Source organism: Wolffia australiana, chromosome 10 (genome assembly GCF_029677425.1).
Source record: "Wolffia australiana isolate 7733 chromosome 10, ASM2967742v1".
In the NCBI taxonomy this organism is placed as follows: Eukaryota; Viridiplantae; Streptophyta; class Magnoliopsida; order Alismatales; family Araceae; genus Wolffia; species Wolffia australiana.
In genome coordinates this window covers 13045069-13117157 of record NC_135844.1, presented here as the reverse complement: position 1 = coordinate 13117157, position 72089 = coordinate 13045069, and the positions used below count along the sequence as shown (strand labels likewise).

At 42.4% G+C, this 72089-nt stretch overlaps 3 protein-coding genes, 2 non-coding genes and 1 pseudogene across 6 annotated transcripts in view; 2 read left to right on the top strand and 4 right to left on the bottom strand.

Moving 5' to 3' along the window:
• The first annotated feature begins 15529 nt into the window (after nt 1–15529).
• LOC144708980 (small nucleolar RNA R71) lies at nt 15530–15636 on the top strand. The gene has a single exon (XR_013582927.1). It is a non-coding gene; the product is annotated as a small nucleolar RNA R71 (small nucleolar RNA).
• Nucleotides 15637–31789: 16153 nt separating this feature from the next.
• On the bottom strand, nt 31790–32423 carry LOC144708739 (uncharacterized). The gene is made up of 2 exons (XM_078582175.1): nt 32278–32423; nt 31790–32192 (listed from the first exon to the last, which is right to left on the bottom strand). Exons 1-2 carry the CDS (start codon nt 32319–32321, stop codon nt 31949–31951), a joined length of 288 nt encoding a protein of 95 aa, XP_078438301.1. The 5' UTR covers nt 32322–32423; the 3' UTR covers nt 31790–31948.
• A 648-nt stretch (nt 32424–33071) lies between these two features.
• On the top strand, nt 33072–35367 carry LOC144708293 (pyruvate decarboxylase 2-like; annotated as a pseudogene). The gene is made up of 4 exons (XR_013582763.1): nt 33072–33153; nt 33242–33252; nt 33330–34019; nt 34750–35367. The product of XR_013582763.1 is annotated as a pyruvate decarboxylase 2-like (transcript).
• A 14395-nt stretch (nt 35368–49762) lies between these two features.
• LOC144708709 (uncharacterized) lies at nt 49763–50756 on the bottom strand. The gene is made up of 2 exons (XM_078582133.1): nt 50600–50756; nt 49763–50514 (listed from the first exon to the last, which is right to left on the bottom strand). Exons 1-2 carry the CDS (start codon nt 50641–50643, stop codon nt 50274–50276), a joined length of 285 nt encoding a protein of 94 aa, XP_078438259.1. The 5' UTR covers nt 50644–50756; the 3' UTR covers nt 49763–50273.
• A 12831-nt stretch (nt 50757–63587) lies between these two features.
• Nucleotides 63588–63696, bottom strand: LOC144708995 (small nucleolar RNA R71). The gene has a single exon (XR_013582939.1). It is a non-coding gene; the product is annotated as a small nucleolar RNA R71 (small nucleolar RNA).
• An 8157-nt stretch (nt 63697–71853) lies between these two features.
• The window catches only part of LOC144708292 (bZIP transcription factor 53-like), a 562-nt gene continuing 326 nt past the window's right edge, over nt 71854–72089 (bottom strand). The window contains exon 2 of the mRNA XM_078581539.1: nt 71854–72089. This exon is cut by the window's right edge and continues 25 nt beyond it. Coding sequence (XP_078437665.1) covers nt 71854–72089 — 236 coding nt within the window.

Here is a 72089-nt window from a genome sequence, read left to right as displayed (position 1 = left end):
TAATTAGAATATTTTTCCATGTGATTATAAATTTACAGTTTTTTTAAGATAAAAAACTCTAACTCTAAGAGAAGCAATAGTTTTCTTGTTCTTTAAGCAAATGCAATGAAGGAAAACCTAAACAATAATGAGAATAACTTCAAAGATGAAATCTATTTAAATATTTTAATATTAAGAAATCAAAGAACAACTACTTAAAATAGCTTACAGTATTTGTTTTGGCAGAGGGCGCCAGGGTTTCCCATAGGAGCACCCTAGATGTGATGTGTTGGAGCTTGATAAGATGAAAATAGGGGTGAAAATTACGCGAGTTTTTTAGCCCTTGTCGTGATGAATTTTTGGCTTATGCAATAAAATTTATAAAACTCTACTTAATATGTATAGTGATAAGTATGAGTGTCGTCCAAGGGAGGCAAGTAGGAATTTCAATTGATTTTATTTTTGGTGTTTTAGATCCTAATTAGAGTGAATTTGATCTTCAACGAGGATCAAGTCACCCTAATTAGGTGAGAATTTAGAGAGGGGGATAGAAGAGATGAGAAGACTAGAAGAATTAAGGGCTCTAAATTTCCTTCTTTGATCCTAATTAAAGGATCCAAGAAGTCATTTAGAGAGGTTGAAAGAGGGTTTTGATGTCAGATTGGTTGGTTTTTTAGTTTGCTGATTCAGAAATGAAATGGGGAAACTTTAATCTCCTAAGAATTAAAACTAATTTTTTAGAGTTTTTTATTAATGTGCACTCAGAATAGCTAGGTGAATCTCTCAATCTCTCCTCTCAATCTCAGTAAGGGCTTGTACGTTTCGCTCAAGCCTAGCGGTTTAGAAGTTCATACCAAGATCAAGAAAAATGAAGAAGAAATGTCACTAAAACAACATCCAAATACACTAAAAGTTCAAATACAACAAGCAAAATGGTACCAGATAGGTTGATCCAAGCTAGAGCTCCTCCCTGTCTTGCAGCTGTGATAGAGCACCATCAAGAATGAGCCCATCCTCTCGAAATTCAGCTTTTATACCTAGGTCACATGGTGAAAATCACCATTTTACCCCCGTTTAGTAATTAATTTTTATCTATCAATTTAGGCTAGATCTGAATGATCCAACCATACAGATAGAAAGAGGGGGTCAAGACGAGCAAATCCATAAAAAAATCATCTCAATCGGATATCAGGATCAAAAGTTATTAATAAATCAATTTTAAACCAATTGAGTCCATTGGATTTAAAATTGATTTATTTATTAATACACGCAATGACGTGTCGACTTCCCATTGGCTGCGGCGTTTCAACTCCTTTGGCGGGCACTCTCTCATCGCGCCACGTACCCCTGACGAGAGAGTAAAAAAAAATTAAATTTTCATTAGTGCGCATTTTGCGTACGTTTTGATATGCACGCACACGTGCGTTTTTTCGTTCCTTTGCCTACTTGTGTGTCGCCACGTCACCGCCCGTGCACGCGCATTGTATGCGCCGCACGGGCGGTGAACTTACCTCCTGCCACATACACATGTGCGATCGCCGTTGGATTTTTATCCAACGGCTAAAGTTGCGCCACGTCGACAAGGCGGGAGGCTCTTTGCATTTTTTTTCAAGAAAGCCCTTAATAAAACAAGCAATTGTAAACGAACGCCGCCCAAAATATTCTTGTATATGCCCTTTCGGCACTCTCTCTCCTCCGATTTTTTCTAAAATTAATAATGCAATTGCAAATAAACCCTGAATGATTTTAAATTGGATCTTTACGCTTGCCGTGGCGACCGAGAGCTGTTTTCAAGGTCTTTTTGCAACGAAACGTTGCAAAAAGGCCCCGAAAAGTCTAGAAATTGCATAAATACATTTTTTTCTCTTATAAATATGCCCTTTTTAAATAGAATAAATGCATTTCTTCTTGAAATAAATCCCAGAAAATTCCAAAAAATTCGTAAAAAATTCTAGAAAATTCTAGAAAATTCCCTGATTAATTCCCATGTTGATAAATGTCGAAATAAACTTTTTAATGTGCCATTTTCTTCCAAAAATAATTATTTCGAGCTTCAATAAATCCTTACAAATTCATATAATTAACAGAAAATTAGGGAAAAATCAGAAATTACTTGGAAGCATTATTTTCGTGTAAATATATGATAACAACCCAATTTTAAGCCTTTTAAATGCATAAATCATGCTAATAACATGAAATAAAGACCGAAATTAGGGTGTTATCAGAGCCGAAAAACATGTGATGGATCTCTGGTTTTTCAGTTCAGTAAAATGCAATAACTTGAGTTGTAGAATGAATATTTGAGCACCGTTGAGGGCATTAGCAAGCCCTGGATCTTGGCTGTTACATTCTTAATTTCAAGACAGAAAAATTGAATGTGGATGGAAAAAACATCTGAGAATGCACAAACCTTTGGTGTTACTCCCTTTGGGGCCAAGGATGCACTTTTCTTTAGTTTCCTCCAAACTTGATTATCTGATTCCCTTGTTCACTCAACCTGATACTCAAACAGAGTGGATCTAAGAAATTCTGCTGCACTCAAGGCTGCCACAGCTAGAGAATGACGGTATCGGTCTCAGTATCAGTTTTGGCCAATACCTACACCTATTCCTAAACTTTGGTATAGTCTCGGTTTGGTCAGTGTTCGGTTTTGGTTCGGTAAAATCTATATGTTCGTTTACATGCCTCTGAAAAATTCATATTGAAAGTTAAAAAAATTAAAGTCAAAATTCAGGTAAAAATACTAATTAAAAGAGTTAAACAAACAACTGGACTACGTAAAGATTCCATTTTTCCATGGATTCTCTAAAGAATCAAAGGCAAAACTGTATTTGTGCACATTTATATATTTATATTTAAATTTATGTATTTAGATTGTAATATATTTACATATTCATATATTTAAATATATAGGTATTTACACAATTACATGTCAAATTGTTTTCATTTTTGTGTAGTTATGTATTTGACTATTAACATATTCCTGTCCTTTGTGTATTTTTGTTTTTATATTATTTGTGTATTTTTATATTTATGTTATTTTAATATTTACATTATTTTGTATTTATGTTTTTTTGTATTTATTTTATTTTCATATTTCTACATTACATATATATGTTATTCGTGTCTTTATGTGATTTAGGTAGTGGTGTATTTTTTCTTATATGTTGTTTGTGTAATTATATTATTTTCATATTTCATTAATTTTTATTATTTGGATATTTTATACTTTTTGGATTCTTAATAGTTTTATTAGAAATATCTCTGCAAACCGAAGTAGCGCAGTTTGTCTTAAAACATTGAAGTGGTGACGGACCCAGCTACAATTCCCATTATCAACATATTTTTTCAATACAATAATAAAAATACTTTTTCCCATACAATATTTGGGCCAGTTTTTGGTTCTGTTTTCGTGTGAAACCAAACCCGGTATTGAACCTTTGGTAAACCCAATATTCCAAACCTACGGTATCGGTTTGGTTTGATTTTACCGAATTTTGGTAAAAAATGGCCATCCCAAACCACAATAGAGTTTGGAACAGAAATTCGGGATAGCTACAAATGGGAGAAAAGGGGTTTAAATAAGGACCTTAGATTCTCAATGTGATAAACCTAGAATTTGTGGCCAGGATTTGGAAATATGGCCAATCAATTTCGTATCCCCCTTTATAGGAAAGAAACAACAACCACCCACTTGAACTTCTCTTTAAAAATAGGCCTCTCCTTTGACAGGCTTAAGCTCCTTTGGGATCTAGACTAGGCCTGCTCCACAGTGGCTTCATTGTACTTTAGATCCCTCTCTTCTACACCATTTATATTCCAATTACCTAAGTCCTGTTATAAATGAAGCTCCAAGGAAATCACAAGAAAAATGAACTACTTGATTCAAGCAAATTAAGTGGGGTCAGTGCATAAATCATTAAACCCTATTAGTAAGGACCAATTATAAAACTGAGTGCTAATTTGATTTTTAAATGAATAAGTGATACTTTTGCATATTCTTGATATAAATTGTAATATAAATCATGAAAATACATATTTATCACTATATATTTGATGTCCTAAATGTATAAATTGTAAACATTTTGATCATCTATGTTTGGGTCTACCTTAGGGCTCATTGGGCAGCCATTGGTCCAGCACTCCATTGTGAAACATTTTGAAAAATTCGTTTGTGTATTTCTTCTAGCATATAAAAATATGTTCCTTTTTTCAACGAATTTAAATCATGTGAAACTTTTAAAACACTCTCATAAGACTCGTCTCCAAATATTTAGGCATGAATTACAACAATTATTTCCAGAACTTTGGAGTTTTAATTTTAAAGATGATGTCCTCAACATAGATATAGACTAGCATGAGCTAAAGTTATGTGCTATTAGTAAAGAAAGTGGTGTTTATCTTACCTCCTGCCATGCAAAGTTAAGTAAATCCAGAAATTCTTATTCTATGATCCACTCACGCACTTCAGGCCCGATCCAATATTGAGCTGACTTTTTATTATTTCGATGATAGCTAGGTTTATAATCAATTTTTTAGGTTAAGATTAAACGATGTTCCTTAAATAATCTATTGTGTAACTATTAATTTAGTATGATTTTTAAAAAATAGAATCATTATTAGTCAAGCGTATTTTGGAAATTTACAATATTCTTACTTCATGGACATGCCATGTGGCACCATCTGATTAGAATGATAGCCCTACATCCACACCACCACCATTATAGCAGTTCAAATATATCATCTTTGTGACCTCATCCTCCTACCGCCATGACATCCACGTGCGCAACATATGCCCATCAATTGCCATTACATCAGAAATCCAATTTTGGACTGCCGATTTTCATACAATGTACCAATAGACATCCCCTTTATTCTATTTCCAAGGGCATGCTATTATCACCTCAGCTGTCTAGTGCATTCTCTTCTCATATTTATTTTTGTCTCGTTGGAAATCTAAATCAATAGATTTCATCTAAAATTAATTTCACTCAGTTCTTTGTTTATTTTCTTTGTCAAACCTACATCCAAACTTTTCCTATATTTTAGGCAACGCCCCACTCATGTTTTGTTTATTTACTTTTTTTAGCCATTTTATGAGCAAGTGATAACATCAAATAGATGTGTATGATAATGTGAATTTTTCCATATCTCTTGATGAAAATTATACAAAGACTGCCCTCTATGCATTGTTTCTTGTTAAAATTTGGAATTTTAGTAAAGATTTAAGTATTAATAGTAACCCCATTGATTCCATTGAAGCCAAATGGTTATGTTCTCACAATTTATCGAGTTTTTATGAAAGCAAGGACTTTGGTGAATTTTAAAGAGATCTAATGGAAAATAAATGGGAGAAAAGAAGAATCCTAAAGTCATCATCTGGCCTAGATGACAAAGACCAAGACAACACCTGGATCACAAAGTGTGGCCCAATATACAAAAGGAGGACTTAAGACCCAACTCAAGAATTTTTCGAAACCAGCATAAATGGAAGCATGCTTTGTGGATCTCATAAAATTTAGACCTGGAAGTTTTTATCCAGATCTGGAAAATAAAGACACAAGCATTTAGGGCTACCATGAAAGTCATCCAATGTCTCTAGTTCCAATCGACCCATTCCGAGGGCTATGTGCTTTGGAACACTTCTATTTTATCCTATTTATGTCATTTGTAATTTTAAGCTTTAGATTTTTCTCCCAAAATCTTTTAGCAAAGAGTGGTCTGGTGAAGATTCTGTAGGTAGCTTTGCTCATCACTGAGGGTATCGTGGGGTAAACTGCGGCTGGTAGTGGTGTGCGGCAGCAATGTTTAGTGACATTGAATAAGCACAAATGAGATTTGGAATGGAGTGTTTAGATGGATTTAGTCTTTATGGAAATTTTTAGGATATCCATCATAACAATTACTCGTCAGAAAGGTGAGAAAACTCTGATGAAAAAGATGTAAGGTCTCACTAACTTTGTTGTGACATGCCCAACATGCCGAATGGTGATTTTTCTTTTAAAAAAAATGATCAACTCTATGAATTCAAATTACTCATACTCCTTGGACAAGGATGGAACCAAGTAAATTGTTGAATTAAGTTGGCCAAAAACGGTTGGGGGAAAAACAAAAGAGAGGAGATCAAACAAAGGGGATCTCATGATAAATGCATCAGATCTTGAATATTGAAGGCCCTAGATTTCTAGATATTGAAGCCTTAGATTTATATACTTAGATTTTGAGTCCTCCATTTCAACCGTTTTCAAAATGTGCTTGATTTTTCCTTAGATTTTCCTTTCATACTCTGAGCCTCTTTCTTTGTTGTGATTCATGAGCTGGGTATTCCCTCAGGTCCAAGTTATGTCTTGTATTTTGAACCGGGAGATTAGAGGGGTAGAAAATTTATATTTTTCCATACGATACACATCTTTGCTGGTCCAAGTATTTGGTTGCATTTTGCCCAGTTTCTAAATATGCTTGATTCAGTCTGAAAATTATATTTTTAATGGTACAAGCTTCCTGAGCTTGTCCAGATCATGATCTGCGCTTTTCCCACTAGTACAGGTATGGGCTGGGATTCTCTGTTTCTTAAGGTTTGACTCCAACAAATTCTCCTTGAATCTAACTAAAGGCAGGTATCTAAAATAAACTACAAAGTATGGGAATTTATCCACTTGAGTCAAATGATTCAAATGGAGTAAGTCTAATATATTAGTCAAATCATAAAATTAGGACTTTATGAAACTTGATTTTATCTATTCTAACCAAAAAGGATGAAAAAAATGTGTGCATAACCAAATATAAATAAAAAATGTAACACAATACCCCAAAAATATAAAATTTAATTAAATAATATACTTTGGAATGTTTAAGTTTAAGTGTCTACTTGAAACTTGACTGATTCGGTGATAACATACATTTTAGATGATTATGTTAACATTTTTATTTGCATGAAGTTGATTATATATGCGTGATATCAACCCAAAAGGATTAAATCTATTTTTGGAGTGATATTTTGAAATTTATCATTTTAACGTCTTTTTAATGGTTCATATGACATCAAATTCTGAGAGAACATAATCTTTTGAGTTGGAATATATTTTTCCCTGAACTTTTTATCATTATATTCAAAGATAGACCATTTTTAAATTCCAAATAATTTTTTGTACATTTCTATGAGTTAATATCTAATTTTAATATTATTTAATGGCTTTCTGTCATTTTTGAGACTTCCTATATTGGAGAGAAAATCACTTGGCTAAGAATGATCCAAATTCAAATTCCGATAAATTACAGTCCAAGAGTTCCAAGCTGAAATTTTATGTTGAGCTTCCTTTTCTCGATACTTTCTGTTGATATGGTGGGATATATAAATACAAACTCAGATTTTTGTAATAGCTATCTTTAAGCTCACTTCCTCCTAGATGCGCAGATTTAAGGGGAGTGAGATTGTAAAGATCCATCAAGGGTGTTCTTGCTGTGTTGAGTGCTTGGGGAGAAGTGGAAAGGCTGATATGCAATAGAAAAGTGCTTTGATCTTGATGTAAATAAGGGGATCTAGGTTAGCTTCTAGCCTTACACTGGTTTTTTCCTTCACAGCCCTTTAATTAGATCTACATCCTTATTTTCGTCATCAGATTGTAATCACCATCCACCATCGTATCAACCTACAACAGTCATTCTGATGTAGACCTCGATCTCGTCACCTTCATCTTGTATAAAAACTCTAAATCATCTAGTCCATCGCCCTCTTCTTCATCTCATAACCACCTATCCGTTCTTCCATCATAACCATTAATTTGGTAATTATCCTTTCTTCTTACATCATTCTATTTCACCCCCGTCTATCAAATCCACTCACATCTATTCAGCCACCTCATCATCCTATCTTCTTATTCATCTTCTACATCCATCATCACTTCAGATCTTTCTCTCCCATTTCCATTTAATCTATCCATGCCTTCCTACCTATTCCTCATATCATTAATCATGTCATCCTTATTAAAGAAATATTATTATCCTCTCACCACCATGTTTTCATCACATCACAATCTCCTTATTTATACATATGTCCTCTCATCGCTCTTGAATCATCATTAAACGAATATTTAAACCCAAATATATGTTCCCTGTGAAGAGGATCCATGCTCATGACTAACTAGTCAAAATATTCTATGATTAAAGTTTTCTAAATTATTAATGATAATATCAAATACCAACAGCAAATTAACACCTCAAAATTTGACTTCATCTTTAGGTCATGAGGAGAGCATAAATATGATCACCAAATTGGTGACCTGATATCGGTTGAGGTATAAACACAAATACCTTGTTGGAGAAAACCTAATCTATTTATTAAAAATTTATCTATAACTTTATCACTGAAAACTTTAATTATTATATTTAAAATGAATTTCATAAAATGGGACAATACGCATGTAACAATGAGGTTCACTAAGTGGATGATAATACAGTGATCACATGCTGATCCACCATTTTTGGTTAGTTCCTCCCTTGTCTCATCCTTAAACCTTAATGATATATTTTAGTGTCGTGGCTTTTAGAACTCTAAATAGATATCTTTGGATTTCACATTTTTCATCATAAAATATTTCTGACATATGAATTTGTTTTTGGTAACATGCATTCAAAACCTATATTTTATTTTATTGAGATGTTCATACTAGGACCATATGTGGCACTTTCTTACATTATGGGTATGTTTGTTATATTTTTATACAGAAAATATGAAATAACCGTTGACTCCATAATGCTTTTACTTTTTTTAATATGACATCCTTCTCTCCCTTCCCAATCGTAGAAGATATATTTAATTGTTCTGATGGAATGAAATATCGTGGGTGCTTGTTATTGTCATATATTAGCAGCCAAAAGTTTCATCAAATGGTCCATGGTTTCATGAAATTAGTTTTTGATTGAGAAGATACATATATATTTATATGTATCTTCAGCGGCCTTGATGAGGATGAACAAATCAAAATGATCTGCGGTGGAAGACTTGAACTAATCAAAATGACATCATTAAAATCATGAAATTATGCATGTGTGCAGCGATCACGTCCGTGATTTCTTGGGTCATGATGGGAGATAAGTTGAGCTGCTCAAGTGTGCAGCTTCTAGATGTATCCACACAGTCCTCGGCATGCCAATTCTACTTCTTCTCATTGCCGAGCCTCGTTCAACCTCGATCGTCATCATTACACTGTCCCAATCGCATCAGGAATGGAGAGGAGTAATAATGGTGGGAAAGGAGAAGAAGGAGAAGGCCCTTGATGAATTCTGGCGCAGGTGAATTTTTTTCACTGCCTTCCCCTATTTATACTAAGTGGGTATATTTTGTAAAAAAACCATAAACTTAAGTATATTTTTCGACGTCCAAAAAACCATTTGTGTGTGACCCTCTATGCTCGTGTATTAGTCTAGTTAATGACACGAGCAGCCCAATAACCTTTATTGGCCATAAAAATTAATTAACTATATCATCATATAGAATAATTAACACCAGATTGATTTAACCCAATAGATAGGTTGAGTCTCCAATATGTGGGTTGCCGAGCTACAACTCATGCTCAAGACCTGTTGGACAAAGGATTGTGTATTGACTCACTCATGGAACCTGTTTGCCATTGGTTACTCTGTGTGTATAGTCCATCATCCACTTGACACCTGTAGGATGAATTAGGGTAAGGTCAATTATCAAACCCTTATCGGCCATTCAAATTAGTACTGATGCGTTCGGAAATCATCAGAGAACTATTCTCTGATATTTCACTGCCTCACCCAAGGACTTCATTGCATCATCTTCCGTGAGCTGCCACCTCTTATATTGAAGACAATCCCATATTGATCACTCAATTGTCTTTGTGAACTTCTTAATGCACCCAAAATCAGACTATTTAGAATCCCGTGATTATGGACACGTAGGTCATAGTCAAAGTACAACTATTCATCCACAAGATGTATTTGGGTGTCTCAGATCTAAGAACCACTTACACAACCATGACGTGAATCAACCTGATTAACAGTTTGCAATAATGCCATTCAAGGATTTGCACGGATCAATTCAGTGAACTCTTTCCACTAAAGAGGACCCATTATCTATCCTTACTGTCTCTACACTAATGGCTATGGAAATGGCCATACTCTTCTTATGAGTGAGGCTAGATTGTGTTATTGTATCCGGATACTTTGATGTCCTTCTTAAGTATCCTTCGAATATAAATATTTAGAACACATACTTAATGACTAGTGATATCCGTAGTATGATCTCATCATAATTCAGTAATTCTGATCATGTATTCATGAACTTCATTATATACATCACAACATGCACTATAATAAATATTTCTATTAATGAACATCAAACGACAAATGGAATGTGTGACTGGCTTGCAGGACACATATATTTCCATCATGAGATAGAGACGGAGGGGGAGAGAGATATAGGGATAAAGAGATAAAGTGATAAAGATAGAGAGAGACATAGAGAGAGGGAGAGAGAGAGGAAGGATGAGAGAGGGAGGGAGAGAGGGATAGAGAGAGAGGGACTAAGGGCGAGAGATAGGTAGGGAGAAAGGGATAGAGAGAGAGGAAGAGAGAGAGCAAGAGAGAGGGAGAGATAGGGAGAAAGAAAGAGAGAGAGAGGTAGAGGAGAAAGAGACATGGAGAGAGAGGCAAAGACTGTAAATGCTCTTGTAGAAGAAGAAGTGAACAGAGAAGAAGATGAAGAATGGTGGTAGATGAAAAGGAGAGAAGAAAGACACCAGATGTGATGGACTATTTGATCGTTGTTTTTAATTAAGTCAGTGTAGTATAAGTTGGTTTGTATTTATAGATCATAGAGTAAATAATATTAACGGCTAGTTTTAGGAAGTTATAACTTGACGGTTGTAACTTCCTTTATAGATTTAATTTTTATCCTTAGATTCATTTGAATATTATTTAATCCTATCTAGATTTAATCGTAACTACTAGATTTATCCAATCTAGATTTAATCATAAGAATATATGTTTTCTTTATTAAATATTGGGTGTTTCTTTCTCATAATGAGTACAGGTTTATGTTCAATTCTTACTAGTGTACTGTTATCTAGAATCCTATTGGTAGATGACGATGCTGACGTGCCGTGTGTGTTTCTGATTCCTCTTTACCACCCCCCTTTGAAACAAAGATGACGTTTAGCCTGGATCGTAGCTATCAGAATCTTGGTTGGGGAAGTGGCTTAGTCATACCATGTACGATTCATCCATGACTTATGATGAATCTGATTTTGAGACGCTTGGCAAAAACCTTTACCCCAACAAAATGAAAATCAATCACGATATGCTTCATTCATGCATGAAATACTGGATTATTGGTCAGATAGGTGGTGCCAATATTGTCACGCCAGAGCGTAGATGTAGATGATGGTATGATTTCAAGCTCTGTGAGAAGATAATTAATCCATATGACTTAAGATGCCACATTTTCCAAAGCTTTATGTTCTTCTTCAGTACTAGATCTACCTATAGTAGATTGCTTTTTTGAGCTCCACGAGATCAAATTTTTACCCAGAAATACTAAATAACCACTAGTAAATCTTCTATCACTTTGATTTCTTGCCCAATCACCATCACTAAATGCATTTATGGATAAAGTGGAGTCAGAATGAAAAATAAGACCATGTATAATACTTCCTGTAAGATAACAAAGTAAGTGCTCTCCAGTCACCACCAGTTGGTTTATGCATCTTCTGACATGCTTTGTTTACAGCAAAAGCTATGTCAAGACCAATTAAAGTGAGATATTGAAGACTTCCAACCAAACTTCTATAAGTAGAATAGTCTAATAATTCAGAAGAATTACTCAAGGGACAAGGTGTGGGCAATGGTTTGCTGTTTTCCCGATTAGCAATTTTTAAGAGGGAATAAATGTATTTGACTGTGATAGAATAAATGCATTTCTGAGTTTAATGAGCTCAATTCCAAGAAAGTAAGGTGCCGGTCAAAGATCTTCAATATCAAATTGGGATTGAAGATCTGTAATTAGTTTAATGATGACAAAGTGTTCAGGCTAAAATAATTAAAATGTCAACAAAATAAATAAGAATAAAAGTTGATGTGAGTGGATCAGACTTGTAAATTTTGTCCCAAGCCTCAAGACTCCTGTCTTGACTTCCCCATAAAATTTTGTAATTTTATGACCATCAAAAGTCAACCTTGACCTGAAGAGTCAACACACTAGGGAAATCATTAGATTCATATCCCACTTGACTCAATGAGTCAAGTGGGGGTTAGAAATATCCCTCAAATCCTCTTAAAAGTAAATCCCAAACTGTGTAACTTGTGAAATGCATCTCAAAGCATTGATGGAAACATTAATTAAGTAGAAAATGTAAGCTTTTTAATCATTGTGAAAGTGAAAAGGCATGATCTCATTACTATGCAAAATAAGCATTTTTGGCAATGTTGTACTTACTTTTAGGAGATTTAAGATGAATAATACATTGAAATGACTACCCTTAGTTGAGTTGATCAAATATCCCCCAGCTTAAAATGTTGCTAGTCCCTAGCAGTACCAAGGGAAGATACATTCTAGGACCATTGACTTTTGAGCATCTTCATCAAAGACCTTTTAAGTAAATTCCCCTAAAAGAAAAGTCATATAGGAAAAACTTCCTACTCAAGTCAGTATATGGGATGAAGATTTTTCTCTGAAGAATTCAATCTCCTGCCTGGGATAATGAAGACATTTCATGCTCATATAGAGAAGAAAAAGGTTTCAAAAATATTTCCCCACCCTAATTTTATGAGACTTTTTCCCTTCGGCTAGTAAAAACTTATTTGGGCTAAGCGGCTAGTAGAGCTCCCATCCACTATCTGCATGATTATTTTTATTTTTTGTGATGTGAATTGCCTTCTTGCATGACACTTATTTGCGGCCAAGCCACTTATTCAATGTGTCCTTGCAATTGGCTTCACTTATTCAAAGGTGTGCAGATGTGTTGGGGTGAACATGCATGACACTTATTTGCAGCCAAGCCACTTATTCAAGATACATGTGTCTTTGCATTTGTTTCACTCTACAGCATAGTTCCCATAAAGATAATACTTGCCGTAAGGTTTTATGCTCTTTATTATAGGGTGGGTCAAAGAAGGGTTAAGATTAGAACTTGAAAATCAGATTTTTCTATGAGACATGAATATTTCCATCATCTACCAAACTGGGGAAGACATCCCCTTAGAGAATCTTGCCCAATATCTAAAGACTGAGTTGACTCTCTTTTAGGTGATCTTATCAGGGTGATACTATGAAATCTTTCTTCTCCTAGACATGTTATTTCCCTTTTGGCTCATGATTGAGGATGCTAGTCAACATTTCTTGCTTGGAGTATATAAGAATGCAAAAAAAAAAAATCATGTTTTCAAAAAATCACCTAATGTCATGTTCTCCCCCCTGGAATCATGCTATCCCCCCTATTTAATGCATGCAATGTCCCTATTGCATAAAAAAAGATAAAATAAAAGGGAAAGGAAGTTGCAAACTGTGCATTTATTCGTGTTGTTGTTCATTTCCCAAACTTGCTGATTACTTTATTCCTGAAAAACAAACTACAACTTAAAGAAAAAGGTTAACAATAAATGCAGATTATTTGCTTACCTGGGGACTCCACTAGGTGGATATGCAATTGCTCTTTAACAGGTTCATCTTGTAGATAGGGCTTAAGCCATATCTACAAGAAGAGTAGTGCCCACCTCCTAGACTTGAATAACAAAACCTCGAACTGTCCTTTTGTTCCTTTTTGTTCAGGTAAAGTGAGGATTTGAGGTCTAATCCTAGGTCTGGAGGTTTAGGAGGGATTTTTGGTTCGTCTTCTTTGTTATAAAGATCCTCTACTCCTAAGGGATGCGTTTTGAGTATACATTTACCTTCAGCATCTATTTCGGAAAAACTGATTTTCGCTTTCCTTCTAGGATGCTTTAAAGGTCTATTGATATTCATCTGAGAATTTTCATCCCCTTTCTTCAAATCCACTATTCCTTTTTCAAAGTGAAGAACTGTCCTAGGTGTTAATAACAATGGCCAACCTTGGATAATTGGAACTAGGCTTAGGGCTTCCTTAACATTCACTTCAGTTACAATAAAATCATTAAGGAGGCTACATTGTTTTACTTTAATCACCATATCCTCTAATAATCTTGTAGGCCTCCTAAGTGATCCATCAGCTAATAATAAGTCCATGTAGGAGTCTTTTAACTCCCCAGTTTTATACTAGCTTTGAAATCTAACAGTATTCTAGTAAATCTCCTTCCTCTAATTTCACAACTTATCAAACGAGATACAGGATCTTTTAACTCAGGTGGTATTCCTCTAATAAAGCTGGATGAGTTCACTATCATCTTTGCTACCTCCCTCTTCCTCTTATGGATGCATAAGTCTTCGATATATTTTTCAAAAAAGGGTGGAGTATCTATCATATCTTTCACAGAGATTTTTATGATGGCATCATGAAAGTTATCAGTGATTTGTTTATCATACTTTAGGATGGTCTTAGGTATTTCAAGGGCTGTGGGATATGGGACAGGTGGGAAGAGGGATCTAAGAGATCTTTACATGGTGCAGGTTCTTCCTCATCTACCTTTTTATCTCCTCTATCCTTAGTTGGATCCTGAAGTTCTTTGCCATTTCTTAATTGAGAAATGGATTGAATATCTTCTTGATCCACCTCTATGTCTTTTATTTCTAAATCATGAAATTCTCTATCAACAACACAAATATTTATAGGATTAATGCAAGTTTGTGTTGGGAAATGACCTGAATGGGAGTTGGAGTCAACTTTCTTACCTCCAATTTCGCCTTGGTTGTTTTGAAGAGTGCCTACCAGAACCTTGATCTGCTGCTGATTTGCCATGGTGGCTTTAATTTGTAGCTCCATCATCTGTGCTAATCCCTGAATCATGGAACTCATTTTATCTAGAGAGTCAGTTGTACCTTGATTATTTGCTATTTGCGCATTTGGTGCTTGATAAGGAGATTTCTTGAAAGTGAGGCTGTGGGGGCCTAGCGTAGGGAATACCATGCTGGATAAGTGGTTGAGCTTGAAATGGGGCCTTGGTGGATTGGTTGAAGACTGGTCTTTGATGAAAGGCTTTAGAGTTCCGCTGCTCATTCTATTGCTGTTGGCTGGAGTAGATCACCTGTACTTCTTCGTCCTGCTGGCATGCTCCATCCTCATGATCTTTTCTGCGACACATTGAACAAATCTTTGCCAGGACTAATGGTGAGTTATTCTGCACTAGTCCTTTTACTATAGTGGTTAGCTCTTTTAATTGCTCTTGGACCCCCATATCATCTCTTTCTTGAATAGATGATATATTTCTCCTAATTTTTCTTCCATTATTGCTTTCATTAATTTTTTGGAAGTCAATCTCAGCAACTCTTTCAATAATTTCCATCACCTCATCCTCATATGCATTATAAAAGTATCCCCCAGCCGATTGATCTACTTTAAGTTGGTTCACCTCACTCAGTCCTTCATAAAAATTTTTAGCTAACTTGGACTCCGTGATGTCATGGTGAGGACATTCTCTACATAAATCATTGAACCTCTCCCAAACTTCACTAAAATTTTCATCTTTGTGTTGACAAAAGTTCTCAATCTCCCTAATGCATGCCGTAGTTCTAGAGTGAGGGAAGAATTTAAGTAAAAATTTACTTTCAATTTCTTCCCAACTGGACAAGGTTACTCCCAATTTTAGATACCAATCCTTTGCTTTGTCCTCTAGAACATGATGAAAGTAAAACATCTTAACATGATCGGTTGAAATTCTGGGCATGCATTGAGATGAGCAAATCATGGTATAATTGTCTAAGAAATAATAAGGATTTTCATGGTAATTTCCAAAAACTTTAGGAAGGTAAGTAAGCAACGTGTTATCAACTTTGAATCTAACTCCATTTGGAAGATTTAAAGCAATAGATATAGATTTTCTGACAGCCCTTGGACTTACCTTCTCTAGCAGAGTCTTTCTTTGAGGATTGCAAGGTAATTGGAACCTATGCTGATCTTAGCGATTTCCCTCCATCCTTTTGTTGTGGCTTTTGGCAAATTCTTCGTTTAGATTGTTCTCTTCTTTGTCTTGTGTCCTAAAAGTCTTCTTTTGGGACCTGGTTAACACCAAAAACTCAAAAGGAAAGATGAGATTACACTTGTTAAGGGTAAAGTTACCCTTAACAAGAAACAGAGTAAAACCAATTGAAACTCAATCCAACAAACTACACGTTGCTCCCCGGCAACGGCGTCATTTGATTGGTCAAAACTAAGGGTTATAATTGATCTTAAGTCGTTTGTAAGGATAGTTAAGTACCGATCAACAATTTTATTTCCTTACTAGTAGTATTTTAGTAAGGGTCGATCCCTTAGGGAGCTAGGTATCTAGTTAGGATGAATTTCAATTAGTATTTCAAGTTCAAGATTTGTATAAACCTCATTTGTAATGTTTTTAGTGATTAAGCAGGTTTATGTTCAATTAATAAAGATGATATGAATTTTAGCATGTGTGAAAAAATTTCTGTAGGAAGCTTAGACCGAGAATGATTTTTGAGAATTTTTTCAGAATTTTTTATCGTCTCTAGGGAGAAATAAAAAATTCTGAATTTAATTGAGTGAGAAAAGGAGAGTAAGAGAGAGATAGCGCACAATGTGGGCGCTTCCGCCGCTGAATGGGCAGGCGGAAGGGCCTCTTGTGCGCTGATGCTTCAGCGCTCCGCCGCTGGTCACACGGGCGGAGGTCCCGTCACGTGCAGTGGACGAAAACGACGATATCTGGAGTTCCAAATATCAATTTGACATGTGTGAGTAGGCGTTGGAAAGCTTGAGACGTTGGCTATCTGTCTAAGACCAAGAAGCTTAGGAAAATTCCAGGAGGATATAGGATGAGAAGAAGTACGTAACCTTTTTTGTCACACCCCAAAAGGCCCAAGGTTGTTTCTCCAGCTCCCTACCAACTGGCTTGAGATCTAGGACGCTCATAGAAGACTCCTTGCACCTCCAGAATGAAGGTGGACCCAGGAACAAGCTCAGAAAAAAAAGAAAGTGAACAAAACAATACTGAATTCTTGGATGCCCTCAAGGAGGGTCAGGGGGGCCCTTTTATAAGGGTACATGTGTTTGTTTCAGCCATTCTTGGTGGTTGGATTATGGATGAACATCCAAGATTGAGTTCTTGAGGCCTCAATCCAGGTGATCAGGCCCCAACCAACCAGATTCCAACTGGCTATAGTTAGTTACAACTAACTCTAACCAATGGGAAGGGAAAAGAACAAGTTGGTTAGAGTTAGTTACAAGTCATCTCTAGCCCTTGGATTTGGGCTGGAATGGATGGGTGGATGGGTTCCACCTCATGGATCCTGGGCTGGATCTCGACCCTGGGCTCTCTTCCAAACAGGATCTCCCAGCTGGAGTCACCCTCATGTGTCTTGATCAACCTGGAAGCCTCCAAGGACGTTCTAGAAGGTCTCCTTCAAGCTCCTTCATACCAAGCCTATCGATTGAGTCAACTCCACTGGTTAGCATTCATCTTTTTCTTCATTGCTCTTTTTGACTTGAAATTTTGTAATTTTATGACCATCAAAAGTCAACCTTGACCTGAAGAGTCAACACACTAGGGAAATCGTTAGATTCATATCCCACTTGACTCAATGAGTCAAGTGGGAGTTAGAAATATCCCTCAAATCCTCTTAAAAGTAAATCCCAAACTGTGTAACTTGTGAAATGCATGTCAAAGCATTTATGGAAACATTAATTAAGTAGAAAATGTAAGCTTTTTAATCATTGGGAAAGTGAAAAGGCATGATCTCATTACTATGCAAAATAAGCATTTTTGGAAATGGTGTACTTACTTTTAGGAGATTTAAGATGAATAATACATGGAAATGACTACCCTTATTTGAGTTTATCAGTTTCTACAGGGTTTCCATGAATGTCCATATGTAGGAGGGATGGACATTCGGTCCTACGGTGTTCAAAGCCCTTGCATTTGAAAGACTGCATGAGATCATCTCGGGTGGCGGTCGGTGCTCGGGCCGTAGATACAATGAATGATGCAGTCTGGGCTGCCGTCATTATTGTGGCTGGTGGAGGAGTCACTCGATTGGTGGTCGTGGTTCCTCTAGTCCACCCTGAGTTACTCGTCGTCCTAGTAGTTTTAGCTGCGTTATTGTTGTCGACATTGGTTGCTCGCGTGGCAACGGCGGGTGAAGGAATAACGTCAATTATCGAGTACTTGTTACTCTCGACCAAGCTATAAGCCTGATTGATCGTAGCTGGATTCTGCTTCAGCACCCTAAATCTTAAGTCGCTACGCAAGCCATGAATGAAGAATGCGATTTGGACTTGTGGGCTTTCGAAAAATTTGCATCTCATTCAAAATTCTTTGAACTCCTCTCTATACTTGCTAACTTTATGCTTACCCTGTTTAAGGTCCATCCATTTTAGGAGTAAGCGGGTCATGCAAATCTTGGGAACGTATTTATCCTTCAGCTTCCTAGGCGTCTGTTCCCAAGTCGGAGAAGGTTCTCCTCGACGTTGTGCCACTTCCTTCTCGTTTTTCCAAAAGATCTTGGCTTGTACGCCAAGTCTTGCTTCCGTGTATGACACACATTGATTGTCGTCCATGTCATACCACTGAAAATAACTCTCCAAATTGGACTCCGAGTCCATGTAATCTTTAGGGTTCCTTGAACCCTCATAAAGTGGAACCTCCATTCTTACACTTTTCTGTATCATTGCCCTATGGGCTTCCCAACAACGATCTCTTTCATCGTCCTTGTGTTGACGTCGGTGCGGGAGCGAATGTCGCACATCTTGTGGCCCTTGGTAGTCGATATGGTCATGTGTATGGGCCATATAAGGGGCTGCCGGTGGGACGTAATCACCATATCCATGTTGTGCCATTTGCACATAATTGTGGGGAACCGCTTGGTTAGCCACCGGGGCAGTCGGCCCGTAAGTGGGTGGTCGCATATAGGTAGCCTGAGGTGGAGGTCTTGTAGTGGACTCCACGGGATATGCCGTATGCGGCACTAGATGTGGTCCTGATGCGTGATACACATCACATGGTGCATAAGTGGGCACGGGCCATGGAGTGGAACATGTGGTGTGTTTATCGGCGGCGCACCGTATGGTTGGGGTGCCGGGGTAATGTAAGGCCCTTGATTCGGGGCTAAATTTGGCGTCGGGCCATATGGTCCGTGCACGACCAACGTTCCGTTTTGGTACATGGGTCCGTTTGGACCTGCTGGGTAGCTTTGCACTGTGGGCGCGACATATGGGTTGCCTTCGACAATCGGTGGTGGAACAGTACCGTAGGGGTACGAGGGAATGTCGTTCCTAGGACGTTCCGTTTATATCGGACCGCTCAATGGCGGTGGATAGTAGATATTGGCAGGGCGGAAATTTCCATCTACGGGGTACCTCCGGTCGTCGTAGTATCAAGGGGGTTGATACCGATCTGGTGGTGGCGATCGTCGGTTGTGACTCTCTCAATGCTGATGGCATTGTGGACGATATTGTTGTGCGGGCGGTCGGTTCGGACGTACATCTGGAGGCGGTGCAGCTCCCCTAGTTGGCGGTTGCGTACGGCTGCTCCTCATTGGAGCTTTGCTTGGTCGGCGATGAAATTCTTCTGGCGACGTAACTACTGCATTCTCGCTAGTTGGCAGCCTAGTCATAGGTGTCGTAGCGGACAAAAGATGGTCTTTGGACCGTGTCAATACTAAAGGTCGAGGTGACCCACTAGGAGGAGTAGGGATCCGCACTATGGTTTCCCTAACTACCAGTGGAGATAATTCACCTTCCACGTCCACAAGACTTACATCCTGGTAATGCTTGGGGTGTGGGCCTTCATGGGGAAGGTTCACGAAATTAGGATCATATATCGGATCCATCCCGACATACTCGTCATCAGCTACACTACAGGCTTGAGCCCTCGTTTGAACCATTTTATGGTCAAGGTTCCCGCACTAAGTCTCACTACGGGTTCCAGATGAAATGCAATGATGAATGATGTATGAATTTCAAAAGAATGAAATGCATGAGTTACTAAGAAATGAAAGGGATTATCCGATTGACTGTGTTAAGCAAGAGCTAACACGACCGGCTCTGATACCAATATGATGTAAAACGCTATTGGCCGGGATCGATCGGCGCATTTTACACAGTAGATGATGACGATACGTGTGATTTATGGATGATGTAATACAGTTTAAGAATGAACGACAAGTGCAATGAATTGACCTGCAAAGTAAGAAGATCAGTTAAGGTGACGAAGTTTGATTGGCACAATTGACCTTGTCGACGTCCATTAAGATCAACTAGAGGCGTGAGATTCGGCAACCCGGAAGGGCGTAATGAAAGCGTTAGGGTAGCCCAAACGACCGTAGCAAGGTCACCAGTGACATCCAAAAGTCGAGGTTGACTGGCGACGATGCAACTAGACCACATGAAACATAGCGACAATGAAGGGCAGCTTCCCCGAGTGGATTCAGCCTACAAGCAACGTTGGCGCTCCACAAGAGGAAGAAGAGGGGGGAGTAAACCCTAGGGTGACTACTAAATGATGACTCTCATTCCTTCATCAAAACAAGTTCTTCTTCATTCAAAAAGAACAAGTTCGATCTATCGTGAACCTCCCGTTCCCCCTTTATAGTAAAAAGAGAGGGGGGGCTTATAGGTGCCCTAGTGTGCTTCTTTAGGGGGAAGAAGCTTATTGGGCTTCCTCCCCTAAAGGGTCCCTTAGAGGAAGAAACCAAACATGGGCTCCCCCTTAAAGGGTGTAAACAAAACACCTAGAGATACAAAAGCACACATGGGGGAGGCCTGTACACGCGAAGGAGGGGGCCTCCCTACAATCAAAGGAGGTGACGAGAGAGAAAAAAATGACAAGAAGAGGAGGACCATACACAGAAAGGACCTCCATAAAAACATAAGACGATTCGAATAAAAATTTGACGATGCGAATGCGTTTTCTCAAACTTGGTAGCAAAAATTTGAGTTCTTCATGTCGTCTTGGGCTCCGCGACATGGCTGATGATGAGTATGGGTGTGCTCAACAGGATGGTCCTCCATCACTGACCGTTGGGTACTGTCCGCACCCGTGCTTTGCTGCTGGCACGCTTGACCACCATGTGCCACTGTCCGCAAGTGTATTGACGTCGCCCGCATGGCCACCACGCATCCTAGCCACCCACGCGGCCACCACACGTAGTCACCTACGCGGCCATCACGCACAATTGCCCTAAACCCCACAAGGGGGCGACTTCCCCCTTGAACCCCTGCCAAATGACCGTGCAGCAGGATCCACATTCAGCCCTATCGAAGTGCTCGCCATCTGCTCCGGCCATTGAACGCTTCCACAACTTCCCGCATCACCGCATCGCACAACGCTGATGCTAAAGGTCTACTCTTTTCTCTTTGGTGATCTGCACTATTTTATCTAGTATTTTCTTGTTTTTTTCCACCGTTATCGGGCTTAGCAGAATATGTTAGTGGAATAGGTTTGCGTCTTCTTGTAATCAATTGTACAGGATATTAGATTTGGAGCTTTGTTTGAACCGAGGTGGTTGTAAGACAGTCCTCCCGCCCTTGATCGAGGAAAGGGGCTGTACCGTCAACATTTTCTCTAGATTTAAATGTTCTAAATTGATTGTGTTTATTTCTGGTTTGCTTTATCCTACCTTATTAGACCTTTAGTCTACCCTACCCATGTCAGTTCTAGCCATCCTGCATCAATTGTTCCATCAAATTAGCCTTTCCAAAGAGAACATACATATAGATAGATTTTGAGAGAGAGATAGAGGGAGGAAGGGGGCGAGAGAGATAGAGATAGAAAGAAAGAGATGGAGACAGACAGAGGGAGAGAGACAGAGCATGAGAGAGAGGGAGAGAGGAATGGAGAGAGAGGGAGACAAGGAGAGAGAGCAAAGCAGAGGGAGAGAGGAAGGGAGAGAGAGGGAGGCAAAGGGAGAGAGAGAGCGCGAGTGAGAGGGAGAGAGGAAGGGAGAGAGAGGGAGACAGAGGGAGGAAGGAAGAGAGAGAGGGGAAGAGAGGAAGGGAGAGAGAGGGAGACAGAGGTAAGGAGGAAGAGAGAGGGAGAGAGGGAGAGGAAGAGAGGAAGGGAGAGAGAGAGGGAGAGAGAGGGAGATAGAGAGAGAGGGGAAGAGATGAAGGGAGAGAGGGAGAAGAGGGAGGAAGGAAGAGAGTGAGAGAAAGGGGAAGAGAGAAAGGGAGAGAGAGGGAGAGGGGAAGAGATGAAGGGAGAGAAAGTGAGACAGAGGGTGAGAGAGAGAGAGAGGAAGAGAGAGAGAGAGAGAAAGGAAGAGAGGAAGGGAGAGAGAGGGAGGGAGAGCGAGACAAAGCAAGAGAAAGGAAGAGAGGAAGGGAGAGAGAGAGAGGGAAGGAGGGAGAGAGAGGAAGATAGGAAGGAGAGAGAGAGCGCTAGAGAGAGTGATAGAGGAAGAGAGAGAGAGAGGGGGAGAGGAGAGAAAGGGTGGGAGAGACCGAGAGCAAGAGAGAGGGAGAGAGGAGAGAAAGGGAGGGAGAGACCGAGAGCGAGAGAGAGGGAGATAGGAGAGAAAGGGAGGGAGAGACAGAGAGCGGGAGAGAAAGAGAGATGAGACAAAGGGATGAGAGAGAAGGTGTTAGAGAGAGAGGGAGAGAGGGGGAGTGAGAGCAAACGGGAGAGAGAGAGGGAGAGAGAGAGAGGAGGTGAGCGAGAGAAACCGAGAGGGAGTGTTGGGGTTTGCTAGCCCCCCCTATCGTGGGAATGCGGGAGAGGGGAGGCCTGACTTGTCAAGGCTCCAATAGGGGAGGGGCACGAGAATCGAGATGCCCCCCCCTCTCGTCCTTCTGTGAAAAATGGCCCATTTTGGGGCCCATTTCTCTGTTATTTAAAGGGGTGTTCATTCCCCTTAAACCCTAATCTGTTTTAGCAGCCGTTAAGTGTTTTTTGTTCATTCATCTTGTCTCTTCCTCTCTATCTCCCCCTTGGTTTTGTCTTCATCACTCCTTGGTGGTTACTCCCTTGGTTTGGGAGTTGAAGAAGGCGTTGCTCTACTGCACCACACGAGAAGCGAGTGCCCTGCACCAAGAGCCTTGCAGGTTGACGCCACGCCGGTGACGTTAAGAGGTTCTTATTACCTGTCTAAATACGTCGACATTTATCTTGTCCGAGTTAATTTCGCATTTCTACCAAAGCATCTTGGGTTGCTGTTTTCTTCAACGAGTTTCAACAGAGAGAGCGCGATAGAGAGGGAGAGAGGGAGAGAGAGAGAGCGGGAGAGAGAGGGAAAGAGGAAGGGAGAGGGAGAGGGAGAGAGGGACAGAGAGAGAGCAGGAGAGAGAGGGAAAGGGGAAGGGAGAGGGAGAGAGGGAAAGAGGAAGGGAGAGAGACAGAGGGAGAGTGAGAGAGAGGAAGAGAGGAAGGAGAGGGAGAGAGGGAGAGGAAGAGAAAGGAGGGAGAGAGAGAGAGAGAGAGAGAGAGGGAGAGGAAGAGACAGGAGGGAGGGAGGGAGGGAGAGAGAGAGAGAGAGAGATATATCAGTCAGCGAGGAGGTGTGAGGTAGTGGGTGTGACGCATACGTCGCAGAAGGCTGGAGTCAAGGCTCTACGTGGGGGCCTTATCGGTTGGTAAGCCCCCATGTTTAGTAGGTAAACTAGTTAATGATCTCTTTAAGAGTTGGTTTTCTTTGAAGTATCGAACTATCTCTTTCCCTCTAGCGTTGCTCTCTCTCCTTCTAGCTCCTCTTTCTATTCTCGTCTTTCTAGCGTTCCCTTCCTAGCGCCTCTCTTCCATTTTGTCCATCCGAAGGTCCACCTATCGCCATATTGGCGGATCATTCCCGGAGATACTCAATCCGTTCTGACCAAGCGCGGATTCCGGGTCTTCCCTGGGATACTCCATCCGTTCTGGGTCTTCCGTCCTGAAGCGGTCTTCCAGTTTGGGAAGTTCCCTCCCACCCCGAGGTACATTGTCACGATTGTTCAGTTGTTTTTTGTATTGTTCCTGGTATCATTTTACATAACGGTGCCCCTAAGAACAAAAGTGTAGGCTGAAACTCTTATCCATTCCTCCCATCTCATGAGATACTCGATCACAAAAATGGCAAAAAAGCATCGAAAAATGCAAGCCGGTTCAGAATCTTCAAAGATTCCTCATACTCTTCTCACAAATCACTGTCACCCAAATAAAAACAAAATCATGTCTGTTTCTTCCTCTCGGACATTCAATCCTACTGCGATTTCCCTGGATGGCCATGGTAAGCATATCGGGATAGTAATATCCGCCTGAGTTCCGCCGGGTCGACCTCCACTGATCCGCTCTCTGGACGGTAAAAACCGGTCTCCGGATCCGGTATCCACTCCGCCTTCGCCGCCTGCGCAGGCGACTGAGCCGCTCTGCTTATCTTCCCCTTCATAGACCACACCGCCTTCTCTTCCACCTTCCTCACCGCCGCCGCCGCTGAGTAACACCGCCTGTGTAAGCCAGATGATGGCTATTATTTACCAACACGGACGCGAGAGAGATAAGATTGTTGTAGATAAAAGCTTTGGTTACCTGCTGACGAGACGGGCAACGGCAGAGATAGAATGAGCCATGCGAGCAAGACGATCTGTAGTGTGAAGAAAGAAGGATTGAATGTTTAAGGATAGCTCGGTGTGGGTGTATTTAAGTAGGGAGGAGGTCGGACGTGCTGGATATTTGTGGGGATCGTGGCAAAATTTGATGGATGGGTGTGAAGGTGGACGCGGCGCTGCTTTTTTCCGGTAACGAGGGGCGCTTCTCTTTTCCGTGTGCGCGTGATATTTACTGCCTGGTTTCTCTCTCTCTCTCTCTCTTGACTCCTAGTTTCTCTCTCACTCTATACATCTCTTCCCCCCCTCTCCCATTCACTTCCGTTCACTCCCACTATCCGTCTCTCTCTCTCTCTCATTCTCTCCCTATCTATCTCCCAGTTTCTCTCTCCCTCTATTCGTCTCTCTCTCTCTCTCTCTCTCTCTTCTGTCTCCTAGTTTCTCTCTCCCTCTATCCATCTCTCTCCCTCCCCCCCTCTCCTATTCACTTCCATTCACTCCCACTATCCGTCTCTCTCTCGCTCTCATTCTCTCCCTGTGTATCTCCCAGTTTCTTTCTCCCTCTATTCGTCTCTCTCTCTCTCTCTCCTCCATTCTCTTCATATCTATCTCCCAGTTTCTCTCTCCCTCTATTCGTCTCTCTCTCTCTCTCCCCCACTCTCTCCCTATCTATCTCCCAGTTTCTCTCTCCCTTTATTCGTCTCTCTCTCTCTCTCTCTCCCCCATTCTCTCCCTATCTATCTCCCAGTTTCTCTCTCCCTCTATTCGTCTCTCTCTCTCTCTCCCCCATTCTCTCCCTATCTCTCTCCCAGTTTCTCTCTCCGTCTTTTCGTCTCTCTCTCTCCCCCATCCTCTCCCTATCTATCACCCAGTTTCTCTCCCCCTCTATTCGTCTCTCTCTCTCTCTCCCATTCTCTCCCTATCTATCACCCAGTTTCTCTCTCCCTCTATTCGTCTCTCTCTCTCTCTCCCTCATTCTCTCCCTATTTATCTCCTCTCTCTCCCTCTATATGTCTCTCTCTCTCTCTCTCTCTCGCGCTCTCTCTCTCTCCCATTCACTCCCATTCCCTCCCTATCTATATCCCATTTTCTCTCTCTTGCTCTCGCCCTCATTTGTCTACAATCTTTTACTCCTCCCGTCGCATGTCTGAGCATATTTTAATATTGGGATAATATAATAACCCCACCATATTTTTATGTACCTATCTATCTCTACGTTTAACTGCATACAATATATATCTGCTGTCTGTATAAAGTATTTACGAATATATCTGCAAGCCTTTGTTATTATTGATGTCTTACTATACTATATTAATTTATGAGTAATCCTATCTTTATTTAGTTTCACAAATCTTAAACTATGTAAATATCCATATACTTTGTGTCAGGCTTATGTCTACATCGACAATGTAAATATCTATCACAATCACTCGTGGGAATAAATAAACAAATGTAAACATGTAGACATAGATAAATATATTCAATATTCAATGCATAAATATATATATATATATATATTAGGTATCTAAGTAATCCAGACAGTTTGTATGTAAGTATGTTTTTCATAATAAATGTCTGGATTCTTTGAATTTTTTCTGATATCCTTAAAAAATTCATTTGGACCGAATTTTTATACGCGAAGGAAAATAAATGCATCGCATGTGTGCATCCACTAACCACTCCTACTTTTTTTCTTCTTAATGCAATATATATTTTGGTTTTCATATCCATTTCAAAATCTCATATGAAACCAGTTCTAAGATAAGTTGAATCTCAACACTTTTACTATATTTTTGTGCTACAACCTCACATTTTTGTGTAGGTTAGCATGACATTCTTGTTGGGTGTGATCTAATGACAAAAAATATAAAAGGGGGTAGTTTCACTGAGTAAAAAGTTTGGCTTCGTAAATCATTCTTTAGTTGTTACTTTCATCAACTAAATTGCCCAGTCATGTGTTTATTTCAGTGTTGAACCTCTGAATCTCAATATCCCTACTTGAGACTTTTTAAATCAAACATGGACACAGACATTTGATATTCCTGGCCATGGAATGCACTCCTAAGTAGCTTATATTATTACTTCCATCTTAAATAGAATACTATTTTTTTGTGGACAAATTGACAAAAACTAATAGGGCTGTTTATTATCTATTTCAAAATCATGTATACTACAAGTATATACCAAAATATGGAATGAAGATAGTGAACGGAAAACACAAGAATTGATATAAGCTCTGAAAAATCCCCGATTCTGCAGTAGGTCCTTAATATGAATCCTTTTACTCCATCAAAAATCCAGGGAAGATCCCAAGTATTTTATACAAAGGTGATATGAAATTAAAAAAAAAAAGAAAATTCTTTGATTGAGGTATCTTCTTCCTGAACTTGCAAACCAAGAATATCACATGCCAAATTTATTCATCTTCCTTGTTTAGTGACTGAGACCATCAAACAATGATTGGAATTTTGGGTTGTCTTCCTTAATTCATCTAATAAAGAAATTCAATTTAAAACATTTAACTCTGTTACACAATTATAAGAAAAACACGAATGAAATAAATGTGATGCGAAAATTTTCAGTTAATCCAAAACTATGCATTTTCTATTTACAGTATTTTACATATAGTAGTTTATAATGTTTTAATACCTTCTGATCTGAATTCGTTTGATAAATATCAGTTTCTTTTGATATTAATCCACAAGTTTAGTTTACAAATGTATTTGTATCTAAATCCATTATTAAAAATCAACTAGGAATAGCAAAACTAATAAATCTATTGAACGTTAAATATCTCAGTACATGATTGATATCAAATAGAATGTGTTATTGTCAATGCACTATAAAGTCTCTTAAGTCAATTCTTTGTTATACCTATTTTATAGTAGCACTGTGATCGGGAAAATCTAATTTAATATAAGTTAGCGGGCTCATCAGTTAATCCCAATCCATATGAGATGCTCCGTTTACAACTGTTTAAACTTACTTTAATATCAATTGAGTTTCCTCTATCTAATTTGTTTTATTAAACTAAGATAGAGAGAATTGAGGTGAGACCGAGTGATACTGAAATAGTATTGGGGTAAAATAATTTAATTTGTAAGTGTTATATTCATAAATTTATTGAATATAATTTTATAGGGAGTAACATAACTAAAATTTTTAAGATAGGAATAAATTTTATGTGGAATTAAGAGAGTTTGAACAACATCAATTAATAAAATTTGAATATTTTCACTTTAATCCAAGATAGTGTTTTTTTTTGATAGGCTATATTTAAAATTTCCACTTATCGAAATATAGCCTATCAAACTGAGTGATGAGAGAGGGAGAGCTTCCCAGGAGAGAAGATAAAATATTGGGATTATGAAGATTTCACAAATGGTTTCTCAAGAAAAATATCACTCGGCCTAATACTATTTATTTTTTCCATGCATTGATCTATAATTTTTAGGCCTGCTGTCTATCTAGATGGGGTCCCCTTCCTACAGTTGGGCGTCCTGCCCACCGTTTTGTACCATTGGATGGCCCTTTCTATCCAGATCTGGTTGTATATGGAGCCCAACGTTGGCCTGGATTTCTTGTCCAGTCAGGCCAACTAAGAGAAGAATCCATGGGTTTTCCTGAACTAGCTGAAATTCCTTCCAAAGAAGTCATTTATTGTGTTCACATACCATTAGAAAATCAACACTTGAGTTGTCTGGCACAAAATCAAATCAGCAATTCACAAAGAAATATTGAAATTTGCAGTAAGAAAAAACTTCGATGATAAGTAAAAGAGAATAAATAAGAAGTAACATGCACATATCATAATGTATGTGAACACACACTCTAATGCCGTATAAATAGTGTATGCGAACTAATGAAAATGAATGTCTTCACCTTTCAAACTGGGCTTTCCAAATAGGAAGTCGTGTCGCTATAAAATGTCTCCCAAAATGTAAACAGTCTATCTTTTGAGCATGTTCGAGCTTCAGAGAAGAGGAAAATGCCACTAATTAACCAGTTCCATGCCGATCACAACATCACACAAGATATTTCACTGAGATTTTAGTAATAATCTTTTAAAATTGGACTTATTTCTGAAGCATAATAATTATTTCTGAAAAACCTAGAGAGATATAGAGATAGAGCGATAGAGAGATAGAGATAGAAAGAGACAAAGAGATAGATGGCGAGAGAGAGAGAGGGAGAGAGAGAGAGACAGAGAGAGAGAGATAAGGAGAGAGCGAGAGGGAGAGAGGGAGAGGCAGAGAGAGAGAGAGATAAGGAGAGAGCGAGAGGGAGAGAGGGAGAGGCAGAGAGAGAGAGATAAGGAGAGAGCGAGAGGGAGAGAGGGAGAGGCAGAGAGAGAGAGAGAAGGAGAGAGAGAGAGGGAGAGAGGGAGAGAGAGAGAGAGAGAGAGAGAGAGAGAGAGAGAGAGAGAGAGAAGGAGAGAGGGAGAGGGAGAGAGGGAGAGAGAGATAGAGGGTGAGGGAGAGGCAGAGAGAGAAGAGATAGAGAAAGAGAGGCGCAGAGAGAGAGAGGGAGAGAGGAAATAGCAGAGAGAGAGAGAGACAAAGAGAGAGAGAGGAAGAGTCAAAGCAAGAGAGAGAGAGAGCGAGAGAGAGGGAGAGAGGGAGACACAGTGAGAGAGATAGAGGGAGAGAGAGAGAGGGAGGCAGAGAGAGAGAGGGAAAGAGAGAGGGAGATAGAGAAAGAGGGAAAGAGAGAGAGAGATAGAGAAAGAGAGAGAAAGAGAGAGAGAGAGAGAGAGAGCGAGAGAGAGGGAGAGACAGAGTGATGTAGGACAACTAATGAAAGGGCGACCGAGGGGATGGATATGACAACGACGGATGTGGGGTGCTGGAGGGGTTTGAATGGGGATGAATTCGGAGTTTAAAACTGATGGAATACTGGTGGTGCAGCTTCGATCCTCGTCGAGGACGAGAGTACTGTCTTCACCCACCGCGACGATGCCGAAGCAGCAAAATCAATACCCGAATTCACGTCACGATAGAAACACTTGAAGAAAATTTTAGGAAAATCCAAATCAAAACAAATCTGACAACGGTGGAGACTTCTCGAGGAATACTGGACGGAGAACACTTCGACACCAAAGAGTTCAGGCGTACCTCAGCACTGTAGTGCGTGAAGAGGATGTGGGAAATTCTGATCGTGACGAGGCTGGGCGAATCTGGGCGTTGAGAGGCCCACTGGACGATGTGATCTGGACATTCCGGGCATTGAACGGCCCTGGTGGAGAGTGAGACGGACGAGTGCAGACACGACGAGGCGGGGCAGGAGGCCTGGTCGGGCGGCTTGGCGGCCTTAGGGCGACCTTCGGTGAGCAGCCAGGGGTGGCCCTTAAGCGGCCCTGGGCAGGTGGCCTGGGGGTGGCCTGGGGCAGCCTTGGCAACCCTGGTTGGGCCAGCCTGGGTGGCCTTTGGGCGGCCCCGAGCGGGCAGCCTGAGGGCGGCCTTGGGCGGTCCTGGCAGGGGCTTCCTTGGGCGGAGAGCCTGGGCGGCCTGGGGATGGCCCTGGGCGGCCCTTGATGGGGCGACCTTGGGCGGCCCCGCGTGGGCTGCCTGGGGCAGCCCTGGGTGGCCCTGAGCGGCCCTTGATGGGGCGGCCTTGGGCAGCCTTGGGTGGCCCTGTGTGGGCGGCCTGGGACGGCCCTGGGCGAGCCTTGATGAGGCGGCCTTAGGCGGCCTAGGACAGCCCTAGATGGAGCGGTCTGGGGCGTCCTTGGTGGCCCAAGGTGGGCGGCTTGGGCCGAGAACCTGGGTGGCCTGGGGATGGCCTTGGGCAGCCCTGGATGGGCGGCCTGGGGTGTCCTTGGTGGCCCAAGGTGGGCGGCCTGGGCGGCAACCTAGGGCTGCCAAGGGCGAGGGACAAGAAGGGGAGAGAAAGAGAGAAGAGGGAAAGGAAGGAAGGGGAGGAATGGAGAGGAGGAGAAGGACGGCGACTGACGACGCAAGGCGGTGGCGGCGGCGGCGGCGGAGGCGGCAGAGGTAGGGTTGAGGAAACTCGATTCTTGAATTATGACAGCCTAACTGTTTCTTGAAACAATGGCCTATACATATAGGCCTTGGAGGAAAGAGAAAATACAACTTAAAGATGAGATATTAAAGACGAGAAATTAAAGACGCAAGACGTGCTTCATGTCACGCCAAGGGGCAGTTGTTGATCTGCCGTTGGTGACGTGTCATGATGCGCGAAGGAGCGTGCGTATGTGGAGACGTGTGTAGCGGAGACGGTTGCGGCGTGTCCGTGGCGGAGGTGTTGACATCGGTTGACTGTGGCGGTGTGTCCGTGGCGGAGACGTTGACTTTGGTTGATGGTGGCGGCGCATCCGGTGTCGATGCAATGCCGTCCACGCCACCACACACACACACACAGAGAGAGAGAGAGAGAGAGAGAGAGAGAGAGAGAGAGAGAGAGAGAGAGAGAGAGAGAGAGAGAGAGAGAGAGAGAGAGAGAGAGAGAGAGAGAGAGGGGGAGAGGGGCGTCCGTGGCGGAGGTGTTGACATCGGTTGACTGTGTCTGTGTGTCCGTGGCGGAGGTGTTGACATCGGTTGACTGTGGCGGTGTGTCCGTGACGGAGACGTTGACTTCGGTTGATGGCGGCGGCGCGTCCGGTGTCGATGCGATAGCGTCCACGCCACCACACACACAGAGACAGAGAGAGAGAGAGAGAGAGAGAGAGAGAGAGAGAGAGAGAGAGAGAGAGAGAGAGAGAGAGAGAGAGAGAGAGAGAGAGAGAGAGAGAGAGAGAGAGAGAGAGAGAGAGAGAGAGAGAGAGAGAGAGAGAGAGAGAGAGAGAGAGAGAGAGAGAGAGAGAGAGGGAGAGAGAGGGAGAGACAGAGAGAGAGGGAGAGAGAGAGAGAGAGAAGGAGAGACAGAGAGAGAGAGAGGGGAGAGAGAGGGAGAGAGAGAGAGAGAGAGAGAGAGAGAGAGAGAGAGAGAGAGAGAGAGAGAGAGAGAGAGAGAGAGAGAGAGAGAGAGAGAGAGAGAGAGAGAGAGAGAGAGAGAAAGAGAGAGAGAGAGAGAGAGAGATAGAGAGTGAGAGAGAGACGGAGAGAATGAGAGAGAGAGAGGGGGAGAGAGGGAGAGACAGTGAGAGAGAGAGAGAGAGGGAAAGACAGAGAGAGAGAGAGGGAGAGAGAGAGAGAGAGAGAGAGAAGGAGAGAGAGAGAGAGAGAGAGATCCAGCAGTCCCGAATGAAGCCGGTCCAGAATCTCTCCGGATTCCTTAAACTCGAATTCGAAATCATTGCCATCTACTGAAATACCAAACCAGTTACAAGAAAAGTCGCATCCCTCGTCCTCATCGTCGTCTCTCCCTGTCTTTCTCTGGCACTATCTTCCAACTTATCACGACTTCACTGCATGCCCATGACCGGCGTATCCAGACTGCATCATCCGCCGGAGATCCGCCGCGTCCACCTCCACGGATCCGCTCGCGGGCCGGTAAAATCCCGTCGACGGATCCGGAACCCAATCCCTCGCCGGCTCCTTTGCCGGCGACTGAGCCGCACTGCTCATCTTCTTCCCTTTCGTTGACCCCGTCGCCTTCTCCTCCGCCTTCCTCTGCGCCGCCACTACGGAGAAACACCGCCTGCGTAACCCAAAAAATGGCTATCGAGTTAACCCACCGAGCGCGAGAGATAAGATGGTTATGTATACACAAGGACTCTTCGTACCTGCTGATGAAACGCGCAGTTGCGGAAGAGAGAGACTGAGCCATCCTGGTAAAGAACAAGAATATGCAGAGAGCGAGAGTACAAGGAAGATTGAATCCGTGCTGCTGCTTCTGCGTCGTGGGTTTGGTTTATGAAAGAGGGAAGATGGGCCATGCCGAACATACCGGGTCGTTCCTGGAAGATGGGTATTTTCATTATGTAGTTGCCGACTTGGTTCCTCTCTCATTCCCCCCCCTCTCTCTCTTCTCTACTTTATATACCCATATTGTCCTATAATTTTGTCTCATCATACATGTAGAAACACGTACAGTCTATATTATATATATATAAATAGTATCAGTCTATATATACTTATACCTATCTATTCATTTATTAACCTGTGCATTTGATAAAGTATACAAGTCTAACCACACGAGCATCTAGAATCTCTGTAATTTGTTCCCTCTATCTACTATCTAATTATGTATCTACCTATTTCTACGGAAATGTCTTCGTGTTTATATGTTTCTATAAAACAATCTATCGATTTGTCCCATATGTCTTGCAATATAAACATTTAGTCAGCCTAACATAATGCTTAATTTGCATTTGCTTTTTCATCTGTCTATTAATCCACATTTATGGCGCTGGATGCATCTATTTACCTCTCCATTAAACGTTCCTCCCTTTTAAGTGCATATAATATCTGTTGAAATGATTAGCTTTATTTATATCTATATGTACTTTTCCGTCAGACTATCCTTTTCTCTATCTAACGATGAAAAGGTTGACAAAGATATTGACTAGGTCCAACTATGTGGGGGGAAATTCCACCGCAGCCGTCTCTATTGACTGCAGAATTGTTTCTTTTTGGGGTCGTTGAAGATGATGTCATCGGTCAATAGAAGAGACGGTCTGACTACATCTGCCTTATTTACGGCGCTTTTCATCGCCAGCTTTCCATTTCTTTGATTATTTTATGCAGTTCTTGGATATGTATGTTACGAAAACAATTTCCAATACTGCATCCTTGTTTAGAGGGAGAGACGTAACAAAATTATTGAGAGAGAAAGATATCAGTGGCCAGTAAAGAGAGCGCGCCCGGCGGAGAAGAGATAGGCCATGCGGTCCGCCGCGTCGCCGCAGGGCTGGAGGCGGCGGTACAGGCAGCGGTGGAGTTCTTGAACAAGGCGGTGAAGCCGCTGCTGGTGGGGGGCCGATGCTGAGGGTGGGCAAGGCCGGCGACGCCTTGGCCGAGCTCGCCGACGCCTGCGGCTAAGCCGTGGCGGTGATGCCGTTGGCGAAGGGTATCGTCCCTAAACATCTTCCTTACTTCATCGGCACTTACTAGGGCGCTGAGATCATCGAATCTGCCGACGCTTACCTCTTCGCCGGGCCGATCTTCAACGACTACAGCTCGTTGGGTTACTCCCTCTTGGCTCTTGCTTAAGAAGGAGAAGGCCATCATTGTGCAGCCTGATCGCGTCGTGATTGCCAACAGCCCGGCGTTTGGGTGCGTGCTGATGAAGGATTTCCTGGGTGCTTTGGGGAAGAGGCTCCGTAAGAATACCATCGCGTTTCAGAATTAACAGCGGATTTTTGGCCCGGCGGAGTTCTGATGGGGTGCAAGCCGGAGGAGCCTCTACTGGTCAATATCCTGTTCAAGTATGTTCAAGAGATGATCAGCGGAGATACTGCTGTCATTGTTGCGATGGGAGATTCTAGTTTAACTGCCAGAAGCTCAAGCTTCCTGTTGGCTGTGGGTAAGTCCCAAAAGTTTCTTTCTTGGTTTCATCATCATTTTCTTCTTCTTCTTCATCATCATCGTCTTGTCGGCCTCCTTTGTCGTCTTCATCATCATCACCTTCTTCTTCAAGGCCTTTTAAAAAGTCATCATCATCAACAACAACGACAATGTTCTTCTTCTTCATCATCAGCAGGCGTCATCATCATCATTAACATCATTAAGAACTATGTTCTTCATCATCTTCCTCTTCTCCATTCCATTTTCATCATATTCTTCATCGTCATCTTCTCCACCTATTCCTCATTCTCATCTTCATCATCATCACTTTCTAGGTCTTTTAACAGCCATCATCATCAACAACGACAACATTTTCTTAATCATCAGCAGCCTTCATCATCATCATCATAATCATTAATAACAACGTTCTTCATCATTATCATGACGATAACATGTTCTTCTTCATCATCATCATCTTCTTCTTCATCGTCGTATCCTCCACCTCCTTTTCATCCTCATCTTCATCATCATCACCTTCAAGGTCTTTTAAGAATGATCATCATCAACAACAACGACAGCATTCTTCTTTTTCGTTATCAGCTGAATTATCGTCACCATTAAGAACAACAATCTTCGTAATTATCATCAAGAACAACAACAGCGGTGCAGTTTTTATTCGTCATCAACAACAACAGCAAATATTCATCATCATCATGATCACGATCAGAATCGATATATCTGTGGAACAGGTACGAGTTTCAGATGCAGTACGGGCCGATCGGATGGTCGGTGGGGGTGACATTGGGATACGTGCAGGCAGCAAAGAACAAGTGCTTGACATCGTTCATCAGAGATAAGCGCTTCCAGGTGATGGCCCAGGATGTGTCCACAATGCTATGCGCTGGCCACAACCCCATCATCAAGGTTGAGATCCATGATCACCCTTACAATGTCATCGAGAACTGGAACTACACTGCCCTCGTTGACGCCATCCACAATGTCCATGGCCAGTGGGAAGAGAAGTCAACGACTAGATGGGAAGAGAAATCGACAATAATTTGAACATTTGATCAGATTCGAACAACATGTTTGAATTGAGTCTAACTAGTTTACTCGATCCGAACATTGGGTCAGTTTAAACAAACCGATCAAAACCCGGTGTGAAGATTGGGTTCAAATCAAATCTAAAATGGACTGATCGAGGTTCGGATTCGATTTCTGAATGCTCGATTCGATTGAACATTCAAATGATCAGTCCAAATCCCCGATTATTGCTCTTTAGTGTTAAAAATATTCGTTGTTCTCTATGACAGCGTGTCACGCAGTCAAATCCCGAGCTAAGAACAATAGTCAAATCTGACGTACAACTGGTCTCAATGGTTGGCGCAGAACACTGAGCAGACTTAAACTCTTGGAGTGGAATTCTTCTTACAATAGCCTAAATACACATAGAGGGGGTTAGAGGAGATGGTGGGGACACAGCCCCATCAGGGAATAGGGTCACTGCATTAATATCATCAAGAGGTGACATCCTAGTCATCGAACATTACATGGGTGAAGATGAGAGTTGATACCGAAGTAACGAGATGAGGTGCCACACGCCTGGGTGGTGTCGCAGTTATGCCTTGAGGCCCACCACTAAGCGTGTGCGCATGCCAGCCCCACCGCTATACGCATGCCCCTAGGCCAGGTGCCACGCGCCCATGGGCCTTGTGATCACACACGCCATTGACACCCATGCTAACACTGATCGCCTAGGCAGACCATACAATGCCGTCGCATTCGGCACCTCAAGCTGGGCACTGCGCGCCCATCAGTACCCGCGGGAGCGCCACGCGCCCTGAGCACTATCGGCGGTCACTATGCGCCAATGCCTTAATCTCGTGGCGGGATGTCTTCCGCCCCGGACCCTGCACACACGATGCCTACGCGTAGCCGCGCTGTTCCTCGCATAGTTTTGTGCACCACTGCCGCCCAGCCTGCGCGTCCCAGGCATGCACGCGGCACTTGGCATCCACGCTCGTGTGCTCTCAACATGCGCGGGTTACCCTGATCTACTGCGCAGTGCGCCGATAGACGCGCACTATCCGTAGTGTGTTACCACTGCGGGGGCGATGGCCTGAAAGATCAGGATTGGCTGTCACCACCCTTAGTGCATTGCAGAATCACACTAAGTAGAACTCAGTCATTAAACATCATGACTCCAACACGCGAACATGCCCTCCCAATAAGCACGCAGGCCTCTAGAAAGGAATGACGCCTTATTAGGAGCCTAACACTATGCCACAACATCCACCTATCCTTTAACATGAGTAGCCTCCTATTAACAAACCAGAAAGAGAGAGATAAAGGGAGAACAAAGAGTGAGTGAGAGAGAGACAGGGGAAGAAGGAGAGATAGAGACAGTGAGAGAGAGAGATAGACAGAGATGGAGAGTTAGAGACAGTGAGAGAGAGGCAGACAGGGAGAGAGAAGAATGAGAGAGTGATAGAGTGAGAGAATGAGAGACATATTAAAAGAGAGATACAGAGAGAGTGAGTGAGTAAGCGAGAGAGTGACTAAGGGAGAGATAAAGATAGACTGAGAAGGAGAGATAAAGATAGTGAGAGAGAGGAGATAGAGAGAGAGAGAGAGGAATGAGATAGAGATTGAGTAAGCGAGAGAGACAGAGAGAGAGCAAGAGAGAGAGAGTGAGTGAGGGAGAGAGAGAAATAGACTGAGAGGGAGAGATAGAGAAAGCGAGAGAGAGAGGGAGAATAAGAGAGAGACAAAGTGAGGGAAAAAGAGAGAGACAAAGTGAGGGAAAAAGAGAGAGACAGACTGAGAGAGAAAGAGTTAGAGAGAGAGAATAAGAGAGATAGAGAGAGACTGAGTGAGGGGAGAGAGAGATAGAGAGAGAGTGAGAAGGAGAGATGATGGCGCACGCCATCAAAGATCATCGACGACGTCGTCCGCGCTGCCCGACACCATCGTCGAAGGCCGGGTGAAATTGCTCAAATTATCGCGTTTTGTTTTCTTCGTTCTTTCTCATGTTTTGTGTTTTTCTCGTGTCATCATTGTGTTTTCGTTGCTTCCGCGATGTGTCCCTATGTCCTTCGTCATCATCACGGGGAGGGATCCTTAGCCATTTTGTATCCCCTCCCTTGGGCCCTTCTTTCCTTGTTTTTTCTTCTTTTTATTTTTAATTTCCCCTTTTATTTTGTAATGAGGGGGCCCATTATATAAGGGACCCCTTAATGGACCCTTTCTTCCCCCCTTGTTGACCCAATTGGGGGCCTATTGACCTCTCCCTCCATCTAGGAATGGGACCGGTCGCCGCTTAACGTGGTCGGAAATTCCTGCTTGGCCGAGACTCTACTGACCTGGTATTTTTTCGGGACTCTGTTGTTGAACGCCTGTCTAGCCATGAAATCCGACCGACCCGGGTATCATTCAGCCATTACCCAGTCGATCGAGAAGCTCCTCCGGTCAGGAGTTTGGCCGCTTGGGGAATTTGGGTTGGTCGTGACCTGAACTGACCGAGAGTTTGCTCTGGCCGTAAGTTGAGCGGTAGCTGCCTGGATGTGGCAGCGGATCCTTGGTATCCTAAGTCGCCCACTGCCGGTATAAGACAGCTTGGCCCCCCATCGGCTACCAGATGCTACCGCGACTCCAACTGATCCATCGGCGAAGATTGTGCCGCTCGCACCTGTTAGCGACCTGCCCGGGGCGGCTAATCTATGTTTTCATGGACGGTTCCAGCTGAGCTGCTCGAGTCGCGTCGTCTTCGTGGATAGCTTCATCGTCTCCTCTCCTCTGACCTTTACTAATAGCTACGACATCTTTGTTTGCTTGTCGAGCTGCTGTTTGCTCTCCGGCGCCTCTCCGCCACACCCGCTCCGAATCGCCGCCGACGTTGACAAAATTCTGCACTACGAGCCCGCCAATGAGGTACGCCATCCTCTCCCGTCGCTCGTTTACTTACCGCTTGAGGTATAAGTTTGATTTGACTCCACCGCGCTTGGGCTAGGTAGGTGAGAGAGGCTTCAGAGAAACTACGATATTTGAGTGTCTTACCGGTACGAACAAGTACGTCCATTACGTGCGAGCCCTATGGATAAATTTCATTCAGACGTAGACACCTTCGTCATTCCGATGAGGTTTGAGAGGCCACCATCACCGTCACGTGGCGACCCCGTCCAAGCTTGGACCTCGGTGCCTCCCTCGAGTCGGAGCCTGTATGTACAACACGTAGGACACCCATTCATCACGTCGTAGTTACATAAACCGTTAGGGTTGCATCCGTTAGACGACGACACCGTCGATGTTCGATACCATCATCCCTTATTGGTACCGAGCCATCATACTCGCTGCCGACCGGGTGACGTCCTAGACGACGTCCGACATCAAGAGAGGGAGACACAAAGAGAGAGAAGAATGAGAGAGAGATAGAGAAAAAGAGAGTGAGTGAAAGACAGACTGAGATTTAGAGAGAGAGTGAGTGAGGGAGAGAGAGAGACAGACAGACTAGGAGGAGATAGAGGGAGAGGGAGACACAGAGAGAGTGTGTGAGAGAGAGTGAGTAAGAGAGACAGAGGGAGATAGAGTGAGAGCAAGTGAGAGAGAGGCAAATAGAGAGAGAGACTGAGTGAGTGAGTGTAGAGGCAGATAGACAGAGAGAGATAGAGGGAGTGAGTGAGTGAGTGAGTGAGAGAGAGACAGAAAGAGTGAGTGGCTGAGTGAGAGAGAAAGAGAAAGACATACAAACAGATAGAGAGGGAAATAGAGAGAAAGAGAAAGATAGATAGATAGAGAGAGATATAGAGAAAGAGTGACTGAGTGAGGGAGATAGAAAGCGAAAGAGAGACAAAGAGAGATAAATATATATAGAGAGAAAAACAGAGAGAGAGAGATAAAGAAAAAGATCGACAAAGTGAGAGATTGAAAGAAAGAGTGAGTGACTGACCGAGAGAGATATAGCGGAAGAGAAAGTGATGAGAAATGATTAGCATTTCTCATTCTCTCTTCTCTTCCTTATCCTTTTATTTATATCTCTCACGTTCTTTTGCTCTCTCCTCCCTCAGCTCCATTCTTTGACTTTTCTTCTCAATCTCTCACGTTCTTTTTCTCTCTCTCATCACTCAACCCCGTTCTTTGAATTTTCCTCACAACTTATTCTCTTTCCTTCTTTCTGCTCTCTCAACCTCTTAACAGCCTACTATTATCGACTATTCCATCATTCCCTTCCTTCTCTAAAACTTCCAAATTGAGTTTTCTCATAACCTCTATCCCTCACCTTTCCCCATAATTTTCTCCACGTGAAACACCAATCCTTCTATCACTTTCACTTAAACTGTCGACGGTTTATTATCTTTGTAACTGCATGTTTTGGTGGTGATGACGTCAACGAATCGACACTGTCCGCGCCACCACCGTCAGCCGAAGTCAACGCCACTGCTAAGGACACGCCGCCATTGTCACCGGACCAAGTCAACACGCCAACATCAGGCATGCCTCAACCCACACACGCCCCTTCACGCGTCCTGACACATAGCCAAAGACAGATCAAGAACTGCCCCCTGATGTGACATGAAACCACGTCGCTCGTCTTATAAGTATAGGCCAATGTCCCACGAAACAGTTAGGCAAGTTTATTTCAAGAATTGAGTTGCGTTCTCTTATTGGAGTACTTGCCCCAACTCCCCAACTCATTCTTCTCCGGATCGCTGACGTCGACACCACCACCATCACCGTTGCCGCCATCGCTGCCCTGCTTCCTCCACCGCCGTCTCTTCCACTCGCCCCTCTCTCCCTTTCCTTCTTCCTCATCCTCCCTCTCTCTCTCTCTCTCTCCTTGCCCCGCCGGTCAGAGATCTGACCTAGATCTCCCCCCGGCACCAGCGCCCACCAGCACCCACCAGCGCTGGGCACGCTAGTGCCCACCAGCGCCAGCACATGCCAGCGCCTGCAGGTGCTGCACCCGACAGCGCTTGCCACCGCCCGCCAGCGCCAGCGCTCGATAGCGCCCGCCGGCGCCAGCGCACACCAGCGCCCACAGGCGCCGCGCACGCCAGTGCCCGCCGGGCGCCAGTGCACGCCAGCGCCGCCGCGCCAGCGCTGGCGCCGGCGCCGCAGACACCAGCGCCACCGACGCCAGTGCACACCAGTGCCCACAGGCGCCGCTCACGCCAGCGCTCGCCCGCACTAGCGCATGCCAGTGCCCGCCGGCACCGCGCACGCCAGCGCCTGCTGGTGTTTGCGCACACCAAATCGCCTGCACTAGCGCACGCCAACCATCTGCGTTCGCCACTCGTCCCACATCCTTTCCAGGGCCGAGCAACGCCCGGAACGTCCAGTCATTTCGTCTAGTAGGCCACGCAACGCCCGGAACGCCGAGCCCTATACAACCAGAATATCCCGCAGCCTCTTCATGCACTCCGGTGCCGAGGTATGCCTGAACCCTTTGGTGTCGTGTGTTCTCCGTCCAATATTCCTCGAGGATTCGTCCACCGTCGAATTTGCTTTGAATTCCTTGGAATGCTCAACTATTAGTGAATAAGGTTTCTTGTGAGTTTTCCCGTGAACGCGAGTTCGAAGTATTGGATTTGGTGCTTAAGCATCGTCGCGATGGTTGAAGATAGTGCTCCCGCCCTCAACGAGGAAAAGGGCTGCACCACCATTATTTCATTGGATTTAAGTTTTCGAAATCGATCGTGTGGATTTGTGGTCTGTTTTATCCCTCCTACCCTCAACCATTTCCTGCACTTGTATCCCTGTCATCCACCCCGTCTCCTTTAGTCGTCAACATCCATTCATCTAGTTGTCTTACATCATGTTTCTTTTCCTTTAAAAAGGTTATGAGCTTGCTTGTATGGACACTTTTGCTTGAGAATTAATGTGATGTCGTTTGTGAGAAAATAGTGATTCTTTGGTGATTTTCTTGTGATAATGACAACGGGATGCCAACAGAACGGCTACGACAGCTTCTCATCTTTAACATTGGTCAACTCCTTTTGGGTTCCTCCTTTCCCTTTCTCCATTCCTTATCATTCCCATCATTTTTTTTCATCTTACCCTTGATCTCATTGAACACACCCCTTCATCTCACCCCATCATCTTCATCTATTTCTCATTGTCTCCCTTCTTATATTCATCAATTCTCACACTTTATGCCATCCACCATATAAATTATTTTCCACAATTCATCTCCACTCATCTCACATTACGCATCAACATCTTCTCGTCATGATCAAACCTCAGACTCCCATTTTATCTGCTTCCCACAACTTCTCATCTCTTTATTCACATCTCCTCGTGGAGATGCAGATCAACGCTAGTGAAGGCCATTCAACATCAGAGCAGCCAAGCTAATTGGCTCCCGTCTCTGAAGTATCTATTGACACATTAACTTTGAGATAATTGTTGGGTTATGATAATTGTTAATTTGCTCTGAGTGAATGTTTACTCTAGATTTCCATGTGCTAACTTTTGTCGATCATTTCAAATCTCCTACATTCATTAAGTTAGGAATATCATAAGTATTACCAAAGTGTCATTGTTAGATCCCTGCTCCAACTTAGTCTTCTTCTATAGGATTAAACCGAATTCCAATTACCCTTATGGAACACTTAATTGATATTATATTGGTGATAATTTATCAATTTCATGAATTCTATTTTCATGTCCACATCAGAAAGAGAGACAAAGAGAGATAAATATTGAGAGATAAAGAGTGATAGATTGACACAGAGATAGGGAGAAAAGGAAGGAGACACAAAGAGAGAGAAATATAGAGACATTATGTATAGAGAGAGAGAGGAAGAGAGAGAGAGAGAGAGAGAGAGAGAGAGAGAGAGAGAGAGAGAGAGAGAGAGTGCGGTCATAATGGTAAGCTACCCACAATCATAAAAGGCAGGAATTAAAAAAATATATGAAGAATGGAAGATGTTAATTATGCACAAAGATGAAGAAAAGAAAAAGGGAAGAATATGATAAACTAAATAAAATAAAAAGAGAAAAAGAAAACAAGAGAAGAATATAAAAAGATTCATAAAATAAGAAAAAAAGACAAGTATATGGAAGATGAAAATATTAATAAAAGAAGAAGGAAAGAATAAGATGAAGAGAAGCAAAATAGAGGAATAAAAAATGAATATCAAAAGATGACTAAAGTAACACGACAAAATAAAATAAAAACAAGAATAATCAAATAATATAAAAAGATAAATAAAATCAGAAGAATAAAAGAAGAAGAAGAGAAGAGGAAGAAAAGATGAGGAGGCGAAAAGGAAGAAAAGAAGAATAAAAGAAGAAGAAGAGAAGAGGAAGACAGTTCAATACCCCATAATCGCCACACACCTGCTTCTTCTTTAAACATTCCCAATCATCATGTATTGACCATCCCTTTTATGTTTTATTGGACTTTCTCCTCCTATTCCCATGAGTGTTCTAACATATCACTTTTAGACATGAATTATAACAGGGATATTGCAGCAATTCTTCCACTAATGTTGTTCCTTAGAAGGTCAGTCAATCTCCAGTACTGGCAATGAAACCTTCAATATTGATTAAGCTTACTAATAGCAACTATATTATATTGAAGATCCAAATTGTGCCCCTAATCAAATCAGAAGGCAAATTTCCATAGCTCACACATTCTTTTCTATTGGAGATCTTGATAGTAAGGATGAAATTACCCACGGAAGAAACACAATTAGCAGGTATTGAACTGAATATCATTATTGAACATTTGATGACCTTCCCATGATCTCAGCTTCTCTTTCTGCAAGAGAAGCATAGGAAAACCTTTTCACTCCTCTATCCTACCTCAAAGTCTTCCATTATGGAACTAAAATAAAAGTTCCACTATTTTAAGAAGGGTAATCAATCTCCATATGATTACATCAAAGACTTTGGACAAGCCATACTAGAACTCATTGGTTTTGAATAATAAATAATTGAATGATTAATGTGATATATATTATGCAGCCACCAAGTGAATCACACTTCCCAATCATGTTTGAGTTCATTAAAATAAACAAGTATATTCATAATTATTCTCTCATGATGTTAGTAATGAAGTCTCTGAGTACGTGATTTTGACGAGATCATAATATAATGATCAGTAGTCATTAAACATGTAGGTTAAATATTCCTATACAATAGATACTTGAGACAGACATCAAATCCTATTTATACAATGAGTACTCTTGGTCTATCCAAACAGAATAACACTATCTGATCCTACTTATATGATAAGTGTTGAGACACTGGCTGATGGTGGGTGCTCTTTGGAAAAAGAGTTTACAAAATTACAAAATTTTGGTGTTAATCTCTTATACTTTAATTATATCCCATTTGTATAAGATAATCAGATAGGTAGACAGTGATAACAATATTGCATAAATAATTTAAACAGGGAAGACTGGCCTTGGGCGGCAACTTGGAGTGGCTTGGGGCGATGGCCTTGTGCTGCCTTGGGTGGTAGCCTAGGGCGGCCTAGGGCGGCGGCCTTGGACTGCCCTAGGGTAACCCAGGGAGGGCGAGAGAGAGAGAGATCAAGAGAGATCAAGAGAGAGAGAGAGAGAGAGAGAGCGAGAGAGAGAGAGATATTGAGAGAATGAAGGGAGGGAAGAGACGAATGGGAGGGTGGTCGGCAACGATGACGATGGTGGCGGCAGCGGCGGTCGCAACAGAGATGGGATAGGGGAGGTAGGGCAGTCCTCTAAGAAGAGTTAAACAAACTCAATTCCTGAATAATGACTGCCTAATTGTTTCTTGAAACAATGGCCTATACATATAGGCCTTGGAGGAAAGAGAAAATACAACTTAAAGACGAGAAATTAAAGACGAGAAATTAAAGACGTGTTTCATGTCACGCCAACGGGCAGTTGTTGATCTGTCATTGGCGACGTGTCATGATGCGCGAAGGAGCGTGCGTGCGTGGAGACGTGCATAGCGGAGAGCGTTGCAACGTGTCTGTGGCAAAGGTGTTGACGTCGCTTGACTGTGGCGGTGTGTCCGTGGCGGAGACATTGACTTCGGTTGATGGTGGCGGCGCGTCTGATGTTGATGCGATGGCGTCCACGTCCAGTGTCAATGCGATGGCATCCACGCCTCCAGCCCCTCCCCCGGATACAAGCCGCGGATCATTCCCGGCTGTTCCCATCACCGCGCTGCAGGCTCCCCCCTTGCAGCATCTATCATCTCTAGGTGCCAGTCCGCCGCGTCGCGTTTCCACCGCTGCACCTCCACGCCGCGTGCACAGCTCAGAGCTTTTAAGCTGCGCTGCCCGCCGCGACGCGATTCACTGCCGCCGTGCAGCCCCCCCGCCACGACGCATCCTAGCGCTGGGGAATCTATACTAATTCCTTAAGACGATTTCCTTATCACTACCATGTAATTAAGTACTAAACCAGTTACTAGAAAATTCACATCCCTCGTACTCATCGTTGTCTCTCCCTTTCTTTCTCTAGCACTATCTTCAATCTTATCGCGACTTCACTAAATGCTCATGGCCGGCATATCCAGACTGCAACATTCGCCGGATATCCGCCATGTCCACCTCCACGGATCCGCTCACGGGTCTATAAAACCCCGTCACCAGATCCGGAACCCAATCCCTCGCCACCTCCTTTGCCGGCGATTGAGCTGCGCTGCTCATCTTCTTCCCTTTTGTCAATCTAGTCGCCTTCTCCTCTGCCTTCCTCAGCGCCGCCGCAACGGAGAAACACCACCTGCGTAACTCAAAAAATGGGTGTTTTTGTTACCTACGCACATCGTAGTTGCTACCTGGGTTCTGTTGGAATAATCCCTATGCAGACGGAGATCGCGGGTTTTACAGGAAGAAGTCGTAAGAGTGGTGGCCTTAGTTATTTTTGGTTTGGAGTAAGATGCGGACAAAAATGTGGCAAGACGTGTCCCATGTTACGTTAGTGAGGTTGGCAGTTATTTTTATTTCTTCCCTATAAATGTACGCTAATTTCTTCTTTTATTCAACAAGTTGAGAGTTTCGTTTTGTTATTTTTTTCTCTCAATACCTCCCTTGCTCTGTCTTCTTCCACTGTAAGAGAGTCTCTCCCATCATTTTGGTATCAAAGCAGAGAGGATCCTGAGGCATTTTTTTTCTTTCTCCGATTGAGATCACACCATGCCAAGAAGAGGTGAAGAGGCATTTCAAGCTGGAGGAAGCTTTTTTGTGGAGCGTGCCATCAACAGAGCTGGAAGTGGAGCACTTAGGGCAGGAGATATGGCACCACCATTGCTATTTCCTGTTCTAACGAAGACCAGCTACTCCTTGTGGGCTGATCAAATGGAGGTGTTGCTGGAAGAGCATGTATTATGGGAAGCGATTGAAAAAGAGACCTTGCTGAGGAAGAAGGATTGTCAGGCTCTCTCCATCCTCCTCGGAGCGATTCTTGAGGAGATCCAAGCGCAAATAGACATCAGGAAGTCTGCAAAAGAGATTTGGGAGGCGCTTAAGAAGAGAAATGTGGGTGTTGACCGTGTTCAGAAGGCTCGAATTCAAGGGCTGAAGAGAGACTTCAAAAATCTCAATATGGGCAGGGACGAGTTCATTGGCGACGTCTCCAGTAAACTTTCTAATATAGTGGCGAAGTTAAGAAGCCTTGGAGAGGTTATTACTGAAGCATCAGTAATAGGGAAGCTACTTAGATCTACACCAGCGAAGTTTGATCCAATTACTTCAACATTGGAGCAGTTTTGTGATTTTGAGACGATGACTCTCGATGAGGCAATTGGGTCATTAAAGTACATCATGCAAATATCCGAGATTGTCAGGTTGAAGAAGCGGAGCAAGCTCTGCTGACACAAGCGATTGAGAAGAACAAAGGTCGTGGTGAATATTTGAAGAATGAAAGAGGCGAGCACTCAAGAGGATGCGGCAGAGGTCGCGCTAGAGGACGTGGAAGAGGATGAGGCAAGAGCACTGGTGATCAAAGCAATGAGGTTGAGCGAAAGCCCTTTGATAAGTCCAAAATTCAGTGCTACAACTGCTAGAAGTTTGGGCATTTTGCATTAGAATGTCGCAATGAAAAGAAAGAGTGGCCACTCAATGTAGCCCAAGCCGAAGTGGAGCCACCGATGTTACTGATGGCGTTAATTGAAGAAATGGAGACGTTACTCCTAGGAGTTGGTGAAGAATCGATGAACGACGATCTCTGCTTTTCGACACCGGAGCTACCAACCAGATGACGGGGAAGAAATCTTTATTCCATGATCTTCAAGAAATATATGACGGGACGGTCAGATTTGGAGATGCCTCTAGAGTGGATATTCGTGGGAAAGGAAGTATCCACCTTGAGACGAGGACGAATGGATCCGTATTACTGGGTAATGTTCTCTATGTCCCTAAATTACGAACTAACATTCTCTCCCTTGGTCAGCTAGACGAGAATGGGTGTAAAATGGTGATGGAGAAGGGAAGATTGTTGGCCAACGTCAAGAAGACAAAAGGAAGAATGTACCTGCTGAAGTTAAGCACAAAGAATATGTGCTTATCAGTACAAGAAGACCATACTGAAGCTTGGAGGTGGCATCAGATGTTCTGCCATCTAAACTTCCAGTCTTTGAGCAGACTTTCAAAGAATCAGATAGTCGACATTATTCCAACTTTGAAGATGCCAGACAGTCTTTGCCGAGACTGTGTAGCTGGAAAGCAACATAGACAGTCATTTCCTTCTACCTCCTCGTTCAGATCGACTCGTCCACTTGAGCTAATGCATGCGGATATATGCGGCCCTATTTCACCAGCAACAATCGGAGGGGGAAGGTACTTTATGTTATTGATTGATGATTTTTTGCGGCTAACTTGGGTATCGATACTAAGACAAAAATCAGAAGCTCTTCGTATCTTTACCAAGTTTAAAGCCATGGTTGAGGCAGAGAAGAACTTGAAGGTGGGTTGTCTAAGAACAGCTAGAGGAGGAGAATTTCTCTCTAAAGAGTTTGCAGAGTTTTGCGACCAGCATGACATCAAGCAGCATCTTACTGCCCCCTACACACCTCAGCAAAACTGTGTGGTAGAAAGGAAGAATCCGACCATCATGTCTATCGTCCGAAGCATGCTCAAGAGCAAGGACATGCCGTTGAAGTTTTGGGGAGAAGCTGTCAGCACATGCGTCTACATGTTGAATCGATCACCAACGAAGATCCTTGATGGAAAGACTCCTTACGAAGCATGGACGGGAAGGAAGCCAAATGTGAGTCACCAGCGGGTATTTGGCTCAATTGCTCATGTTAAGATGACGGGTGGAAATCAGAAGAAGCTTGATGATAGAGGAAAGCCTATGATTCTAATTGGCTATGAAACTGGTTCAAAGGCATATAGATGTTTTGATCTAGTGGAGAAGAAGATTCACGTAAGCAGGGACGTGATATTCGAAGAAGAAGAAAAATGGAAGTGGGAAGATCTAGAAAATGAAGAGAGTGGAGGTATGCTTAAAATTCCTAGTTTTTCTGAACTTAGTGATGATGACATCCAGGGGGAGCAAATCCATTCCGATTCTTATGCTCAAAGATCAAGCACTGAAGAAGCTACACCTGAAGAGCAATCAGGACATCAGGGTTCATCCTCATCAAACCAAACTCCAGTAAGATATAGAGATCTGAATGAAGTGTATGAAGAATCAGATCAGACTCATCTTGATCTAGAGGAGTGTATGTTGATCTCAGATGAGCCACGAGATCATATTGAAGCATGGAAAGAAGAAGAATGGAAGAAGGCCATGATAGAAGAAATGGAAGCCATTGAAAGAAATAAGACGTGGCAACTTGTCCCTCCGTCATCCGGATGTAAGCCTATTGGTCTCAAATGGGTTTACAAGGTGAAGAAGAGTCTGAATGGAGAAATTCTATGCTATAAAGCAAGATTGGTCGTGAAAGGGTATGTTCAAAAACTCGGTGTTGATTTTAACGAAGTTTTTGCTCCTGTTGCAAGAATGAAGACGATACGAGTGTTAGTGGCCTTAGCAGCACAAGAAGGGTAGAAATTACATCATCTGGATGTTAAATCAGCTTTTCTAAATGGCAAGTTAGAAGAAGTTTATGTGAGACAACCAGAAGGTTTTGTTTAGAAAGGAAAAGAGCATCTCGTGTTGAAGCTGAAGAAGGCGTTATATGGGCTCAAACAAGCACCTAGGGCATGGAATGTGAAGCTTGATATGAGTCTCATCTCACTTGGATTCACTAGAAGCATACAAGATCATGATGTTTATATGAAGCACACCGCAGACTGTGTACTATTAATTGGCATTTATGTCGATAGTCTGATCGTGACTGGATCAAAGGAGGACGATATCAAGAAATTCAAGGAAGAAATGAACAAAAAATTTGAGATGAGTGATCTCGGATTGCTCAGCTCATATCTGGGCATAGAAGTACATCAGAAGCACGGGGAGATACTGCTTAGTCAAGAAGCCTATGCTCTAAAGATTTTGGAGTCAGATCGGCATGAAAGAAAGCAATGCGGTACAAACCCCTCTTGAAGCAAGACAGAAGTTCAGCTGTAACGCATCTTCTCCCCCAGCTAACTCTACTGAATTCCGGAGCATAATTAGATACTTGAGGTATTTGACTCATACTAGACCTGACTTGATGTATTCAGTTGGGATTTTGAGCAGGCATATGGAGAAACCTACATCTGAACACATGATTGGAATCAAGAGAATTCTCAGGTACATAAAAGGCAGCTTGGACCTGGGACTCATCTATAAGAAAATAGATGAAGAATGTGAACTGATCGGATATAGTGACTCTAATCATGCCGGAGATGTGGATGATAGAAAAAGCACTTCGGGTATGGCATTTTACCTTGGAGGAAACTTAATTTCTTGGTATTCGAAGAAACAGAAAGAAGTTGACCTATCTTCACGTGAAGCAGAGTACATTGCTATCACTAGAGCAGCATGCCAAGGAATATGGCTTTCACATCTAGTTGCAGAATTGAAGAACAAGAAAGAGAAGACAGTGAAGTTAATGGTAGATAATAAATCTGCCATAGCCGTGAGCAAGAATCCAGTACTTCACGGCCGATCGAAGCACATTGAAACAAGGTTCAATTTTAGCAGAACATGCCTAGAAGAGAAGAAGGTTAGCTTGCATTATGTTAGTTCTGAAGATCAGTTAGCAGATTTGTTTACGAAGTCTTTGGGAAGGATCAAGTTTGTGGAACTTCGTTTTCGACTTGGCATTGTTTCTATTTCGAAGATGCATCAACATTATGGGGGAGATTGTTGGAATAATCCCGATGCAGATGGAGATCGCGGGTTCTAAAGAAAGGAGTCGTAGGAGTGGTGGCCTTAGTTATTTTGTGGTTTGGAGTAAGATGCGGACAAAAACGTGGCAAGACGCGTCCCATGTTACATTAGTGAGGTTGGCAGTTATTTTTCTTTCTTCCCTATAAATGTACACTCATTTCTTCTTTTATTCAACAAGTCAAGAGTTTCGTTTTGTTCTTTTTTTCAATACCTCCCTCGCTCTCACTTCTTCCGCCGTAAGAGAGTCTCTCCCATCAGGTTCCACTCTGTTTCCTATATTTCTTGTGAATATTAAATTTCTCTGTACAATTTTGTCGTCAACCGATATATTTTTCTACATGAATGAATTTCTATGCAGCTGAATGAGTTACTGTACATATGCGACTTCTACGGTATAGATGTTTACAGTATAATTTATGAATTTATTTACGTAGCTCTCAATCTATTATCCCGTCAATCCAAGACAGGTGTTGGAACCTAGCTCTCTGTATTCAGCGACTCACACAGAGAAGAGAAGAAGAAGCTCTCATTCCATTGATCTCACACAGAGAAAGAAGAAGAAAGAGCAACAAAGACGACTTTGAGAGAGGAAAGAACCAGTTGACGCACACAGCATGATTGAACAAAATAACTCTTACATACTTATGGGCACTCCCTCATAACGGCCTATGGACTCAAACAAAGCACGGTCACACACCTAAGGACTTGGCCTTCCATGACACCCAGTCATATCCTCTTAAAACCCAGGTCTTGCCTCCACATCTCTCTATAGACCAGTGATCCATGCTGACTTGGTTTATTTCTTGACTCATTCAAACCTAAACCCCTAAAATAACTCAGTCAAGATTACTATCCAAATAAGTCTAACAGGGAAGACGGCTCAGAATCTATAAGGCTTCCAAACCGATATCCAAATAAATGCTATCCACTGAAATACTAATCCAATTCCAAGAAAAGTCACACCCCTCCTCATCGTCGTCTTTCCCCCTCTTTCTCTGGCACTATCTTCAAATCTATCGCTACTTCACTGCATGCCCATGGCCGGCGGATCCAGACTGCATCATCCGCCGGAGATCCGCCGCGTCCACCTCCACGGATCCGCTCGCGGGTCTGTAAAACCCCGTCGCCGGATCCGGAACCCAATCCCTCGCCGCCTCCTTCGCCGGCGACTGAGCCGCGCTGCTCATCTTCTTCCCTTTCGTCGACCCCGTCGCCTTCTCCTCCGTCTTCCTCAGCCCCGCCGCTACGGAGAAACACCGCCTGCGTAACCCAAAAAATGGCTATCGAGTTAACCCACCGAGCGCGAGAGATAAGATCGTTATGTACACGCAAGGACTATTCGTACCTGCTGATGAGACGCGCAGCCGCCGAGGAGAGAGACTGAGCCATCCTGGTGGAGAACAAGAAGATGTAGAGAGCGAGAGTACAAGGAAAGGAAGATTGAATGCAGTGCTGATTCTTCTGCGTCGTGGGTGTGTTTTATGTAGGAAGGCAGACGTAGCAAAACTTGACTGTTCGGAAGGAAGGCGGAGGCGGCGCTGTCGTTCCTGGAAGATGGGTGTTTCCGTTACCAACGCGCATCGTAGTTGCTACCTGGGTTCCTGTCTGTTTCCTATATTTATTGTGAATATTAAATTTCTTTGTATAATGTTGTCGTTAATCGATATATTTTTCTACGTCGCATAGAAAAATATTCCTTTCTGTCTGTATGAATTTCCAGGCAGCTGCCTGAGTTGCTGTACATATATCACTTCTACTATATAGAGGTCTACATAGGAATTTATTAAATCATTTACGTATTTATTTATCTTTCGATCAATACAAATATATTTAGTTCGACCTATCCGATATGTCTGTCGATTATGTCTACGTATACTTCAGACTTTCTTTTTGCGTAACAAATTTAATTTTGATATTAATATTTAACTGTGCGTATATCAATCGACCTGTCTTTCCATTCATCTCTGGATGCCTTTTGTATCCCAACCGAAGAAAAGTGTTCGGACTTGAAGTTTGAGTCAAAGATGGAGATTGCATCTCCGCCCTCATTTGACCCTTGTTCCTCAGCACATGAGTGCGATTTATGACCAACTTCTACCGCCACTTTTCTATTTCTTAAATATTTCTACGCACTTTTCGATTTCCTCTCCACCATCCGGGGTTGTGTTGGCAACAGAAACAAAACGGAGAGAAAAAGAGAGAGATCGAGTGATTGTGATTGCGAGAGAGGGAGAGAGGGAAAGAGCGAGAGAGAAGGAGAGGGAGAGGGAGAGGGAGAGGGAAAGGGAGAGGGAGGGGGAGAGAGAGGGGGAAGGAGAGATAGATAGAAAGAGAGAGAGAGCGAGAGAGAGAGAGAGAGAGAGCGAGAAAGAGAGCGAGATATATAGAGCGAGAGACCAAGAGAGAACGAGATGAATAGAGAGAGAGAGAGAGCAAGAGATACCGCGATAAATAGGGAGAGAGAGATCAAGAGAGAGCGAGATAAATAGAGAGATAGAGAGCAAGAGAGCGAGATAAATAAAGAGAGAAAGAGAGCAAGAGAGAGCGAGATCCATAAAGAGAGAGAGAGCGAGATCCATAGAGAGAGAGAGCAAGAAAGAGCGAGATAAATAGAGGGAGAGGGCAAGAGAGAGCGAGATAAATGGAGAGAGAGAGAGAGCAAGAAAGAGCGAGATCCATAAAGAGAGAGAGAGAGCGAGACCCATAGAGAGAGAGAGCAAGAAAGAGCGAGATAAATAGAGGGAGAGGGCAAGAGAGAGCGAGATAAATGGGGAGAGAGAGAGAGAGATAAATAGAGAGAGAGAGAGAGAGCGAGGTAAATAGAGAGAGAGCAAGAGAGAGCGAGACAAATAGAGAGAGAGCATGAGAGAGCGAGATAAATAGAAAGAGAGCAAGAGAGAGCGAGTTAAATAGAGAGAGAGAGAGAGCAAGAGAGAATGAGATAAATAGAGAGAGAGAGAGCAAGAGAGACTGAGATAAATAGAGAGAGAGAGAGCGAGAGAGAGCGAGATAAATACATAGAGAGAGAGTGCAAGAGAGAGCGAGATAAGTAGAGAAAGAGAGAGCAAGAGAGAGAGAGATAAATAGATAGAGAGAGCAAGAGAGAGCGAGATAAGAGAGAGAGAGAGAGCGAAAAAGAGAGCAAGATAAATAGAGAGAGAGAGAGCAAAAGAGAGCGAGATAAATAGAGAAAGAGCAAGAGAGAGCGAGATAAATAGAGAGAGAGAGAGAGCAAGAGAGAGCGAGATAGTAGAGAGAGAGAGAGACCAAGAGAGAGCGAGATAATAGAGAGAGAGAGAGCAAGAGAGAGCGAGATAATAGAGAGAAAGAGAGCAAGAGAGAGCGAGATAAGTAGAGAGAGAGAGATCATGAAAGAGCTAGATAAATAGAGAGAAAGAGAGAGCGAGATAAATAGAGAGAGATCAAAAGAAAGCTAGGTAAATTGAGAGAGAGATCAAGAGAGAGCGAGATAAATAGAGAGCGAGAGATAGAGCAAGGGACAGCGAGAAAAATACAGAGAGAGATAGAGCAAGAGAGAGCGAGAGAAATAGAGAGAGAGAGAGAGAGAGAGAGAGAGAGAGAGAGAGAGAGAGAGAAGGAGAGCGAGAGAGGTAGGGAGCGAGTGAGACAAATCAGAGCGGGAGAGAGAGATAGAGAGCGAGCGAGAAAAGCAAATAGACAGAGAGATAGAGATTAAGAGAGACAACGGACAGGAAAAAGTTTTCATGCACGTGTTGTTCGTTTGCGAATGAACCACTGCTCGGTGAGAGACTTCAACTGGCGAACTCCTCATCCCACGGTTGTAGCGTCAAGTATTTAGCGCCCATGTTGTCACACCACAGAAATGGAGTCGAGGACGTTTCAATTTGTAATTCTTTGACGAGAGATTGAATACATTGCACTTTAGCAGCTTAATTGGCCAGGGCGTTGTATTCGGACTCTGTGCTTGATCTGAGAGAAAAACGAATCCTCGAGCACTTGAAAGAACGGAGATAGAAGAGATGGAGAGAGGGCAAGACACGAGTAGTAGAAGATCGTGTTATTAACCCATAGATCGATCATTACAGTGATCTGTTTTTATAAGTTGTATAAGAGTATTAGAATAGTATGTAGCCGTTATAACAAAATAAATCCGTTGTAACAGAATACAACGGATATATTCAGTTTGAATCTAGATATAATCTGCACAGTTATAATGAATCGGGTACACTGATCACAACCGTTGATCGGTGTAGTGATCCCTTTCGTTATAACATTGGATTGATTTTATCTGGACCGTTATAACTAAGTGGGTGCACCAATCACGTCCGTCGATCGGTGCAGTGGACCCACTATGATCCTAGCCGTTATAATCCTAACTAGATTTAATCCTGACGGTCTATATTTAATCCTAGTTTATGTTTAATCCTATATTAGATATGTTAATTTTACTAACTAATCTGAATTAGATCCTAACTGAGAGCCATAACCCATATCGACGCCGTGGTCTTCTCGTGCTAACTTCTATCCATCTGGAGGCTCTGACTCGTGGTCAGCAGGCTTGAGAACAGAAACGGAGTTGAAAACTCCGTTATTATGATCTACCAACTGTTGGCTGCTTCTTTGAGCTCTAGGGGAGTAAGTTTTTCCCAAATTAATGAGGAAAGCACCTATGGATCATTTGTCAGTTTGATCTCATGCTCAATCTGCATCGAGTAAAATGCATTGAGTTCAATCTGATTCCTCATGAATTAATTGTCCATGAAGAATGGTTTGCTTTGAATAATGAAGTGTTTTGAAGCGTTCCAAAAATCAGTTTTAGTAGAATGCATTCTCACAATACTGATCTCGACACACTTTGTTAATTACAAAGGCTATCTCTGGATTAGTTAATGTAAGATACGGTAGAGATCCTCAATTTTCCTATACAATGTATGATCAGAAGGGTTATTTGGGTTTGATGATATTCCTGATACTGTACACGAGGTAGATGAAGGGTTAATATGTTCCACATTACAAGTCTAAATTTTTAGAGGTATTTTGCTTAAAAAAAAGATAGCCTCTAGTGTGCTTACTAAAATTGCTTCCGAGAAAACAATAAACAGATCCAAGATCATGAATTCCAAAATTGGAATTCAAATGAGTTACTAGGGTGGTAATTTCTGAGGAATCACGGGGACAATCAATATGTCATCCGTGCATATTAAAATAAAGACAGGAGTATCAGCTAAATTGGTAAAAAAGATTGGTATTTTTGACCTGGGAAAACCAAGTTTGAAAAGGTATGTTTTAAACCTAGTAAACCAAGCTCTTGTGGATTGCTTCATACCATAAATGGATTTCTTACGCATACAAATACAGTTAGGATAATTTGGGAGTTTAAATCCCCATGTATATGTTTTCATCAAAATTCCCATATAAAAACGCATTTGACTCATCTAATTGGTAAATTTCCCAGTTATCGCTGACAAGTTTTATTGTGGTGTACTTGAGAATAGGGCTGTAGGTTCCGTTGAAGTTGAAACCTTCTTGTTGATTAAAGTCCTATGCAACTAGCCTGGCTTTAAAGTTTTCAAATTTGCGAGTGGTTTTAAATTTTAGTATATGAAACCACTATAATCCAATAATATATAATTTGGAATTTTAGGTATCAGATCCCAAGTTTCATTACACATTAAAGCATATATTTTGGAGCTCATGACATTTATGCAGTTATTACATTTGAACGCAGTCGTAAACAAAGTAGGTTCTTTTATGTTCACAACTTGATCTGTGATAATCTCAAAGTTAGGGTTTGAGATTATTCAACAGAAGTATAAACTTCTTCTCATTTAGTAATAATAAGCTAGTGACGAGTATCGATCATCTCCACAGGGAACGGTGATTAAGGATTTAATATTCTGAATATGATGATTGTAGAGATAAAAACAAGTATGTATTAAATACAAAATCACATGACAAAAAATACAAGGCAAGATAGAAATATTAAGTTCAGGAGAGTAATTAGTAGATACGATAGTTTGAGTTTTATAAGAGTAAGCGAACGCCAAAATGAAATAATAAAGAAGCGATGTGAGCCAGGATAGGGGTAGGATGAATCAAATCGGATAATTGACGAGAAAGTGAAATGTAGGATGATGATGTGGAGAATGTATGGAGGTTGTGTGATGCTGAGATGTGATACCGGATGACCAAAGCTGCCGATGATGTCAAGAAAGAGCAATGTAAGGCGAAGCTGCTTATCATAGATCCTTACGTTCTCCTAGATCACAGTCATTTACGAGTGCATGTAAGCTCCCCCTCTTCTGTGTTGTTTCTTCCCGCAAATCCTGGGCACGAAGAAAATACTTGATGGATCTCACAATCTCACTATCTTTAAATCAACCAAAATGAATAGGAAACAAATTTAAGGATGCTTTTGACTGCAATCCACACCTCTATTTATAAATAATAAGGTATAAATGAAAAGAGGAGGGGGAGATGAAGCATCCCTGAAAATTTTAGCTCAATTAGACCTCTAGATTGTTAGATATTGTGTTTTGAATTTTGGACAAATCCTAGCCGTTCATTTTTTCTCTCCCTGTCATCATGTCTAACACTTCCTCTTTTCAGTTTTCAGTTAACCCATCCAATCGTCAGATACTTTAATGATCGCATGATCATCTCGTCATCCACAATCACGCGCTTCAATTCCCCATGTGAACCTGTTGGGTTCTAGAGGCCTAGATCTGGATGAACAAATCAAAACTATACATAGCAGAAGACATTCATGAAGTCGTACTTGCATCATTAAAATTATGAAATGATGTACCTTTGCACGGATCGCTTTGGTGATTTCTTAGATCTTAGAGTGAGCCAAGTTGAGCTGCTCAGAGTGCAGCCTCTAGACATATCCACGTGATCCTCGACACATCAAATCTCCTCCTTATCGTTGATGAGCCCCATTCAATCTCTGTCATCGTCGATACGTCGTTGCGATCGCATCAGGGATGGAGAGGGGGGTGTGGGAGAAGGGAGAAGAAGGAGAAGGAGCCTTGAACAATTCTTGCCTTGTTGAATTTCGTTCAGGGCCCTCCCCTATTTTTACTAAGTGGGTATGTTTCACAAAACTTAACTATATCTTGCGACGTCCAAAAGACCATTTATGAGTGACCCTCTAGGCCCATGTATCAGTCTAGTTAACGACTCCAACGGCCCAATAACCTTTATTGGCATTCCAAATTCATTAACTATATCATCCTATAGTTAAACTAATGTCGGATAAATTTAACTCAATCGATAGGTTGAGTCTCCAACACCTGGGGTGCCAAGCTACACCTCATGCTCTAGAAGATACAAAGGAGTGTGTATCGACTCACTCATGGAACCTATTTGTCATTGATTACCGTGTATGTATATTCCTTCGTCTACTACACGCTTCAAGGACAATCCCTCTACCCTATATAAGGAAAGGTACACCCAAAGAAACGCTTGGATGTTGATTGATGAAAATTTGAGTTGTCTCACTCAGAGTCCTATCCTCTCCGCTAGGGAGATTATCTTGGTTTAAGTTCAAGTAGTTTGTGGACAATGACACCGATTGACTGCCACCGCCTCTATTTCACCACCTTGAAGATGAGACTGTCGCCGGATGAACAACCACCGTCACCGCCATTGAAGACCTCATCGTCCGTCATCAGTAGGATCGCTGTTGTGCCAAGACTTGTTGAAGTCGTCTTAGCGAGTTGACCTGCTGCCCGAGTCCAAAAAGCTTCTAGCGGTTGAACCTGGCTGCCCTCAATCGCATTCGATTTCCCCCAACCACATTCGGATTCCCCCGGCTAGATCCGTTCATTCTCGACCGCCCCCAACCACATTCAGCCACCTCTGGCCGCAACGGGCAAGCCCCAACCGCATCCGCCACCTCAACCTTCCCCCCGACTAGATCTGGTCGTGCTCGACTTCCCCTCCCCCCGTCCAATTGCATCCGATCGCCAACAGTTGCAACCAGGCACCTCTGGTCGCATCCCGCTACTCCACCCACATCCGACCGCCTCGACCAACCCTGGCTGAATCTGGTTGTGCCCAGCCCCCCCCCACCATCGTCGGCCTATTCTGTCCGTCCACATCAGTCTCCATTGCCCCCAATGGGATCCGATCGTGCCCGGGTGCCCTGACTGCCGTCGACTTATTTCGGATGCCCATGGCCACCCACGACTCCAAGGTCATCCTAGTCGTCGCCCGCGACCGCTAGGGTTGCCCTAGCTGCTGCCCCTGCTCACGAGTGTCGCCCTAGCTGCGACCCCCTTCGCGAGGGCTGCCCTAGCCGCGGTCCTTGACGTGGGGTTGCCCTAGCAGACCACATGTGAGGGTTACCATCCCAGCTGCCGCCACCTCAACGGTCGCCATCCAAGCACCCGCCGTCCAGCGGCTATAGCCCCAGCGACGATCGTGTGAGCGATTGCAGCCCCTTAAGATCAGCTACCTCAACGACCGCTACCTTTACTGCTGTGGCCCCAATAGTTACTGCCCTAGTAGCTGCCCATCGCGATCATGCTCGCAGCCGACTGCCTTCTTGCCCTTGGGCCGCTCATCGTCAACCCACCCGCCTACTATACCAACCTTCGTTCCACCCTCGTGCCCACCGTCGAACCCGTTGACACAACCGTGTGCGGAGCCATTATCACTATGGCTGTTCCCCCCACACTACTAGAGGCTCCTCCTCGCTCGGCGCCATCGTTAGCACTCTACACGCACAGTTCGTGATTGCTTTTGGAGGATGCCCACTCATACTATACGACATAGACGATACCTACAATCCGCCTCCAGCATCTTGCCTTTGGGCCCGCAGATCACACAACCCTTCCTCTATTTTCAATATTATTATCTTCATCAAGGTTTCCTCGTCTGCTTCCTTGTCAGAGTTTTTGAATCATATAATTAGCCACCGAATTCATGTGGAGGACTTTTATTTTCTTTGTCAAATTTGTATTGCTCTCGGCGATGGTCGTGAATGCTCACGAACAGTGATGGTTCCCCTCCCCTCGGCCTTTGAGCTGATTACTCGGGTCATTGGGAGCCTGTCATTGCCCTAGACCCCTCGTGTCATTACTCTGGTCGTACCCCCTAGATCCGCATCATCCTTTGTATATTTTCGTTATTTTTTTTTTTACTTTGCTTGAATCATGTCTGCATTGCTGCATAACTAGTCTTACTATAAGGCACCCATTTTTAGGAGCCAGGCCATCTAAAATTTGGAGCCCCTCCTTTCTCCACCCTGATCCCTTCTCCATTCAACAAAGGAGCGGATCAGTCCTTTGTTTTGTATGTCTAAGAGCAATATGATCATGTGAATACTTCTAGAGGTCGGCCACATGAACGGCTTCAGAACAATCTCAAAGTGAGCAAGTCAAGGATGAAACAAGTTCCCCACAAGGTACATATGATGTATTCATTTTAAAGATCGAGTTCAAATTGATAATCACTTCTGGAACTACTAATATGAAAGATCATGTTTTGAATGCATGCATGTGTACATTATATCATATTGAAAAAATCCATTTATTGCATTATTTGTGTCACTGATATGCATGTTATGATCTCTTTATACATAAGAAATGTGGCCATGCATAGAATAAATGGAATGCCTTTGTAATCATAATTTGAGGATGTTCAAAACTGATGCATGGTCCATTTATCTCATAAAAATCTATGGATCTATCTATCTTTATATGCCTTTTTTTATTGATCAAAAGTCAGGGAGTTGAGAAGTACTCATAGATCATACATCCTGTCTATCAAATGGTGCTAGCACGCATTTCCTACAATGGTACAAAAGCTGGAATGATGTGTATATGACAGTACAGTTTTAGAGATATCACTATGATGTCATCATACCTAACATAGAAGATACTAAAAATATACTTAAATCATGGGCATATGATAAAGCTGTGCACCACCTCACCATTACCCACACCATATCAATACCATTGGGTGCCTAGTATAGACCATTATCCTTAACTCAATATATAATATGAACCCTGAAATTATAAACAGTCTAGGAAAAACTATTCCAGAAACATTTGAAATTTAATCAAAATACATGTTTTATTGAAGTTCATTTTTTAAAATTTATTATATTCCTTTAGGAGTACAAGGCATCCTGGATTTGCATATCAGACTTGTTGGTTACAAAGCGAGCAAACATGTTGCCTCAGAGGGCTAGTGGGCAAGCTGATAGCAAGAATGGCTTGAGAGGTGAAAATTTGACTGAGCCAACTTAACCCATAAAGTAAGAATGATTCAACTTTATGAAGGCATGATATGAAGGACTAAATAATCAATGAACCTATATCTGATTGTTTATTTTTGTGTTAGCACTTTGAACATCTACAAAGAAGTTCACAAAGAAATTTTTAACCCTCCAAAATTTTGATAATGAGTGCCTTCCCTACCAGTATTATCCCAATAACTCTTATGATATTCATAGATTCCAGAGAAATGATTATTTGTTCTACTATGGGATCAATATAATGTTTATACCTCATGAGGCAAACTTAGTGCTTATGCATTGTTAATTTTATTAACAATGATATCATGTCTTTTATTTGATGACAAGACGACAGAGTCATGTTATGAACTCAAATTTAGAGTCTTAATTGGCTGTTGGTACTTTAGCTAAACAATGTTAATTCATAAACCTTTACTAGTTAAACAGTTTGAGTAGTTAACGATCAGCATTTTTTGTCTCCATAGGGAACAGATATTAAGGTTTAAATATTCTTTAAATGATGATTCATGAGGGATGAAAGGAGATACATATAAAATAGGAGATTGTGATGTAATGACACGATGCGTTGATAGGGTGATAATAATTATTTAATAAAGAATGATAGGAATATTAATTTGAGGTATAGTTTGGGATAGGAGGATGTGAATAGATAAAATGGAAATAAGAGACGGACATAAATGAAGGTGTAAAGTGATGATGGATACGAGAGATGAATAAGATTGTAGGATGATAAAAGGGGTGAATAGATGTGAGTGGAAGTGGGTGCATGATGGTGAAATAAAATGGTGGAAGAAGAAATGATAATCATCTAAGTAATGGATGTGATGGAATGACAGATAGGTAGTTGTGAGATGGATAAGAGGATGATAGACTAGATGATTTAGGGTTTCCCTCGGAAATGAAATACAATATATTCAGATCAGAGATGGATGTGGTAGGGTGAGATGATGGAAGATAGTGATGGGAATTAAATGATGATGGAAATAAGGATGTAGATCTAACTAAAGTGATGTGAAGAAGAGAAACCAATGCAAGGCATAAGACTAACCTTAGATCAGTACGTTACGCCAAGATAAAGGTGGATTTCTTTTGTAGATAAGCCTCTGTACTTGTCTTTTGATCCTCTTAAATTTGTCAAAAAACGAACAACACCATGATAGATGTTAAAAACCCCACTCTCTTTCAATCAACCTCTCCAGCCAGAAATGAGTCCAAATATGGTTTTTACAAAATCTGAGGCTCTACTTATAGATGAAACCATATGGATGGAAAGAGGTGGAAAAAAGGAAGTTCCACCCATATGTTTAGCACAAAACCTTCTGGGTCGTCAGATATCGCGGATTAAATTTCAGTCATTCTCAGCCCTCTAATTTTCTCTCCTCCGGTTTCACAAAAGTCAAACAGCCATTAAACAAATCCAGCTAATAGAGATTAATTCATAAATATGTTAAAAGTATATATTTCGAATTTTAAAAAATGGTATCTCTTTGAATTTAATGCTAAAACATTCTGAAAAAATCATATTCTGATATCAGAATATGATGCCAAAAAATCACTCAATTTTTACAAAATAATTCACAAAATTTAAAATATTATTCCAAAAATAAGTTTAACTGTTTTAGGCTTGATAACACGCATATGGAATCAATTTAATGCAAGTGAACAAGTGAATATGGTCATATGATCCTACTAAAATGTGTGTTATTATAAGAAATACAATACGCCTAATGATTTTTGCAGTATATTATGTAGGTCTTACAGTCATACATTTGAATTTCGTGGGTTTAATTGAAGAAAGAAATATGAATGATTGGACAGGCTTTCTGTTGGTTATGATGAAATTGTATAGCGGTATATGGGAATCATTAGAGAAAAAATGTACATAGGTTGGTAAATACGGGAGGATCTGCATAAGAACCTCAAGAAAAAAAATTATTTGGGGAAACGGTTGATGACTCTCAAATATGTCATCAAATAATTAAACTTTTTAGTTTTCATTCATCAAAATTATAATGTTAATTCATGCTAATATCATGCATATGCATCATTTTATAAAATCACTAACCCCACTTGATCCTTTGAATCAAGTGGAATATATTTAACATTTTATGGTTAGTAAACATTCAGAGACAGGTTAAGAAGATCAAGGAAAGAGACGAGGCTCAAGAGGAGCGGGCAAAAATTCAAAGAAGCAGAAATTACGAAAATGCCCTGGGCATGACTTAAGAGAAACCTATAAATACTCTCTTGAGAGTTGATTTTAGGTTGTCCAGAATTTCTCTCAAGGAAGCTAGGGCTTGGAGAGAAAGGAATTCTGCAGACCCTCCAAGGCTGATGAGCATTGGAGCTGGGAGAGAAGCAAGCCGAGGAGTAGCCGGAGCACGACGATCGTCGCCTTGCCCGGAAGGAGTGACACAAGGAGGCGTGAGCGTTTCGGTTTTGGTACAATCTTCTTCTCCCTTCTAAGACAATCAGGGTTGGGCTGAAGATCACAAGCTGTGTCTTCAGCATTTCCAATTTCTGTTGTTCCTTTGGTTACGTTTGATTTCGAATCCCATAGTTGATTGAATCGCTTTTCCATTCTGTCTAGCAAAAATTTCATTGTTTTCGCATCCGATCGTGAACTCCTTCCTGCAGAACTTCCAACTGCTAGCAACCCAGGCCTCAGCCTAGGTTGCCAGCAATCAAGCAGCGAGTAAGCTCGCGCGCGAATCAGCACATGAGCAGGCTTGCCGCGCAGCGCGCGCGCAGGCTCGCCGCTGCGCAGCAGCGCCGCAGGCTCGCCAGCGCAGCAGCGCGCCGCGAGCAGGCTCGCCGCAGCAGCGCGCGCGCGCAGGCTCGCCGCGCAGCAGCGCCGCATGCAGCTCGCCGCGCGCAGCAGCGCCAGCGTGCAGGTTAGCCCGCGCAGCAGCGCCAGGCGTGCAGGCTCGCCGCAGCGCAACAGCGCTGGCAGGTTAGCCCGCGCGCAGCAGCGCCGCGTGCAGGCTCGCCCGCGCGCAGCAGCGCGCGAGCAGGCTCACCCGCGCGCAGGCATTCGCGCGTGCACAAACACCCGCAGGGTGTTTGATCAATTGCCTCACGGGGCATAAGCGAACCGTCAACAAAGAAAATTTCTCTGCCGACGGTTCTGCTCAATTGAGTTTGCCAAGATATCTCCGTAAAACTTAACTGAAGATAATTTGACTGAAGAATTAGCTGAATCCATACTTTTAAGGAATTCTCTGCAACTTATTCTGAAGAAAATTTCTACAGAGATTAACATTTGGAATTAGAGAACTGAATAGACTGATTTAATAGAAAAGAATTTTCCGCTGTTTTCTTTGCTTCCTGTGGATCGACCCTTGCTTGCCAAAGGCTGTGAGGTTATAAATTTCGTTGCATAAGCTCAATCCTCACACGAATTCAACTGATAAATAACCAGTAAAAAACGCCCTAAAATTGAGTTTATCAACTGGCGTCGTTGCCGGGGAGCACGGTATTACAGTAGGAATTTTTGTTTTTCTGAATCTACAGTCATTCTTTATTATCCTCTTAAGCTGAAGGACTTTAAAATCCTCAGCTCATTGTCTGCTAACATTTTGCTGAAGATTTATTGTAGTAACACGCTCAAGAGCTGGTGAGAAGTCTGCAGGAAAAATTAGTAGAGACGCCACCCTGGATTCTACAGTCACAAAACCAGAAATTCAGCAGAGAAATATGGCTGAAGAGATACATCAGCAGAATGAGAGGAGAAGAACTATGTTGGATAGGTCTACACCATCCGGAAGCTTACGACAAACCGATGTAAATCTGAACATCGGTGAAGGTATCTTGTTTCGATACGATAATGCATTGATCAATTCTCTACCTGAATTTAACGGATTACCTGCACAGAATCCGTTAGAATTCCTTGATGATTTTCATATTAGATGCTCTTCTCAAAATGTTCCTGGAATATCTACGGAGATGTTAAAAATGAAATATTTTCCTCTAACTCTTAAAGATAAAGCGTTTGCATGGTATCGTAATCTAGGGATCACTTTTAATTCTTGGGAAGAGATGCAAGGAAAATTTCTGCATAAATTTTACCCTCTCTCCAAAATGAATTTTTATAGAAGAGAAATTCACAATTTCCATCCTCATGACGGAGAAGCCTTTAGTGAGTCATGGGAGAGATTCAATGATTTGTTGAGGAAATGTCCTCACCATGGCATTGAGCAATGTCAACTAGCCCAAATATTTTATGAATCTCTCTCTGATTTTATGAAAAACAAAGTAAATCTCGCTACGGGTGGAACGTTTTACGCCGCATACGAGGATGAGGTTTTCGATATTTTGGAGAGAGTTGCAGAAACTGACTTGCAGGAGATTGGAGCCAATCAGAATGGGAGAAACCTGCAGCCAAAAAGAGCAGGAGTTCTGTAGGTTAACGCTAAGGAGGGAGAGCTACAAGCGGGCCTAAGGGAGACTAACCAGAAATTGGAGGAGCTCACCTCCACCTTGAAGAATGTCTTTTTAGGTAACTCTCCTATCATTAAAGCTAAGATCTGCTCTCTATGCTTCAGTAGGGAACATGAAGATGGGGCCTGCCAAGCCATGGAAGAAGAGGTGAAGGCCTTCAACCAGCCGCAACAACCGTGGGCAGGTCAAAAGAGGCCAAATTTCCAAACGGAGAGAGCTTCACCCAAGGGAACAAAGCTCCTTTTCAACACCAATTTCAGCAGAAGCAGCAGTTTCAATCAAGACACCAACAGCAGTATCAGGCTCCCTCTCAAACTCAACCTGATTTCTCTACACTAACCCCGGTTATTTCAGATATGATCGAGAAGCAAAATCAGAAGTTGAGAGCGGAGATGGAGATGCACATGCAAGTCATGAAGGAATTCCAAACGAAGCAGATGTTGGAGTCCCAAGAACAGATGAGGAAGCTATTGGAGAGCTTCAGACCTGCACCACCTGAACACCAAGGTATAACTCTAGGACCCCATTGCACATCATATAAACTTCCCACGAAACCGGTAATAAATCCATGCAACCTACATCATGTGCAACACTCCATTCATGATGATACGAATGGAGAAGATCCTGAAGTTCTAGCAATCTCAAAATTGAGAAATGGAAAGGAACTTCAGGATCCTTATCAGAATTCTATAGAGAATTCTAAGAAGGGGAATGAATCAAGAGAGGAATAAGGAGAGGATTCTCCCTACGTGGAGGAACCTCTACCTTCTACGAGTGGGCAACATGTTCCTTACCCTTCAGCTTTAAATAAGAAAAAACCGACTCTTGATTATGAAAATAGATTACTTGAGAACTTTAAAAGAGCCACCATGACTGTTATTGTAGAGGACATGCTTAGGTGTGCACCCTCCCTAAAGAAATACCTTAAGGATTCTTGCACCATTAGGAAGCCTAGGGAAGTAGTTAAATTATCTGAAAATGCCTCTAGCATCCTTAATGCCATCCCTATCAAAATGAGAGACCCCGGAGCCCCTTTTATCACAGGTGACATTGGAGGAAACACATTCTCTAAAGTTTTATTAGATACGGGAGCAAGCATAAGCATCATCCCAATGGCATTATATAAGGAGTGTGGGTTTGGAGAATTAGAGGAAATACATATGGATTTACTCCTAGCTGATGGAACTGTTAGGCAACCCGAGGGAAGGTTAACCGATGTCATGATCACTGTAGAGAATTGTGAAATACCCGTAGATTTTATAGTGACTGATGTGAAAATATCGGGAAACATTAGCTTAGCTCCTATTATCTTAGGAAGACCATTTCTAGTTACGGCAAAAACGATAATGGATTGGGAAAAGGGGACGGTGGAGTTTAAAATTGGAAAGGAGAGAGTTCAACTTGATATATTAAAAATGATGAAATGTCCCTTAGGAAGCAATGAGGAGTTAAAATTGTGTGCAGGGGGTGACGGAGAGGATGTGATTAAGGAATATTGTCACAAGTAGAGGGCAGAGAGCTAGAGGAAGAAATCATAGACTCCCCTTCGGTAGAGGTAGGACCAGAATTGAAACCCTTACCCTCATCCCTCAAATATGCATATCTAGATGAGAAGAAAATCTTACCGGTAATCATTTCCTCATCACTCACTCCTCAACAAGAAAGTGACTTGCTCGATGTACTTAGGGAGCATAAAAATGCAATAGGTTGGACATTTGATGATATTAGGGGAATTCCATCTTCGATCTGTAAACATAGGATATTTTTAGAAGAGGAAGCAAGACCTTGTAAAGAGCATCAAAGGAGACTCAACCCTTACATGAGAGAAGTTCTTGAGAAAGAAATTATAAAGTGGTTGAATGCAGGAATTATTTATGCCATATCCGGCAGTAGATGGGTGAGTCCCGTACACATGGTACCAAAGAAATCTGGAATTACAGTAGAAGTGAATGAAAAAGGGCAAGAGGTGCAGAAGAGATTGACCACTGGATGGAGAGTATGTATTGATTATAGGAAGCTAAACAAGGCAACCAAGAAAGACCACTACCCTCTACCCTTTATGGATCAAATATTAGAAAAGTTGTCGGGGCAACAATATTTTTGTTTTCTTGACGGTTATTCAGGGTACAACCAAGTAAACATCCATCCTGATGATCAAGAGAAGACAACATTTACGAGTCCCGTAGGGACATATGCCTTTAGGCGTATGCTCTTCGGGCTATGCAATGCCCCCGCCACATTTCAGCGATGTATGAATGCCCTCTTTTCTGATTTAGTAGGAGAATGTCTAGAAATCTTTATGGATCATTTTTCAGTTTTTGGATCTACCTTTGAAAACTGCTTACTAAGCCTCACCAAAGTATTGAAGAGGTGCATTGAGTCCAACCTTGTCCTAAGCTGGGAAAAATCCCATTTCATGGTGCAGGAGGGAGTAGTGCTTGGACACATGGTCAGCAACCGTGGATTGGAAGTGGACAAGGCCAAGATTTAAATCATCCAGGGCCTTCCACCTCCAACCAACCTAAAAACCCTTAGGGGTTTCCTCACTCTGTGGTTTCTATAGACGTTTCATTCTTGACTTTGCTAAAATTTCCAAACCTCTTACAAATCTTTTATCGTCTAAGAACAATGAGTTTGAACTAACACTAGAAGCTAAAGATGCATTTTATAAATTGAAGGAAGCCTTAGTTAATGCGCCTATCTTGCAAGGGCCCGATTGGACCCTTCCTTTTGAACTAATGTGTGATGCTTCTGATTTTGCAGTAGGTGCAGTGTTAGGTCAGCGAATCGACAAGAAACCCGTGGTTATCTACTACGCCAGCAGAACCTTAGTGGACGCGCAGCTAAATTATACTACTACCGAGAAGGAACTGCTAGCCATTATTTTTGCTTTAGAAAATTTTAGATCTTACTTGTTAGGTAGTAAAATTACTGTTTTTTCTGACCATGCAGCTATTAGATACTTGTTAACGAAGAAGGAGGCCAAACCTAGGTTGATTAGATGTGTGCTTTTATTGCAGGAATTTGATTTAGAGATCAAAGATAAGAGGGTGTGAAAATGTAGTAGCAGATCATCTCTCTCGAATCATGAGCACCCAACCTGAGATTATAAATGATGCATTTCCTGATGAATATGTCCTAACCGCACAAGGAACATCGCTTCCTTGGTACGCGCACATTGTCAATTTTTTGGTTTCAGGAAAAATTCCCATAGGATGGACTTCTCATGAGAGGAAGAAGCTGCTTAAGGATGCACGATTTTACTTTTGGGAAGATCCGGAGCTATTCCATGAAGGCCAAGATCAAATTTTGAGGCGGTGTGTCCCCGAGAGCGAGCAAAGAAGCATTTTGGAATTCTGTCATTCCAAACCCGGAGGGGGACACTACTCGGCCAAGGTAACAGCTCATAAAGTTGTTGAATCGGGTTTCTTTTTGCCTACATTATTTCATGACGCCCAGAAATTTTATAATACTTGTTTAGCATGCCAAGCATCCGTCAACATAAATAGGAAAGATAGAATGCCCCTACAACCCATCCTAGAAGTAGAAATATTTGATTTATGGGGAATCGATTTTATGGGACCCTTCCCTAGTTCTAATGGTTATGAATATATTTTGATGGCTGTCGATTATGTCTCCAAATGGGTAGAAGCCATTCCCTCCAAAACCAATGACAGTAAGGTAGTGACTAATTTTATTGAGAAAAACATATTTTATAGATATGGATGCCCACGAGCTATCATTAGTGATGGAGGTTCCCACTTTACAAACTACAACTTTAGGAACCTCCTCAAGAAGTTTGGTGTCCATCATCGAGTCACTACTCCTTATCACCCTCAAGCCAATGGCCAAGTTGAATTGTGCAATCGGGAGGTTAAGAAAATTTTGAGGAAAATAGTGTGTCCGGATGGGAAAGATTGGTCTAGGAAGCTAGACGAGGCATTATGGGCCTATAGGACCGCTTACAAAACTCCTCTCGGCATGTCTCCCTTTCGACTTATCTTTGGGAAGGCTTGTCACCTACCACTTGAGTTAGAACACAAGGCCCTGTGGGCTATTAGGAAACTCAACCTAGATTTGGATAGAGCCGGCAAGCATAGACTTCTTCAATTGAATGAGTTGGAAGAGTTAAGAAATGAGGCTTATGAGAATTCGAAGATTTATAAAGCCAAGATGAAGATGTTTCATGATAAGAGCTTGAAGAGACGAATTTTTGTAGAGAATCAAAAAGTATGGCTTTACAACTCTAGATTAAAACTCTTTCCAGGAAAATTGAAAACGCGATGGGATGGCCCCTTCCTTGTTCAGCAGGTTTTTGAGAATGGAGCGGTTACCATTTTTGATCCTACATCTCAAAGACAATTCACTGTGAATGGGCAACGGCTCAAACCCTACTTAGAAGAAGAAGATCTTAATAGCCCCATGAATATTACTTTAGAAAAGCCACCGCACGAGAGCTCATGATCTGACTAGTTTTTTGCTTCCATTTCCTATTTTCTCTGTTTTGTTATTTTGCTGTGTTTTGTTTTTTTTTTCTTCGTTTTTGTTTCTGTCTTCGTGTGCAGCTACTCCTATCCAAGCTAGGTACACCGTCACTGGACAACACGAATGCTGATCGCCGCCTTTCCTTCCATGGTTTGATCTCTCTTTCTCCTTTCTCGTAATTATGATTTGTCATGTAGGAACATGCCTTTTTATTGGGGGGAGGGGAGTACAGTTGCATGCATCATCCATTAAAATTTTTCATTTTGCATTCACAAACCATGGATATTTGATGATCCTAGGAGATGCTTGTCCAATGATATGTATGATAATTCGATTCTTTTCAAAAGGGTAGAGGTGCAAGAGTGGCCAGCTAGGAAATTCTAGGTGAAGTAAGCCTAGCTAGGTGCACTATGATACGTACTATTTCATCCACATCTCTTACCATTATATTTCTCTCACCTCACCACCGACTTCGGGTTGAGTTAGCACTTACATGCACGAAATTTTTAGCTTTAGTGGAGAGTAGGGTTAGTGCTAGCTCATTGGCAATATTATTATGATGTGAGTGAAGCTCCCTGAACCAAGAAGGATACAAAACTTCATCGGGGGAATAAGCTGCCGGTCTACTAAGGACGGCACATGGGTAGTGGATAAGCGCCACCAAATTATAAAGTGAAAGCTGCATTGCGCAAAAACAAGCAAAAGCTTGCATCATAGTTACTAAAGTTGATTGTCATCAAAAATGACCAACAAGCAGCAAATGCCAAAGAAAATAAAGGTGGAAAAGCTGTCTCCCATGTGTTTGAGCCGATGCTACTATAGCCATAGTATTGAGTTACCATTAGCATCGCTCTCCACGCCTTGTTCAGTAGTGCGCTTGGGGTGTTAACTCGACCTTACTCCATATACTATGTACTTACTATATGTACTCCGTAGATCAAGTGCACTTAGTTGAGGTAGAAGGCTGAGATAGATCCTAAATTTCTCCTATGCTGGTCAAGTTCAATTGCTGAAAATACTCCTTGAAAAGAGCATGAATCAAAGCTATCAGAAGTCGAGGGTCAACTTGAGATCATCTTTTATTCTCACCTGCATTTCATTACTAAGGGACTAGTAATGATCTAAGTTGGGGGGTGTTTGATGACTCTCAAATATGTCATCAAATAATTAAACTTTTTAGTTTTCATTCATCAAAATTATAATGTTAATTCATGCTAATATCATGCATATGCATCATTTTATAAAATCACTAACCCCACTTGATCCTTTGAATCAAGTGGAATATATTTAACATTTTATGGTTAGTAAACATTCAGAGACAGGTTAAGAAGATCAAGGAAAGAGACGAGGCTCAAGAGGAGCGGGCAAAAATTCAAAGAAGCAGAAATTACGAAAATGCCCTGGGCATGACTTAAGAGAAACCTATAAATACTCTCTTGAGAGTTGATTTTAGGTTGTCCAGAATTTCTCTCAAGGAAGCTAGGGCTTGGAGAGAAAGGAATTCTGCAGACCCTCCAAGGCTGATGAGCATTGGAGCTGGGAGAGAAGCAAGCCGAGGAGTAGCCGGAGCACGACGATCGTCGCCTTGCCCGGAAGGAGGGACACAAGGAGGCGTGAGCGTTTCGGTTTGGTACAATCTTCTTCTCCTTCTAAGACAATCAGGGTTGGGCTGAAGATCACAAGCTGTGTCTTCAGCATTTCCAATTTCTGTTGTTCCTTTGGTTACGTTTGATTTCGAATCCCATAGTTGATTGAATCGTTTTCCATTCTGTCTAGCAAAAATTTCATTGTTTTCGCATCCGATCGTGAACTCCTTCCCTGCAGAACTTCCAACTGCTAGCAACCCAGGCCTCAGCCTAGGTTGCCAGCAATCCAAGCAGCGAGTAAGCTCGCCCGCGCGAATCAGCACCGCGAGCAGGCTTGCCGCGCAGCGCCAGCTGCCGCGCGCAGCGCGCCGCGCAGGCTCGCCGCAAGCAGCAGCGCGAGCAGGCTCGCCACGCAGCGCAGCAGCGCCGCAGAGCTCGCCCGCACGCCGCAGCGCCGCATGCAGGCTCGCCCGCGCAGCAGCGCCAAGATGCAGGTTAGCCCGCGCAGCAGCGCCGGCAGGCTCGCCCGCGCAACAGCGCAGCGTTAGCCCAGCGCAGCAGCGCCGCGTGCAGGCTCGCCCGCGCGCAGCAGCGCGCGAGCAGGCTCACCCGCGCGCAGGCATTCGCGCGTGCACAAACACCCGCAGGGTGTTTGATCAATTGCCTCACGGGGCATAAGCGAACCGTCAACAAAGAAAATTTCTCTACCGACGGTTCTGCTTAATTGAGTTTGCCAAGATATCTCCGTAAAACTTAACTGAAGATAATTTGACTGAAGAATTAGCTGAATCCATACTTTTAAGGAATTCTCTGCAACTTATTCTGAAGAAAATTTGTACAGAGATTAACACTTGGAATTAGAGAACTGAATAGACTGATTTAATAGAAAAGAATTTTCCGCTGTTTTCTTTGCTTCCTGTGGATCGACCCTTGCTTGCCAAAGGCTGTGAGGTTATAAATTTTGTTGCATAAGCTCAATCCTCACACGAATTCAACTGATAAATAACCAGTAAAAAATGCCCTAAAATTGAGTTTATCAACGGTGATGAAGGGAAATGAGGAATCAGGGAATAGAAACTTGGAGGTCACCGAAGCAGCAAAGGAGAATGAATCTAGGATCTGTAATGAGTAAAATTATGAATATAATTTTGAGGATAAATGCCAATTAAATAAAGGACCCTGCTACACGGGCAACCGGTTGCCCCAAAGGAATCTTGGGCAACCGGGACACGTGGAAAAAAAACCACGTGTCTTGCAAGGATTGGGCGTGGAAGCCCGGAAACCCCCAAATACACTCTCTCTGGAAGTTTTTGGGGGTTCCCGGGCAACCCGTAATCCCCTCTCTCTCTCTTTCTAACTTTACTCTCTCTCTCTCTATCTCTCTCTTCCGGCGATCCTCCGGTGATACTCTGGCAATTCTTTGGCGATTCTCTCTATATCTTGAAGGGAAAGCCCAGTTAGCGCACACAATCACCGCCCCGACCATCAACGCCGAGACATGGCTACTAGGCTACCCGTGTAATATTTTTGAGTTTCCCTTCAAGAATTCTCGAAGCTGTCAACTTCTATGAGCATCTCTAACAATTTAAGAAGGAAGGAGAAGAGGAGCAACCGGGAAGGATTGCAAGACTGTCAACTTCTATGAGCATCTCTAACAGTTTAAGAAGAAGAGGAGAGGAGCATCCGGGAAGGATTGCAAGGATTGGGCTTCGAAGCCCGGGAACCCCCAAAAAGAATTAAAAAAATCCAGAATTCCTCGTCCATCATCGAAACCCATTATCATCCAGCACAGAAACAAGATCAAACAGACAAGGAACGCGATAATACACGAGCGGGCAATTACAGCAATAGACGAGAAGACGCGGTGATAGGCTGAGAAGCGCAAGGCAGCTGCCACGGCTTAAGCAGAGGGTCGGGCACTTCTACAATGTCCATGGCTTCGCCGCTGAGCTCCTGAACAGCGCGCAGAACCCGGTTCAGCTGGCGCAGCCTCAGAGCCAACTCCTTGAGCCGCCGGTGCAGCCTGGCGTTCTCCCGCTCGAGCCCGGCGGCTCGGCAAGCGCACCCATCGGCTC

Excerpts from the sequence above, each read along its gene's own strand:
- LOC144708739 (XM_078582175.1), bottom strand. The coding sequence starts at position 32,321 with ATGGCTCAGTCTCTCTCTTCCGCAACTGCGCGTTTCATCAGCAG. Across the intron at positions 32,193-32,277 it reads ACTGCGCGTTTCATCAGCAG|GCGGTGTTTCTCCGTAGTGG; the intron begins GTACGAAGAGTC and ends TGGGTTACGCAG.
- LOC144708709 (XM_078582133.1), bottom strand. The coding sequence starts at position 50,643 with ATGGCTCAGTCTCTCTCCTCGGCGGCTGCGCGTCTCATCAGCAG. Across the intron at positions 50,515-50,599 it reads GCTGCGCGTCTCATCAGCAG|GCGGTGTTTCTCCGTAGCGG; the intron begins GTACGAATAGTC and ends TGGGTTACGCAG.